The 72,089-nt window shown below is 36.6% G+C and overlaps 1 protein-coding gene and 1 long non-coding RNA gene across 3 annotated transcripts; both read right to left on the reverse strand.

Annotated features, from left to right (window-relative positions):
- Positions 1-248: 248 nt before the first annotated feature.
- CLDN18 (claudin 18) lies at positions 249-28,427 on the reverse strand. Its single transcript, XM_072613568.1, has 5 exons — positions 27,929-28,427; positions 10,395-10,559; positions 6,697-6,814; positions 2,403-2,513; positions 249-1,372 (listed from the first exon to the last, which is right to left on the reverse strand). Exons 1-5 carry the CDS (start codon positions 28,146-28,148, stop codon positions 1,225-1,227), a joined length of 762 nt encoding a protein of 253 aa, XP_072469669.1. The 5' UTR covers positions 28,149-28,427; the 3' UTR covers positions 249-1,224.
- A 15,278-nt stretch (positions 28,428-43,705) lies between these two features.
- On the reverse strand, positions 43,706-57,697 carry LOC140509241 (uncharacterized). 2 transcript variants are annotated; one of them, XR_011968605.1, is made up of 3 exons: positions 57,375-57,697; positions 44,064-44,227; positions 43,706-43,959 (listed from the first exon to the last, which is right to left on the reverse strand). It is a non-coding gene; the product is annotated as an uncharacterized lncRNA (long non-coding RNA). The 2 variants fall into 2 exon arrangements; XR_011968604.1 differs by having other exon boundaries at positions 44,064-44,230.
- Between the last annotated feature and the right edge of the window lie 14,392 nt (positions 57,698-72,089).

Genomic DNA, 72,089 nt, shown 5'->3' on the forward strand with positions numbered 1-72,089 from the left:
GGTGCAACGTACTCTTGATTTGATTTGATGCAATATGGTGGTATCTATAGAAACATAAAGGTTAATTTCAGACAAATAATGTGGAGAACAACTGTTTTCCAATTATGAACAGAAAATGTAGCCAGTGACCAAAAGCATTCATGAAGATTTATCTTGTATCTGACACTGTGATGGCTTTCTTTATTTTAAATTTACATAATGTCATATCCTGTAGAGTAAGCACAATATAAATAATGGAGATTGAAGGGTGAGAAGTTACCAGGATCTGGGAGTATTTATTGAATTAAGAAATGAGATTCAATGAAACATGAAACCTACAATATGTAACCAATTGTTTTGTATAATTTACTCCTTTTAATTGTATGGTGGTTAGTCTGTCTTATAAAGATATGTTATTATTTTTACAATCCAACACTTAGGCTAACTGTAACTTGGACTTTAATGGCAAAAAAATAAACAACTCATTGGAGCTCTCACCTCTATCCCCTGAGGGCATAACCCTCACAAAATTTGTATTTTCGTATTCTCTTAAAAATGGTATTGTCAAAGCTCTTATGAGAAATTTTTAGATATTTTCCTAGCTGAGTTGAAGTGCTAGAAAAAAAAAGCTAACTTTATCACTTAGCAGAACAGGTAATCAACATTTCTCAAACTGTGAAATCATTTTGATTCAGAAAAGAATATATTCTTATGAAGCAAAAATGACTTTGAAAACAAGAAGATTTAGAAAAAGAAACAAAGGAAGTTCAAATACTTCCTCCTTTTCACTTAACTCCTTACTAAAGGCTTTGGAAGAAATTAGCAGAAAATACTCCTTTTTGATTAGTTAAAAGTATTCCTTTTGGTTAGGAGTGAGGTATTATCCATTGGCTTAATGGAGGAAGCGTGTGAATATGCCAAAGGTTTTCAGAAATGATCTGAATCTCATCCTATAACTAAATAATAGAAAAAAAAAACTTGAAAAAGGAAACAATGCAAAAGCCATAACTGTTCCCAATGCTCTTAGTAACTTTTATACAAAACACACTATAATAGAATTGTAAATGGAGAACCATGTAATGTACTATCCTAGACCATATTGCATGGCAACCAATAGATGAAATTGATATCTTCCAAATATTCAAACAATTAAATTCAGCCAAAAAGAATAAGGAAGCCTGTGTATAATTTCCTTGGTACTCATGCAATGTCATTTTTTTCTTCCACGCACTGTATAATGGATCCTTAGACATAGTCATACTTGGAAGGTTGTGACTGTATTTCATCCTCAGTTTTAGGTTTCATTTTGGATTCATAGGAAGTGTTAGTTTTGTAGCCTCCTGTCCTGTAGACAACATTGTGACCTGAGGCATTGTAGGACACAGCCTTGTAACTGAAAGGAAAAAAAAAAGAAAACAGTATGTCAACCTGGTGCATTGGAGAGAATATTACACTGGGAGTGGAGGATGGACCCAGCTCTGCCATTCACTATCTCCATCCAATTCAATTTGCCTATGTATATGATCAACATTTAATAAATGCTTATTGGGTTTTTAAATCTAGCCCAGTCCCTACTTTCGTATAGGAGTATCACCCTCCCCCCCAAAAAAACCAAGATTGATCAGAGTTTTCTATTCTTAAATATACCAAGAGAAGGAAATGCTATGTCATTCTTCTACAACTTTTACTTGAATGGTGTTCTTCCATATTATTTTTTCCTCAGGTTTTTAAAAGACTTATGATTTCATTGGTATTCAATCAACCAACATAGAATGAAACTTTCCCCAGCTTTTGAGGTGGTTATATGGGTTATATAGCAAAAACAAAACAAACAAAAAACCAGAATCTTAAAACATAAACATTCCATTGCTTGATTGACAATTATCTGAATTTAGCTAGTTTGGTCTTTACATAGCAGACACATGGTCCATTGTTGGGCCTATGCTTCATGCCATGAAGGTGTCAGGACACCATGGAAAGACTAGGATTCTGAGTCAGAGAATCTAGTTTGGGAGCCTTGTTCTGCCACTTGTTAGCAGTGTGACCTTAGGCAAGTCACTTGACAACACTTTACATCAGTTCCTTCATCTATAAAAAGAAGGAAACTTTGGAGTCCCTTCTAGATCTAAATCAAAGCTCTTGTGGCCTTATAGACTTGCTCTAGATTGTCTTCCACTGGCATAGCCTTGGAGAATTCAGAGACTCCTCTGTGCAATGAGGCTTTGAAGGAGGACCTGAGTGGAGGACTAATCATAATAATGCTGAAGGTAATGGCAGATCATACTTATCCTGTGGTTTGTTATTTACAAAGCACTTTCCTCTATTAACTCCAAACTAATAATTCCAGCTATAAATTATGAGAAACATATTTGAGCCTTTTAAATCTGATGATAATCAAGTACATTTGCCATGTCAAGACTCACTGGGTTTCCTCTGGGGTCAGTCCACGGCAAGCAATGCACATTATAATGCCTCCAATCACAGCAAGGCCTCCAGCAACCCAGCCAACAAAGAGGGCAGAACCAAAGGTGTACCTGAAGAAAAAAAGGAATAGTTAGTAGTTGTAGTCATAGTAAACCGTAACATCAACCCATTTTTCCCCATTCAGGTGAATATCAAATAGATACACACACACATATGACCAAAAGAATCCTTCCTGACCACTGCTCCCCAATTTGTTTTATCTCTCCTGTAAGTTCCTTGAGGGAAGACACTCTTTTTGCTTTTGCATTTTTCTTTCCATAATCTAGCACAGGGTTTGGGACATAGTAATTGCTTAACAAATGCTCATCCATCCATCCATCTGTCCATCCATTGGCTGACATTTTTATCCTCTCAATATTTCTCCTAGGGGTACACACTTTCAGAGTTTGAAAGAAGTGCAGAAGTCATTTAGTCTAACCTATAAACCAAAAAGAATCCTCATTACACAATACCCCAAACTGATCTTCCATCTTTTGCTTGAAGGTCTCCATAGGTGGTAAAGTAAAAAGAGTACTAGGCCTGAGGTCAAGATTACCTGAATTCAAATCTAGCCTCAGACATCTAATAGTGGTGTGACCCTGGGCAAGTTACTCAATTTCTATTTGCCTCTGTTTCCTCAGCTATAAAAAAGGAGAATGATGATAGCTTTTACCTCACAGGGTTGTTGTGAGGAACTTCTGAGATAATATTTGTAATGAGACTAGCACATAGTAGGTATTTAATAACTGTTTGTTTTCTGTCTTCCTTTCATAAAGGGAGATACCCATTCCACTTTTGGGTAGCTCTAAATGTTAAGTATCTTACCTTGTATCAAGCCTAAATTTGCCCCTTTGTAGCTTCCACTCATTGCAAACAATTTTGCTCTCTAGGTTGTAAGGGAATAAGTCTAATCTGTTTTAAGATGAGAGCCTATTTGAAGATAGATATCACGTCCCACCTGACCCTTTCTGTGTCTTTTTGTTTTGGAGGGGGGTAGGCAAGTCATTTGGGGTTAAGTGACTTGCCCAAGGTCATATAGCTAGTAAATGTCAAATGTTTGAGGCCAGATTTGAACTCAGATTCTCCTGACTCCAGAGCCAGTGATCTATTCACTGAGCCACCTAAGCTGCTGGGTGAAACTTTTCTTTTCTAAGAAAAATGACCCCCTGTCCTTCAGCTGATCCTTGTATATATGATCTTGAGTTCCTTCACCATCTTGTTGCCTTTCTCTGGATGTTTCTTATATTATTATTTTCCTTCCTAAGCTGGCTCTCAGGACTGAATCCCATACTCCAGATGTGGTCTGACTAGGGTAGAATGCAGAAGGACTACTGCCTTCTTATTCCTTTAAGCTATATCTCTCTTAATAAGGTCTAAGATCAGAGTAACTTTTCTGACTACCATCTTGAACTTTTGTAAACTCTTTGAAGAGACCTCTGGAAGAAAGAATGGAGAAAGGAAAGTTCTGGAACCAAAGATGAATAACTTTTGATGCTACATTTAATTCCTTCCTCCTGAGGCAAGTGTCCTTTGAAGTAATGATGCTCTAAACACAATGTCTCATTGTATATGACAGTGCCCTGTACTGTAGGGCTCTGAATAGAGTCTCTAGAAGGCTTTATAAGAGCAATTTTCCAGTTAAGAAAGGAAAGAAACCACCATTTATTAAGCAACTACTATATGCCAAGTCCATAATAAAGATTATTTCATTTGAGCCTTACAGCAACCCTAGGAAAAAAGTGCTATTATTGCCCCAATTTTATAGTTGGGGAAACTGAGGTAGACAGTGGTTAAATGACTTGCCTGGAGTCATGCAGCTAGTAAGTGCTTGAGATTCCATTTGAACCAAGCCTACTACCCTGCTCCACCTACTTACCTGAGACAATGCTTAGCTCATTTATTTTTGAAAGAGGCAGCAGAAAGATTATTGAATTTGTGACAGCTACTAATTACTATGGACACCTCATTTCAGTTCTCTGGATCTTGATTTCTCCTTTTGTAGAATGAGAGGATTGGATTAGATAATCTTTTTAATGTTACTTCCACTAAATCACATGATCCAACTCATTCCTACCATGTATAGTATATAAATCAGCAGACATTTATTAGATGCCCACTGTGCCAGATGCTATGGTATGTGCTGGGGACATAGATGTGAAAGTGAGACAGGTGGTGTCCTCAAGAGCCAACTAGACCAAAATCCCAATTTGTATTCCATTGCAAAACAGAAGAATCAGAGCAACAGAACACAGGCATATCCTTTCTATATTCATTAATTGATTAAATCCAAACATAATGTTAGGTAAAACAAATTTATATGGAGCAGATAGTTCTATAGGAACAATGTTTTAAAGTTATGAATAGATGACAAGCTAGATGACATTATTACAAATTTTAGTTATGTTATAGTTGGGCATGGGTTTTTGTTTTTGTTTTGGGCTAGAACCATAATTTCATGTGTGCCTGGAACTCCCATGTGTGTAAACTCCCTCCATCAATGGACATTTGAAATTTTAGCTATTATTTATAGTCTTAGAGAGTCACTTAAATCACTGAGGCGTTAATTGACTTGCCTATGGTCACAGATCTAGTTTATGTCAAAAGTAGAATTTGGATATGGATCTTTATGAATTTAAGATTAACCTACTATTCATTAATCCCTGCTGTCTCATAAGAGTTATAATGTCTTAATAATGCTATTGGGAAATTACTTTGGTTGGGACAACATAATATGTAGTATATGTGCAAATGCTGATTCTCAATACACAATTTAGACATTCTTAGTCATAACTGAATATATAATAATACTTTTGATTAACTACCCAAGGCACTGTGAACAAGAGTTGATATCATGGCTTCATTCCTAAACATAAACTTTTCTCCCATCTCCAGTCATGACCAAAAAAGCAAATCAACAAAGCCTTGGGATGAGAGATCCCCATGTGCTTCTCTCTTCTGTCATAATGCATGGATGGAAGGTAGAGAATCAGGGACTATTCTTTGGACTCTTCCAAGTTCCTTCCTTGAGACAGCCCCTAATTTTTTTCTCTCCCAAAAGGGACAGTGTTTTCATTTAACTCTAATTCCATTGTGTGAAGAATATATTGTCTCCTATTCAACTAAATGGTTGAAAGACCCATATGTGACAGTCCTTTCTCCCTAGTTCCTGAGTCTCTGAACACTTGGGTTCTACATATCTTAGCATATTAGCCTCTGACTCACTCTTGAGTTCAGTATCACCTTAATCCTACTCAGATTTGCAATTCCATTTAAAAGTACAGATTACATTTTTCTACTGACTTTGTCCATTTTGAATGTCCTTCCCTTGTGCAATACTTAGCACTCTTATTTATTGATTAATTTCCACTTCCTGATTCTTTGATGCTGGTAGAAATAGAAACATCTCCTACAAGAAAAATGTCCTTGAAGTGTGGGGGTAGAGGACATAAAGCCTAGATTTAAAAAAAGCATGTTGTGACCTGACTGGGGCTTGTGATTTCCCCAAGATGAAGTATATAATCTCATCCTACTTTGATGAATCTACTTAACTCTTCTAACCCCATGAGATTAGAATTCATTATATATATAAAAAATTTTAAATACAATATCTGTCATGCAAAACTCCTCTTGTCCTTCTTCAGGTAGCTTTATTACTGGTAAATGTAGGAAGATGTTAAGATGGTTTTGTGAACTGATAAAATCAGTCTATCAAAATTTTACCTTCCTACATTTACCTAGGTTATAACAGTATTGTATCTGATAGAAAGGACCATCTGTGAATATAGAAGCATGTGATGCATACATATATTTATGTGTGTGCATATGCAGGTATATGAATCATCAGTTTATGTTTCAGTTAAAACTTTTACTCATCTATAACCTGATTTTCATAAGCTTAGTTTAATTTCTTTCTGAAAGAGGAAATGCAAGTTGATGATAATTCTTGTGCCAGGGTTAATAACAATCATCCCATAGCAACCACAATAGGGTCTTGTGTAAGAATGTGAGATAAATACTGTAAGCTGTCATTGTATTTCAATGGAAATGCCAGATCAGACTCAAATCATACCCCCGAGGATATTTTACTGAAATAAAATTTATGAGTTCATAGATCATTGCTGATTTGTGATATGAAATGGTTGCTTCTTATAAATACATATTTAAGACCATGACAGTCACATTATACACATCTTAAATCTGCTTCATATAACAGCAGTTTTAGCACTGAATCCTTTATTCCAAATTAGAGCTTACCTGGTCTGAACTGTCTGTACCATCCCACCCATTCCTGAGAACATGTTAGCTGTGGACATCCAGAAGTTAGTGACCAGCATGTTTGCAAAAACAGACACTCCAGCAATAGCACAAATACCTAAAAATCCAAAACATGTCATTACTTATCTTTAAAGTCTCTTAGGTATCTAGCTTTTCTGTCTCTCCTCCATCCTTTGCAAAAATAAAACAATACGAGAATAAAGAGATACAAATGAGAATATTTTGTAAACGTTTATTCTTATTTCTTAAAACTCATTCAAATGCTATCATACAATCTCAAAGAGTTAGACATGATGAAACAACTAAACAATAACATTTGTCTTCTCAATATTGTTCTCCCTCTTAACCCTTCTTCCAATCTCTACTGGTTTTCCTGTTGAGTTTAACATATTCCTATACCAAAGTGCAGAGGTTCTCAAACTTATTTGGCCTACCACCCTGTTAAAAAAAAAAATTTACTCAGCCCCCACCTTAGAAATCTACTTTCTTTAACCCTTCAATGATTTTTTTTAATTGCACCATTTAAAAAAAATGTAAAATATATTTTAAATGATGCATCTTAAATGTATTAATTTATTATAAATTTGTGTTTTTTTCTTCATTGAAATTTTGATGACACAATATTGCATCATGTAACTGTATAATATGATATTGTAAACAAATGATTAGATGCACATATTCCTGCTGATGCAAGATGGACTTCTTGACAATGCAAGACACACTTGCCTGCCAACACTTACTTGTTAAGACCCTACCAGCAGACTCGACCACTGATCAGCTACAACTTGCATTTTGTGTATTTATTTGGAAAATAATGTAATCACTACAACTTTAATTCTATTACACAATAGATGAAACGGACAAATGTTTTTCAAAATTTTCTTCTCTTCTCTTCTTTCCTTATGCATTCCACTGCCTCCTTTTTTGTTCAATGACCCCCAATTTTACTGAAGGCTATGACCACCCCCCAGGAACATTCCAGTTCCCCCCTCAGGGGTCAGTATTGCCCACTTTGGGAACGTATGCCAAAGTGCATGTGCACGTGTGTGTGTGTGTGTGTGTGTGTGTTCAACCTTCCTTTGTCTATTTCAGATAAGAATGAGGTTCATCTAATGCCAGCTCTGCCCACCCCTTCATCTGTGTTTGTATATTCTTCTTTATATATTCGCTGATTACGAGAAATATTAAGTTCCACTGCCCTCTTTCTCCTTTCTACACAAGTGTATTCCTTTTACCCTTCCTCTTTTTCCCCCTTAAAACTCAGAACAATCCCCAGACCCGGGATCTCTGTTTTTCTTATTTAGTTGCCTCAATACCTTTTGAAGATATTGAGACCCCAAGGGAGGGGTGGCACATGTTTCTTCTCCCCCATCAGAATGTTGACATCATATTATCACGTAGCTCCTCTCCAGTTTCTCAACTGAATTTACCTTTCTCATGACTCTTCTTCTTGTATTTCAAAGTTCTTATTTATCTCTGGTCTTTTATTGAAAAATGCTTAAAAGTGCTTCTATTCCATTAAAGGTTATTTCACCCTGATAGGATTATTATATACTCAGATATAATCAGCTGGAGAAGGAAATGACAAACCACTTCAGTATCTTTGCCAAGAAAACTCCAAAGAGAATTACAAAGAGTTGAACATGACTAAAATAACCACTAAATTACAACAACAAAAAAGAGGTAATAAAGTCTTTAGGGAGATATAATGAAGGGGATACACATGGGAGATTCCATGACGAAAATTATAACAAGACATGGGATCATAAACATATAGGCTTTGACCTAGGGGTACAAAGAATGTTAGAGAACGTCTAGTCTGAGCCCCTCAGGTTTGCAAAGGTTAAATTACTTACCCAGTGTTGTTGTTTTAGTCAATTACTTGTGCCCCCATTTGGAGTTTTTTGGCAAAGATACTGGTGTGGTTTGTCATGTCCTTCTCCAGTTCACTTTACAGATGAAGCAACAGTGGCACACAGGCTTAACTGACTTCCTCAGGATCACATAGCTAATAAATGTCTGAGGCTGGATTTGAACTCAGTTCCTCCTGATTCCAGGCCCAATACTTTATACACTGTGCCACCTAACCTACAGTCACAGAAGTATTGAACATCAAAGGAAAGATTATCAACTGATTGGATGTGCAGGGTAAAGCAGAGGGAGGAATTAAAGATGATGCCAAGATTTTGCACCAGAGTGACTGGGAAAATGATGGTAAGATGAATATAAAGAAGGGAGTTAGGAATAGGAGCTAGTTTTAGAAGGAAAAGTAATGAATTTGGTTTTAAATGCACTGGTAATACAACCAAATGGTGTTGTCCAATTAGCAAGTAGAAATGGAGGATTCCTACTAAAGGGGGAGTAGCTAGAGATAGTGACAGGCTTCCACATAGGGGTTATCACTGAAATAAAAGCTGTGACAATGAGTAAACTGCCAAGAGGAAGTCTGAGGAATGTTCCAGACTTTTTTTCAAATAATCACTTTGTAAATCTTAAATATGAATTCAGATTAATCCAGAGAAAAATAACTAGTGAAATGCATGAATTTTAGATCTTTAAAACATTTTCAGTATTCAATTGTATATAGTCACTTGAGCTAGTGTCCAACAAGACACCCTATAGGTTTAGCTAAACCCACTTTAATAAATAAATTAGAACAATTTATAATCAGCATGCTATGTGTAGGAGACTTGAAAAGGGTTTGTTTCAGAAAGCAGATTAAATATTCTCCCTGAAATACTCTTTACATTATTAATTTGCTTATCCAACACTTTTTCAGAGATAGTATACAAAGAAAAACCAGTTCAGAAATTAAAATAGCTCAAGCTATATTGGGTTCCTAAGTATTGAAACACCTGTGAAGATTTAGGTGAGGAGAGGTTATTTCAAAAGGGAGTGGCTAATAGGGCAAAAATTCCACACTAAGAGACAGTATGGTATGAAGTATAGTGCTAGACCTTTAATTGGTTGGATGGGTTCAAATTTTGCTTCAGACACTCAATAACTCTGTGAGCCTGGGTGAGTAACTGAATCTCCTTGAACCTCAGTTTCCTTATCTGTAAAATAAGGATCTGGATTTGATGACCTCTACAATTTATTTCAGATCTAACTCTATAATCCTATCACATGTCAAAATTTTCATGGATCCTAAATTGATGGTGGTTTATTGTCTACGATTTGTTATATGTCTACCTGCCATAACAATTTCAACCTATGTCATGAAATCGTAGAGGCTTAAAATTGAGAGACACCATAGAGTTCATCTAATCTAACTTCTGAACCTCATTGAGCATTCCCTCAAAACTTCTCTCTATGGTTATCCACCCTCTGTTTGAACTGACTTTGTAATTAGAGGACCTGAATTTGAAACATAGCGATCCTATTTCTAGAGACAAGAAGCTCACTCTTTCCTGAGACAGCCCACTCCACAGCTGGCTAGTTCTAAGAACTTTTTTTCTTATGGTGACTTAAGAAAGACTTACGATCATTTCCTTATACTCTCCTGAATTTATTTTATTTTTGCCTTTTGATTATCATGGAAATATATAATAACGATACTAGTAATAGCTTAAGTTCAGAATATAAACTCCTGGAGGGAAAGTGTTTTTGTCTTTTCTTAAAATTGAATGCAGAGCTTTTCACTTAAACAAAACTTATTAGATTGAATTGGAGCTTACCTGACACAATGAACATTATTCCAGAGGTCAGAGTCATCTTGGCCTTGGCAGAATCATCCATGTTGCCAATGTGAATACATTTCAGGGCAAAGATGGATACTAGAAGCCCCATGGCACCCAGCACAATACCTACAATCATTAGGGCTCTCACAGCTTGCAACATAGCTTTAAAAGAAGCAAAAATAATTCAGTTTTAATTATTGATCAGAGTTTTTTAAAATTACATAACTATAAGTCATATTTGCATGTCAAAGTTTACAAAGTGTTTTTACAAAAAGAGACAATGTGATTTCATTATTCTCATTTCACAGATAAAGAAATTGAGACTCAGCAAGGTTGAAGACTTTCTAATGGTCATTTATCTAATATATGAAGGAATCAGGACTTGAGTCCAGTCTTCCTGACTTCAGTGCTTTTTCCAAAGTCACCATGCTGTACTTGTAAGAATGCAATATATTGTAGGTCTGTTTATTTATTTTTTTTTAGATTAAACACTAATACTACTATACCCAGAGAGTCAATGTGCTATTGTGGATAGAGAACTGGCCTCAGAATCAGGAATACTTGACCCTAGACACATATTGGTTGCGTGACCTAGGGTAAGTGACTTTAACTTTTACTTTTCCCAGGCAGTTTGCTAAGACTGTAAGTTAGACAGGCTGTGATCTTATTGGTGGCAAGAGTTTCCTCATCAACAAAGCTGCAGGTACTTGATCCTTGATGTGCTAACATAATGGTACATGTACTAATATGTAGGAAGAGTTTAGGCTAAAGGTAAGGAGTAAAGTGCTTCATGACATCATAGGATATAGCGGTTAAGGTTTGGTGGCTAGAAGATCCTGTCTCTGACACTATCTCTGGTCTGGTCACTAGACAATTTCCTCATTTGTAAAATGACAAGATTGGAGTAAATGACCTCCAATGTCTCTTCCAGCTCTAAATCTGTGATCTTATGATCTATTTCCAAATACCCTCAATGATAGACCAGATGCCTATCCCCCTTATTGCCCTACTTTAGAAAAACCCTTTACATGACAATAATGGTGATAATGGCAAGGAAAAAATGAAAATTTGGGCTCACAGAGAAATTAGATGCCAAATATTCACAATACAAAAATTTTCCAAAAGAGTTTCTTTAAATTACAAACTTCCCTTGGCATAATTAGAATATAATTCAATTTAGATGGAAGGCGTTATAAAACCACAAGTTCACATTAATCAAGAAGCAATTAGCCTAAATCAGTAAAATGTTAAGCAACTTTTTGGTTTATACACAAAGTTAAATAAATGACTAGAACTATAAGCAGAAAATATCTTAGCAGTAATATACCACAAATTACAAATCAATTCAACAATCATATTTTGGGTCTACTATATTTGTCCATGCTAAGACCTTGGGATGCAAAGGCGAATATGAAACCATCCCTGTTGTCAAGGATCTTACTACTGGAGGGAAGCAATATGTATGTAAATAAGTAAACAGAAAGTAATACAAAATAATTTTGAGGAAATTGGGAGAGCACTACAATTGGGGGATGGGAGTGCTGTCAACAATGGCCTTGGATGGAAGTTGGAACTTGAGAACTTAATCTAATAGGAACTTGATTCCTAAAAGTGGAGGTAAAGATTGTGAACACTTCAAGCATGGGGGAGAATGTGTGAAAAGCACTGAGATGGTAGATAAAATTGCCATATATTGGGATAAAGAATCAACCACTTTGGCCAAAACACGGAGGTGGGTGTGTAGGGGGAGAAGATGGAGAGGATTATAATATGAAATCAGTCTAGAAAGATAGATTGAAACCCAAAAGATAAATTAGAGCCAGAACACCTCTAAATGCCAAATAAAAGAGTTTGAATTTTATGCTTGAGTCCCAGAGAAAACTGAATTGATTTCTTCAGTCCTTGGCTTCCAAATGAAGACACTTCCCTTTATCTCAGTTCTGTTTCTTATGAGTTCAAACTGAAAAGTTAGCCTCTTGAAAAAAGAGGAAATCTCTTCCTCATGAGATTTTTCTCTTTGCTTTCATTCACCCTAAGCCCCACCAAATAACATATTTACTGCTGGCAGATCAAGGTGCTGATCCTGGGAGCAATACACATAGGAAACATTTGCTATAGGCTAAGAAGAAGATCTCTGTTGGAAACAACAAAATGGCTATGCATTGGAATGCAGTGATGTGAGCTCCAGGAAAAAAAAAAGTACAACTGATAAGAAGTCAACAAAAGAAGACAAAAAGAAGATTGTGAAACCTGGAGCTTGGACTGGGAAGAATAAGCTCCCATTTTTCTTTTACTCCCCCTGAAAAATAGCTTTAATGCTTTTTGTTTTTATATCATTGTCACTTCCCATACCCAAATTATTCCTCCTTTGGAACAAAGAAAAACAGTAAAATGAAAACAATCAGCTAATCTATGATCATATGACTTAGCAGTCACAGTATATATGATACGCCATACCCATAATACTCCTCTACCAAGAAAGCATCAGAATACAATGACAGAATCATAGATTTGAAACTAGAGGAGATCATATAACCATTTAGTCCAACCTCCCTCATTTTTTGTATGAAGAAACTAATGCTCAAAGAGGTTAAATGATTCATCCAAGGTCACACGGGCATGAAAAAATAGAGGTGGGATGTGAACCCAAACCTTCTGAGTCTTAATTCAGTCCATTTTTCCTTAATAGTTTTAATTACAATGATGGCATGTTTGAAAATGAGGTACCATTTTGCAAGCAGAGTGCTTCTTGCAAAACAACATGGTGGGATAGATTGTGAAAAAATTATTTTCATTTTATCAATAATGAAGAGGAAGTTCAGAGGAGTCAGGGGATTATAGTATTTAAAGCTTTGAGAGATCACCTCATTCAAAGAGTAACAGATTATGGCTTTAAGGCTTGGAGGAATATCATCATCTCTATTTTACAGATCAGAGAAGGGTAGTATAGACAGGCTGTTCCCCAACCAATGTCACATGGGCTGAAAAGAGTAGAGTTGGGGCTCAGATCCATCATTCTTTTCACACTCATTTTAAAGAGGAGAAATTGAAGCCAATAGAATGATTTTTCCCACCCTCCTACAGCTAGTAAATGGTAGATGTGAGACTCAAACTCATGTGAGTCAGTCAATAAACATTATAAAGTGCCTATTACATATCGGGCACAGCTTTGAGATCTGGTAATACAAAGAAAGGCAAAAAGACAGTCCCTGTCCTCAGGGAGCTCACCATCTAATGGGGGAGAGAACAAAGAACCATGTATAAAAAAGCTATAGATGGGATCAACTGAAGATAAACAACAGAAGGAAAGCACAAGAATGAAGGAGGATTGGAAAAAAGCTTCCAGAAGAAAATAGAATTTTGTTGGGACTTGAAAGCCAGGAAATTCAGGAGGTAGAGATGAGGAGAAAAGAGATTCTAGGTTACGGGGGAGAGTCAGTGAAAATGCTTGGAGTTGGGAGATGGAGTGTCTTGTATGATGAATGGCAAATGACCAGTAGGTGCTGCAGGAGACAGAGTGCCAGGTTTGCAGTCAGGAAGACCTCAGACATGTACTAGTTGTGTGTGACCCTGGTCAAGTCATTTAACCCTGTTTGCCTTAGTTACATCTGTAAAGTGAGCTAGAGAAGGAAATGGCAAGTCACTCCAGTATCTTTGTCAAGAAAACTCCAAACGGGATCATGAAAAGTTACATTTGATTGAAGAAGAACTGAACAGCAACCAGAAGGAGGCCAGTGTCACTAGATCAGATAGCAGGGGAGGGATGTGAGGTATAAGAAGACAAGAAAAGTAGGGACCCTTTCTAAATCTATGTCAATGATCACTACATTACGTAGGTGATCAAACTGTTGATGACTTTTTTTCTCTGCCATATTTTCGGTTTCAGTATGATTTTGAGCTTCTGAATGTTTGCCCAATCTTAATCCTTAACTTTTTTTTTGACCTCTAGCTTCCTGGCATTGCCTGGGTCTAGCCTGATTGCTTGCCTTATTGAGATTTAGTGCAGGGACGTGGAAGGAAATAATTGATCTGAGCCAGCATGGCAATTCTTTTATTTTTATGTAGGCTGCAAGATTATGGTAGTAGAACAATTTGGAAAGCAGGAGAAATGCATTCTCTACTGCAGAAGCACAGATATTCCTAGTCTTGACTCTATGGTTATGATAAAATTAATTGATTTAAATCAATTTCTATACATAACCTGAAAAGAACAGCTAGCTACTTGGAGGTTTTCATTTCACTCTTCTTTAAAATAGCCACTTCTGCTCTTATTTGGTATTCTGATCAAGAGGGTGTGCTTATCAGCTGATACCAGGTAAATCAAGTGACTATTTATGTTTATTTAGTATTGCAAGGTGTGATAACAGCGTTCTTCTTGGGTGAATAAAAACTGTTATCCGATTTGAAGGGTGGGCAGGATTCAAAGCAGAAAGAAACAAATACAAAAATGGGAACAGAGTGTTCCCCTCCCTATTATAAAATACCAGATCTTCTAAAGGAGGGAGTGTTGTAGACAAGGAAGTGGAAGCTGAATATACTTACACGCAAAAGAAATGTAAGTTGAGAGTCCTAAATATTTAAAGTATTTGAATGGAAGATGCTAGGCATTTTAGGACAAAAGCATACTATTAGCACGCAAGTATATTTTGTGAATCTCTGAAAAGGAATATAGGTCTGTATTGCAGGTTTGGATTTGGAAGGAGTCTTAAAACATGTGCATAGCAAGTGTTGAAAGATGGACTCTATAAATGGCTTAGCAATATGGCAGATGAAGAGATCAAGGATGAGTGAAACTAAAATTGAGGAACTGGTGAGATAGCCTCAGATAAGAGAGTAGAGCAGGAGTGTGTCAAGGTCCTCTGGCAATCTGGGGAAGTCTATGTACCTTTTCTTAGAATATTGTGTTTGATGCATGAAAGTTACGAAGGAAACCAATTCTCTTTAAAGGTGGTTATCAATTTTCTATGGAATTGACACATAATACAAAATTTATGTGTCATTGATGATAGATTTACAACCCAAAAGGATCTAAAGAACCTAAAAAGCATAAACTTTTCATTTTAAAGATGAGAAAACTGATGCTGAAGGAGGTTAAATCTTTGTCCAAGATCACATCAAATAGTATCAGAGGTGACATTTGAACCGAGATCCTCTGCATCACACTGGCATTTAGTATAACATTGACCATAATTATGGCAATAACTCAATTTCTTTTTTTAAATATATTTTTATGGAAATATTTTACTTTTACATCACCTGCATTTTCCTATTTCTGCCTCCCCCTCTGCAACTAGCTACTTTAAAGAAAAAGAAAGTACTTTGAATGAGACTTTGTAAGAGGAACATACTTTATCAGACCAGGTGTCCCAAGTTTGGTTTGGAAAAAAAATGTCCAGTATACTTATATATTTTTTCACTTTCTGTAAATTTGCCTGAGAGGTTGATGGAAAAGCCCCCAAATCATTACTGGTTGTGTCTATGTTATGACAAAAACATCCAGATGAAAATGGACAGTTGGTTGTCTTCTTGGACTCCAGAGTTTGGATTTAATGGTGAGGAATTGAAAAGCAGTGAAATGGGCAGTAAATTAACTCTAGGAGACAGAAAAGGGGAAAAGAAAACATGATGAATTTAGAATCTGGTTATTTAGGAATGTACTGGAGAGAAACATCTAAATAACTAAACATTTTTTACTTGTTACTGGGAAGTTTTAGTATTATGTGATTTGCAGGAGGATATGGGGGTTCTGTTAGCACATTTTCAAATGTAGGAAAATACATTACTGGCAATGTTTTGTTTTTACCCTCAATTATACAGGTCAGAGGTTATATCTGGGGGTCTTTATTTTCATTCCTGGTATTTATCCATTAGCCATCTCGCTACTCATTATCATTTCCTCTTGAGTAGTTCTGGAAGGGCAATTGGGGTATAAATACAAACAATCCATTTTAAAAAGTCATTTCCCCATTACTTCATGTGTAAATATACATGCTATGTTTTTAAGTGATTATCTTCTAAAATATCACATTATATTGGTTTTAAAATTTATTTGTTCAATGAGAAAAATTTTTTTTCTCTCTGCCACCTCCTTCTCACTCATCATAAAAAGACAACAAAGCTCTTTTATAAAATATATTAACAAATAACATAGTCAAGCAAAGCAAATTCCTGCATTGGTCATGTCCAGGATATATCTTATCCTGAGTCTATTACCTCTCTATTAGAGTTGAGTAGCATGCTTCATCTTTGGTCCTCTGGAGCTGTGATTGGTCATCACAATGATCAGAATTTCAATTCTCAAGTCTTTCAGAGAAGTTTTTGTTATTGTAAAAATTATTTTCCTGATCTAGCTCACTTCACTCTGCTTCATTTCATATGTCTTCCCACATTTTTCTGAAACCTTTCCTCTTGTCATTTCTTACAGCACAATAGTTTTCCATTATGTCCGCATATGATAATTTACTTAGTTATCCCCTAATTGATGGGTATCCTCCTTAAATTTCAGTCTTTTGTCCCCACAAAAAGAACTGTTGCAAATATTTTTGTGCATTTGGTTTCCTTTTCCTCTTTCTTCAATCTCGTTGGGGGATATAGGCCTAGTAGTGATGTCACTGGGTCTAAGGGTATTTAGAGTTTAGTAACATTTGGGGGCATAGTGCCAAATTGTTTTCCAGAATAGGTGGACCAATTTGTAGCTCAACCAACACTGCATTAAAGTGCTTGTTTTTCACAACCTTTACAACATTTATCCCATTTTGGACAACTTTGCTAATCTGATTTGCATGAGATAGAACCGTGGAATTGTTTTAATTTGTATTTCTCACATCTTTAGTGCTTTAGAGCACTTTCTCCTATTGTTGATAACTTAGGTTTTTGTTTTTGTTTTCCCTTCGAAAACTGTATGTACATATACTTTGAGGAATGGCTTATAATATTTTAGATTTAATAACTCACTTTATGGCTTTCATTTTTCTCATTGTTAAAATGAAGATCTTTGCAAATGTTTCTTCCAGAACTAATTCTGTTGATCTTCTATGTTGATCAGTATGAGTGATCTGGTCTGACCCTTGGATAAAGTTCCTTCCAATAATCCATGGAAAAAATGATCCAAAGGCAAAGCTAAAACAGAAGGCTACTTGGATGTTCCATTATTGGTGGTTTTCTATGGAAGATGTCATCTAAAGCATGAAGAGTTTCTTTTCTCTAGATTGTGTCACTGAAATAGAACACTTCACCTTTCACTGCTCCGGTATCTCTATTCTGTCATGTTTTTAGCACAACACAAGTTGAGCAAGCTTTCTAGACCATAAATTTGTTTTGTTACAGTGTGAGTGTATGGGTAGATAGAATACAAGTACTTGGTTTTGTATTTAAACATGACTTGGCTTGTTCACTTCATTGTTTGGGCTTTTTCTATGTTGTCACTTGAATTGTCACAGTGAGGTTGCCAGTTGACCACTCTTCTTTAGATCCTTATTTTGTCCAACTCTTCATGACCCCATTTGAAGTTTTCTTGGCAAAGATACTGGAGTGGTTTGCTGTTTCCTTTCCCAGATCATTTTAAAGATGAGAAAACCAAGACAAACAGGGTTAAGTGACTTGCCCAGGGTCACACAGCTAGTAAGTGTCTGAGGCCAGAGTTGAGCTCAGGAAGGTGAGTCTTCCTGACGTTAGAACCAGCACTATTTCTGTGACACCACTTAGCAGCCTGGAGAGCTGCAATAGGGAGGGAATGTGTCTCTCTGATGTCAACAACTCATGGCAAAGCAATGTCCAGCTAGCCCTGGTTATGATTCGATATATGACACTGCCTCTTTGTACAGTTTCTTTTACCTAGGCATTTTTTTTGTCTGCCTGAACACAAGTCAAGTCAACAACCATTTATAAAGTATCTACTATGTCCCAGGCACTCTGCTATAGGTTGGAGATACACTGAAGCAAAAACAGTTAAGGAACTTGCAATCTGATGGAGGAGACAATATAGAAATAACTATGTACAAACCAGATATATAAAGGACAAATTGGAGTTAATCTCAGGGGGGAGTCATTAAGGTAGAAGGGGAAAAGCTTCTTGCAAAAAATGGGATTTTAGTTGAGACTTGAAGGAAACCGGGGAAGCCAGGAGACAGATGAGCAGGGAGAGAATTCACAACCAGTGAAAATGTACAGAATCAAAGGATGGAGATCTTGTGTAAAGAACACAAAGGAAGCCAGTGTCACTGGATTAGTGGAGATCTCAGTGACCCTATATCTAGCAGCAAAACATATAGCTCTATCTTTTGCTTTTCGTGCTTAGAGAGAATGTAGTCTCTCTAAATAGTCCATATTTCCTTTCATAGATTCACTTTCTGAATAGTCAAGTGTCTAGGTCTTTGCTTATACATTAGTTAAGTAGCCTAGATTCATGCTGTCTTCCTTTTTCAGTCGTTTCAGTCATGTCTGATTCTTTGTGATCCCATTTGAGATTTTCTTGGCAAAAGTATTGGACTGGTTTGCTATTTCCTTCTCCAGGTCATTGAACAGATGAGAAAACTGAGACAAACAGGGTTAAGTGACTTATCCAGGGTCATATGACACATAAGTCTCTGAGGCTGAATTTGAACTCAGGTCTTCCTGAATCCAGGTCCAGTGCTCTATTCACTGTACCACCTCGTTGCCCATGTTCTCTTAGTTAAGTATATAAGTTTGTAACAATCTATCATCCTCAATACCTTCTCCCTTCAATTATTCAGCTCCTTGAAGATAATTTTCCCTATTCATTGCCTTTATTTTGTTACTTCCTATTCACTTCTCAGCTACTTGTAATTTGGTCCCAAATTAATCCCATTACTCAAACTGCTATTGAAGATTATCAACCTGTTAAATCCAAATGTCTTTTCTCAACAATGTGACTGATAGATTGATGGGAAATTGGTTACAAAAAGGCCAAACATCTTTCTACACACTATTGGACACATTCTCTTTCCCCTGCTTCCATGGCACTGATCTTTCTTCTTTTTCTTCCTACTTGTTTCTCCACTTCTCATTCTCATTTGATGGATTATCATGCCTTTCTCACTATCTAAGTTTGGGCAACCCCAAGATTGGTCCACCTTCATAACAAAACTGTTCATTGTTTTTTGTTGTTTCTTCAGTATTATCGCGGTGGCCTAGAAAATAGTAAGCATTTAATAATTTGTCTTTCTGTCTCTATCTACCTACCTATCTATCTATTTATCTACCTAGATATGTATGTATATATGTATCTATCTTTCTCTATCTTCATCATCATCATAATAGTTATCTATTATTCTCTCTCTGTATTCTCTCTTTTGGCAGGTTTCTACACACACACACACACACACGCACACACACACACACACAGATGGGTTCATTTGCATTCATCTCTTTCCATGGGTTCAATGATCAAATCTATGCAGATGACTTATATACATATGGCTTACATATATGTACATGTGCTTACATCTACATGTATGTATTATATATATATATATATATACACATATACACAGATATCTATATCCATATCTGAATTTTTTATATATCTATTTCCTAGGTCAATCTCTGTCTTGAATTTTTTTTCTATATCCCCAAAGATCTTTTGGCCATTTGACCTAGATGTTCTCTACAAGCTTCTGAAACTCAAAATGCCCATTGTTTTACCTCCTCCAACACTCAACCTCCAGATATTTCTTTTGAGGACACCATAATTTCCTCAGTCAACCAGCCTTGTCTTTCTTGGCTCTTTCCTTTCTCTGTCATTCATTTCTCACCTGGCTGCACTGCCTTGGGACTTCTCTGACTGACTTCTCCCCCATGCTGCCACATTGGGTACCTTCCTAGTCTGCTTTTTAGCTCCCCTTTGTATAATATCTTTCCCTGTTAGATTATAAGCTTCTTGAGGGCAAGGATGGTTTTTCTTTTTTCTTTTCTTTTCTCTTCTCTTCTTTTCTTTTCTCTTTTCTTTTCTTTCCTTCCTTCTTTCCTGCCTTCCTTCCTTCCCTCCTTTTTTTTCATTCTTTCGGGTTTGTGTCTGTAATGCTTAGCACAGTGGTGGCACGATAGTAGAAACTTAATAAACAAAAATTTATTGACTGACTGACTATATATAACCATTTACTAAGTCTGGTAAATTCTACCCCCACAATTTCTTTTTAATCCCTCCTCTTCTCTATACTAATTCAGATCCTCCTCTCTTCTCCCTTGCATTATTGAAATAGTCACTGGCTCCCTTCTCCCATCTCTCCCTTCTCTAATCCAGCCTCCATACAACTGCCAAGATAATTTTCAATTGTTGCCTTTTGTTTTTATGCCATGGCCATTACTCTTTAACCATCGTGCTCCTCCTCCACCAAAACCTTCCAAAGATAATTTTCTTATTATAGTTCTGACATATCATTATCCTGATTAATGCATCTAGGATAAATTCTAGGTTCTTCAATCTGGCTTCCAAGATCTTCTAACATCTGACTCCAGCAAACTTTCTAGCCTTAAAAGCTCTATTTTCCAGCCAAATTGGACTACTAGTTGTTCCTTGATCTTGACACTCCATTTCCTGATTTTGTGTATTCATGCTATCCATTTCCCAGGCCTGCAATTCACTCCTTCTGCCTTTAAGAAATTCCTTCTAGACTCAGTCTGGGTTTCACCTCTACCACAAAGTCATCACTTCCTCCAAGTGCTACCACTCTTCCTTTCCTTAAATCCCTTTGTTTTTACTTATTTGTGAGCATTCTCTAAATTCTCTCCAACTCTCCCAGTATATGGTAAGCTATTTGAGAGTTTTTTGTTTGTCTTTGAATTTGGGAACTTCCCACAGCATCTGGCTACATAGTAGGCATTTAATAATTCATTACTGAATTGAATTGTTGCATTTTGGCGTTCCATTTTATATTGTGATTGCCTCTTTTGAAGGGAATTGGTTTCATTGTACTGCTACAAATGGTTTTTTCTTTCTGATTTAAAGAACGTTTGCTCTTTACAGGAGAGGAGAGAACAGGCATTTTCAAAGCATCTGCTATGTGCCAGGTACTTTACAAATATTATGTCATTTGATAATATAGGAAGGGGATGGAAGGTATTCGCAATTTCTTTGAAATATACTTATCCTGGCCTAGAAAACCCCTATTTTTCTCCCTTCTGTGGAACAATTGGTGAGGGTAACGTACACCAATGAAGGACAGTCCTCATACCAGCTATGATATTGATTGCTTGATAAACTAATCAGAACCTAATATTGCAGAGCAGAACAGATACATGATAAAATAATTGAATCATAAATATTAATTGAGCACTTTTTAGGTATAAGGTGTAATGTTAGTTTTTATGGTGGTAACACAAAATATCAGACCCAATCACAGTCTCAATATACTTAAAATCTAATTGGGGAAATAACACATATACATTTTTTATTGCATAGTTTTAGTTGAGATGGCATAAGGACAAATTGTTGGATAACAAACAAAATTTTAGAAAGTGACCTCTCCCCCAACATTCCAGAAATATGTTTGTTTTGTTCCTAGGGATTCCCTTTTTTTGTGAGCTACTAAACACCTCAAAGGCTGCTTGGCCTGTAGCTATGAATTTTCTTGGACTCCTTTAATCAATCCTCAAATATGCTGATCCCCAAAGAAAAAAAAAATACAAAATAAATCTACCTTAGAAATAGTGGTACCTGTTCCTGTTTCACTATACATGCACATGCTAGCTAACTAAAGTATCGTTAATAAGGTATGTTTTCATTTGGATTTCCTTCCTTTCTTCCTTCCTTCCTTCTTTCCTTCCTTCCTTCCTTCCTTCCTTCCTTCCTTCCTTCCTTCCTTCCTTCCTTCCTTCCTTCCTTCCTTCCTTCCTTCCTTCTTGCCTTCCTTCCTTCTTTTCTCTCTGCCCTTTTTACTGTCTTCCTGACTTCCTTGACATATGCTTGTCTGCCTGCTTGTCTACCTGCCTGCCTTCCTTCTCCCTATCCCTCCCTTTCTCTGTCTAACCATCTTAGTTCAAAGTAAAGTTCATTTGGTCCTTTAAATTTCATTCTTGGACCTGAAGTTCTTCTCTTGGATTCAACCTTGCTACATAGTTCTTAGCTTCAATAAATTTCTGCCTTCCCATTCTTTAGTTTCATTCTACTTCTAAGCACTCAAGTCTTCATTCCTTTATTATCCCATTCCCCAGACATGCACTCAGGTCTCATGTTCAAATATTACCAAGTGATTTCATTTAGCATGTACACAAACATTCCTTCTACATCTCCTGATATAAAATGAGGTTTCTCAATATAAGTTATGAATATTAATCTGAATAAACAGCTAACTTCTTATGTCACTTTTCCTATACATGATTTAACCTGATGACTTCTCACATTTAAATCTCATAGAATCCTAACATTAAAATTCACATAATTTCAGCCTTTTAGAAAATGTAGCATTCACCACTTTTAAAAATTTTAAATTAAATTTTAAATTAAATGCTAGCAAGGAGATTACAGCAATAATCAAGAAGACCATATGCTGTGACCAGCTGAGAGTTATACCAGGGATAGAGGGGTGATTCAATATTAGAAAAATTCAATATCAATAAAAAAAGAGCAAAAATCTCATGTGTATCTCAACAATGCAGAAAATTTCTTTTGACAAAATACAACACTCATTCATTTAAAAAAATACCAGAAAACATAGGAATAAATGGAGATTTCCTGAAAATTATATGTAGTATTTATTTTAAACCATCAGTAAGCATTAGCTGTAATGGGGATAAGTTAGAAGCCTTCCCAAGAAGATGAGGGGTGAATTAAGGATGTCTATTATGAGCACTATTCTTCAATATTGTACTAGAAATGCTAGCTATAATGATAAGACAAGAGAAAGAACTTGAATAAATAAAAACAGGCAATGAAGAAATAAAACTATCACTCTTTGCAAATGATATTATGGTATACTTGGAGAATCCTAGAGAGTAAACTAGAAATCTACTTGAAATAATTAACAGCTTTAGCAGAGTTGCAGGATATAAACTAAATCCACGTAAATCATGAACATTTCTATACATTACCCACAAAGTCCAATGGCAAGAGAGAGAAAGAGAAATTCCACTTAAAATAGCTATATACAATATAAAATACATGGAAATCTACCTGCCAAACAAACCCAAGAACTATAGGAACACAATTACAAAACAATTTTCACACAAATAAAGCCATAACTAAATACTTGAAAAAACTATTAATTGCTCATAGGTAGCCTGAGCAATATAATAAAAATGACAAGTCTACCTAAATTAATGTCCTTATTTAGAGGCATACAAATCAAATAACCAAAAATATTTTGTAGACCTAGGAAAAAGATAACAAAATTCATCTGGAAAAATAAAAGGTCAAATATATCAAGGGAACTAATGAAAAAAAAAGTGAAGGAAAAGTGGTTCAGATATACCAGATTTCAAACTGTACTATAAAGTGATAATTATCAAAACAGTCTGGTACTGGTTTAGAAACAGAGTGGTGGAATAGTGGAATAGACTGGGTAGTAAATAGTAGTAATATATGGTATGGTAGTAAATTATCAAGTTATCTAGGATTTGATAAATGCAAAATCAGAGCTTTTGAAACAAGAACTCACTATTTGACAAAAACTGCTGGGAAAACTGAAAAGCAGTTTGGCAGAAACTAGTTTTAAGGTAGCATCTTACCTCAAATACCAAGATAAGGTCAAAATGGGTACATAATTTAAACGTAAAAGTGATACCCTTAGCAAATTAGGGGAACATGGTGTAGATGACATGTTAGATTTATAGATATGGAAATAATTTATAATAATAATAATAATTTATGACCAACAAAGAGATAGAGATCATTGCTAGATTTTAAATGGATAATTTTGATTTCATCAAATTAAAAAGATTTTGCAAAAATTCTATCAATGTAGATATGATTAGAAAGAAAACAGATGGAGGGGAAAACTTTTTACAGCAAGTTTCTCTGATCAAGTCCTTATTTCTCAAATGAATAGAGAACAGAGTCAGATTTGTGAGAATACAAGTCATTCTCCAATTGATAAATGTTCAAAGGATATGAACAGCCAGTTTTCAGAGGAAGAAATCAAAGCTATTTATAGTTATCTAAAAAAATTCTCTAAATAACTATTGATTATAAAAATGCAAATTAAAACAATTCTGAGGTGTCTCTTCATGCCTATCAGATTGGCTAATAAGATAGAAAAGGAAAATGGCAAATGTTGGAAGGGATATGGTAAAATTGGGACACTAATGCATCGCTGGTGGATTTCTGAACTGATCCAACCATTTTGCAGAACAATTTGGAACTATGCCCAAAAGATGCAAAACCATGCATACCCCTTTGACTTACCAATACCACTACTAGGTCTGTATCCCAAAGAGTTTTTAAAAAAAGGAAAAGGACTTATATGTGCAAAACTATTTATGATAGCTCTTTTTGTAGTAACAAAGAATTAGAAATTGAGAAGATGCCCAACAACTGGGGAATGTCTGAACAAGTTGTGGTATATGATTGTGATGAAACACTCCTGTGCTATAAAAAAATAATGAGCAGGCTGATTTCAGAAAACCGGTAAAGACTTACATGAACTGATGCAAAGTGAAATGACCATTACCAGGAGAACATTGTACACAGTAATAACAATATTTTATGATGAATAATTGTGAATGGCTTAGTTATCCTCAGCAATACAAAGATCCAAGACAACTCTGAAGAACTTGTGATGAAAAATGCTGTCCATTTCCAGAGAAAGAAGTGATAGAGTCTGAATGCAGATTGAAGCATTTTATTTTTAATTTCTTAATTGTTTTTGTTTTTGTTTTTTTTGGCCTGTGTTTTCTTTTACAACATGACTAATATGGAAATATATTTTGCATGATAGCATATATGTAAGCTATATCAAATCACTTGCCTTCTCAATAGGGGTGGGGAGGAAAAAGAAAATTTGAAACTCAAAATAAATGTCAAAATTGTTTTTACACGTAATTAGAAAAACAATTTAAAAAAAGGTTGAAACCCTTCAGAGAAACAATGAACTACTCTGTTGAATATTTGTCCCTTTCTACTTCATGTTTCTGGAATCCACATACACCCCTGTACTAGATTTAGGAGTCATGAATGAGTTTAACCTTTCAGTGAGCTTTAAAGGAAGAGGAAAAGAAAAGCACTTTCTTCAGTAGTCAGCATTGCAAGCAAAATCTCTGGTCATTTATATGTGTCTAAAGTGATGTTAAAGCATTGAAGTGATTATTTATTTGCATAACCTAAATAAGAGCAGAGTTGGGTTTTTTAATATGTTTACATACATGTGTGTATGCATATATACACACACATATGTGAGTATGCATATATGCATAGCATATAGTTGGTCAAGGACTAGCTTTGGAGTCAGGAAGAGTTGGACTCAAGTCCTTCCTCTGACGGATACCCATGAGTAAATTACTGGACCTCTTAGTGCCCCACAGGTCATTGTAAAGTTACTAATCTATATCAGAGACAACAGTTTATACTATGAAAATTCCCTACACCAATGAAATCCCAGATCCAAACCAAAACAACTTCACCATATATCTGTACATGTGTGTGCAGATTCTTATACATATATGGATATATGAACATTATGTATATACACATATATATTTGATGTTTACATTCCAGAATCCTCACAAATATGAGATAAGACCTTCTTATGAACAGAATAAATTGTTACTACCCACAACCTGGGAATCTAAGAAAAAAATGTAATTTCCATAGTAAACTAGTTTTTAATTTTAGAATTTCATAACTTTTTAGTTCTTTTTTCCTTTTAATTTAGCATTTTATTTTTCCCCAATGTAAACCATTTTTTAACATTAATTTTTAAAACTTTGAGTTCCAAATTCTCTCCCTTCCTCCTTCCCCACTCCCAATCCCTCATTGAGAAGGCAAGCAATTTGATATAGGTTGTGCATGTGTGTGTGTGTGTGTGTGTGTGTGTGTGTGTGTGTGTGTGTAGTCATGTAAAACATTTTCATAATAATCATGTTGCAAAAGAAAACATGGATCTGTGATTTCAATTCAAGAAAAATGAATAAAGAAAAAATATATGCTTCAATGTGTATTCAGATACAATGAGTTGTTTCTCTGGGGATGGATAGCATTTTTCATTATAAGTCTTTCAGAGTTGTCTTGGATTGTCGTATTTCTGAGAATAGCTAAGCCATTCACAGCTGATCATCTTACAAAATTCCTGTTACTTGTACACAGTATATTTCACTTTGCATCAGTCCAGGTGTTTATCATTTCTTATAGTACAATAGTATTCCATCATAATCCACACCACAACTTGTTCAGCTATTCCCCAACTGATGAGAATCCCCTCACTTTCTAATTATCTGCTCCCAGAAACAAGCCTCTATAAATATTTTTGTACATGTAGGTCCTTTTTCTTTTTTATTTTTTATCTCTTTTGGGATACAGACCTAGTAGTGGTACTGCTAGGTCATAGAGTATGCATGGTTTTATATTTCTTTGGGCATAGTTCCAAATTTCTCTACAGAATGGCTGAATCAGTTCACAACTCCACCAACAGTGCATTAGTATCTCCTTTTCACCACATCCTCTCCAACATTTATCATTTACCTTTTCTCTCCTATTAACTAGTCTAACAGGTATAAGATAGTCTCTCAGAGGAAAAAAATGTAATTAAAACAATGCAATAAATCCCTTCTTTCTTTAGGGAAGAAAAAATCCTTTTTATTTTCTGAATTTTCTTTTTGTAAGAATTAAAAAGGCAATTGATTTTTTCCCCTCCTGATGTAACTGAGTCCTTGCTCATCTCTCTGTGTCTATCATTGTCATTGTCTATCTCTATCTCTCTTCCTCTGTCTCTGTATCCATCTCTCTCTTTCTCTGTTTCATACACACACACACACACACACACACACACACACACACACATACACATACACTCATACTTATTTGAAAACCAGTGCCGTATTTTCTGATAAAGAAATGCAACTGAGATTATTCTCTTTCCTTTACTGACATTCCCTGAAAGATACACTCATTTAGGTTGTCTATATTCTTTCACAAGCAATTCCCTTAACTTGATTATTCACACCCTGATTTTCTCCTATTATACTTCATATGCAACAATAATAGTCACCAATATTTATATAGCATTGTTATGCTATGTAAAGGCTTTTCACACATTATTTCATTTGTTCTCTTGATTTGGGGATTGCAGTATCACTGTACAGAATTCAAAAGCACAGGACCAAAATCTTTCACTAGCCCTCAGTTACAGGTTTAGATTCTGCTGTCAAAGCTGCAAAAGTAAATTCCCAGGGGTTATAGACCAGAACTATCAGGAACTCATAAATAGGTGCCAACATAATCCCAAACTGTAGCTACCTTCTATATCTGCCAAATAAATTCAGATAAATGGATACCACAAATAATCCTATACTCACACTGAACTTACAAGTAGAATCTCCACTTTAAAGCTTCAATTTATCCATAAAGGGCAATGGGACCCTACCTGGAAGACCAAGAATAGTGTAATATGGTCGGCACTCAGTAAAACCGGAGCTCTGCTTCACACAGCTCCTCCACAGCCCTTCATACTGGAACACAGCTGTGACTGGGTTGTCATACAAGGACTGAGTGCTCCACATGTCTAGCCCTGTGGCAGTAATGCACCCTGCAAATCCCAGGATAGAAAGGATGAATCCCATCACTTGGCAAAAGGTTGCTGACATGGTCTTTCTTTCCTCACGTCCTCTTCCCTTCCCCACAGAAGATATGGGTGCAGCGGATTTGATGGAAAAAGTGAGTCTTCTTGACCAAGCCACCAGGAGGGGAGCAGCTCTGTAATCAGCTTTCCCTCTGCCGTAGATATTTGCTCAAAGTGTTTTCCTTAGATAGTCCAGTCTCCCTCTTGGTAGGCAGAAATTATTTCCTTTTCTGTTCAAAAGCTAGAGTGAGTGGGCTCTTGTCCTTCTGAGTGAAGCTGGCCTGGCCCATTTGAGGGCCTGGACAACCTTCACTGCAATGAAATACTTTTATCAGCCTTGCCTCCCCCTTCTTGGTTTAAGCCTACCCTACTGCCCACACCCAGAGACCTTATCATTGGCTGTACTTACTGTTTAGGAAGAATGTTTTAAGTATTTTTACTTCACAAAAGAAAAACAACTCAAAACCTAATAAGCTTTTCCTTTCCATTGTACAAGAGGAGGAGAAGAGAATTGCAATGGTAATAACATGCCTTGAAATTTTGTGATGTTTTAAATACTATGCTTTCACAGATGTTTTCTCACAACTATCCTGTAGAGGGGCAGGGGCAGGTAACATCACTTCAAAAGAGAGGGAATGAAGACTCATAGACTCAGATTTATAGCTGGGAAAGATTTAAGAAGTCATCTAGTCTATGTCCCACATTTTACAGATGAGAAAACTGAGATCAGGAAAGTTCTAGGCACTGACCTAAGGTCACACAAATAGTACAGCTAGGCTTGAAAATAAAATCTTCTAAAAACCTGGAAAGACTTACATGAGCTGAAGGCAAAGTGAAATGAGTTGAACCAGGACTTTTTTACACAGTGACAGCAGTATTGTACAATGATCAACTGTGAATGACTTAGCCATTCTCAGCAATGCAGTGATCCAAGACAACTCTGAAGGACTTATGGTGAAAAATGCTATCCATCCCCAGAGAAAGAACCAATGGAATCTGAATACAGATTGAAGCATACATTTTTTAACTTTATTTTTCTTTGGGCTTTTTATTTGTCTATGTTTTCTTTCACAACATGACTAATAAGGAAATATGCTTTATATAACTACACATGCATAACCTATATCAAATTGCTTACCTTCTAAATGAGGGGGGGGAAGGGAGGGAAAAAGAGAATTTGGAACTCAATTTTTTTAATGTTAAAAATTGTTTTTATATGTAATTGGGGAAAATAAAATACTAAATAAATAATTTTTTAAAAGTTAAAAAAAGAAAAGAAAGTCTTCTGATGGGCTTTCAATATCACATCCCTTACTCTAAGAGAGTCTATTTGAAAATGAGGAGACTTCTAAAATGGATAGACAGGAAGGTCCAGAGCATGGAAGAGATCAAAACATGATACATAAAAGAGAGTCTTCATACTAAAGAAGCAAGACTGGTTATCATTTTCTTCTGGTGACCTAGACTGGCTTGATTTTTTGTTCTCTCAAGAAAAGACACCAAAGATACCAACTGACTGAATTGTAGGTAATTAGTGAAATATACGAGTTAACGTGCAGTTATTTACTGTTCAGTCCTCAAATGTATCTATGATACAAACCTACTCATGTAGGTATTCCCTCCAATAGTGCAGATTGGAACCTATCCATAAGCAATCTTAAATACAGTCATAGATTTACAACTAGGAAGGACCAGCTAAGTGGCATGGCAGATAGAGTGCTAGACTCAAATTCAAGAAAATCTGACTTGAAATCCCAGCTCAGACTCTTAATAGTTCTATGATCCTGGACACGTCACTTAATGCTTCCCTCAGCTTCCTCATTTGTATGCCTCTTTTGTTCTCCCATAAATTTGCAACAAAACATTCACCCCAAATGATGAGGGTTTTCCTAACTTTCTCTTCGTATTGTGAGGATATCAGTAGAACACCTACATAATCCACTAGTTATCACATCTTGTGATGAGATCAATTTCTTTTTAAATCATGCATTTTTCTGATGATATCTGTGAGAGACAACAAAAGTTAAGTTTCCACAATAAGTTATTGTTAATTGATGAAGTCACTGAGAATAAATTAGATAATAAGAAGGCCAGCAGACTGCAGGTGGACTCAACCTAGTGTCAAGAGTGTTTCTAACAACATCTTTTACTTTGGTTTAGTCCCTTATCTCTCATGCGACTGAGGCAACTGAGGGAAACATTGAATGGAGTACTGGATTTGGAGTCAGAAAGACCTGTGTTTGAATCTTGCCTCAAATACTTACTAGCTGTACGACCCTGGGTAGGTCATTTAACTTCTCTTGGCCTTGATTTCCCCATTTCTAAAATGAGGGCATTGAATGAAACAATGACCACAGTAACAACAGCTAACATTTATAAAGCACTTTCCAATTTGCAAAGCACCTTGCATATATTATTTCATTAGTCACCACCACAACACTGTGAGGTAGATGCTATTCATTTTACAGATAAGGAAACTGAGGCAGACAGAGGTTAAGTGTCTAAATCAGGATTTAAACTTAGATCTTTCTGCCTTCAAGTCCAATACTACATTCAACATATCATGATCGTCCTTTCAAGTTTAAAATCTATGCTCTTATATGTTGAAGTCTCTATACATACACCCAGCATAATATCTCCATTGCCCTCTGAGCAACACTAATTTTTATTTTATTTCTTTGGAGATAATAATATTCCACACTTCACAGCAACATGAATTAAATATTGGTATTAAAAAATGGCTCCCTGTTTCTGGGAGAAGTTTGGGGTCATTGAACAATTTTTTTAAAAGAGCATACTATAAAATTATATCCAACTCATGTAATTTTATAGTGTGCGCAAAGGAACTAAAATGCATACCGTACTCCCTAAGAAAACTATAACATGTTTTCCACAATAATTTTCAGTACAGCAAGGCAAAACTCCAGTACAGCAGGAGTTTAAATTAAATCTTTAGCTTAAATTATTAGTACTGGCACCTCCATGCTTCACATTATCAAATAATTTAGAAAACTGTTATTTCATTTTGGTTTTGTGTACCTAGCCTCTAAGTGTTTAGAGAGGTTTCTCCCAAACCTGGATTTCAGGGCACTCCCTAGATTGCTTTAAAAAAAATGAGTCTCTCCATTCCTCACTGATACTGTATTGGGAAGGCAGCACTGTACTTTGGGGCATTTCAATGTTATCTTTGCTGTACCCAACCTGTGTTTCAACTTTCTTTATTCTTAGCAAATACAGTTAGCAAACACAAAATGGCTCTTGATGAATTAAAATGGTTTTCTCCCTCCTTTGTCCTCCTTAACATTATTTCTCTAAGATAATATACATGCCAATAGTATAGTTATAGTTCAAAAGTAAGGAAACATTGACAAATGGAGACCCTGAATGGAGTCACAGAGACCAGGGCTATGTAGTACTGGGATTAGAATGAGTTGCGATATTCTCTGACCAGGCTGATGACCTGCACACTTTTGGAACAACACTGGGTTCTAGACCTGGTTCTAGGCCTTAGATAAGCCTCTTTTCTGAATCTTTGCTTTTTCATCTCTAAAGTACTCAATATATTCTTGGATTATTTTGACCCCTAATAGGATTTAATTGCTTGGTTTGATGATTAGAGTGAAAATTATCACTGGAAAAATTCTGGAAGCATTGTACCACTCTGCAGGTAGATGTGATCTCATTGTACTTTCCCCCTAATTGCAGCACCCAGAGCGTCAGCCTTAGTTTTTGATTCTCAACATGAGTTTTCCTTTGTTTTTTGTCTCCAAATGTTCATCTTGTGACATTTGGGGTCTTTGTCTACATGACAAGAAAACTGCTAGTTCAAAATGAAAACACAGTTTTCAATGACCTACCTCTCTAGTGCACAGGGCCAAATTTCCAGATGATCAGATAATTAAATATGAATGATTGAAATAACTTTTCCTTTTCTATCTCTTGATACCATGCAGATACATCTAGAATTTGATGGATCTGGGATTTTGTGGATAGGCACACACATTTTATTAGTGTACATCTATACCCATCTACATCTTCTAATCCCAATTTGACTCTTATCCATGTCCTTCCACAAATCCTCTGAAGAAATGTACTTATCAATTTTAGAGGTGTTCCTCTATGTATTTTAAAACTGCATGGGAATGGGTACAAAAATTGGTCTGTTCCTTAAAAACCCTTTATGACCAACTCACCCCTTTTTAAAGAAGTCATACTAGGATTTAATGGTACCCTTTATTCTATTATCTCCATATGAGTCCTTGTTGGCAGCATATTGAATTCCACTTACATTCAGTATATATATTTCCATTGCTCTTGGGGTTACCTGAAATTTTCATTTTATTTGAGATTGAATTGTGGTTGGATTTATGGCCCATGCCTGTAGTCCTTGATGTTGAGGAGGCTTAGGCTGGTGGATCACTTGAGTTTGGAAATTCCAAATGGCAGAAGGACTAAGGCTGATCAGGAGATAGCGCTAAGTCCAGCGCCAAACCCAAAGAGTGGGGTATAATGTGAAAAAGTCAGGTTTTTGTTTGTTTGTTTTTTGTTTTGTCAGAGCAAAGGTTGGATTTATTGAAAGTATTTTCTGGAATACAACCAACCCAGCTCTACCTGTCTTAAATCCATAGGAGTCTGCCTGAGTCCCAAAGACATAGAGTCCTAAACTATGAGAGACTGAGATAGATAGAGACAGAGACAAAAGGGAGACAGAGAGATAGAGTCAGAGATAGAGAGACAGAGATGGACAGAGACAGACAGAGACAGAGATACAGAGAGACAGAGACACACAGACAGACACAGACAGACAGAGACAGACACAGACAGACAGAGACAGAGAGAAAGAGACACACAGAAAGACACATGGACAGAGAGAGACAGAGAGACAGAGAGGCAATAGTTGACTTTTACACTCAATTTTGGAGAAAGAGAGCAGAGGAAAACCTCTTTCCTTCTGGTATCTTGCTTCATTTCTAGTAAGGATGTCAATGAGCCATGGTTCAGATCCTTCACTAGAGTATCATGCCTATAGTTGTTAGACAAGGTTCAAACAATGCAGACAACGAATAAAGAAAGTAAAGATAGTTTTTAAAAAATCATCCTTGGTAATAGAATAATGAATCAAGCTTTTTCTTTCTTTCTTTTAAATTCTTTTAAATTTCAAATGACTGGCCAGGTAAAGAGAAAAGAGTCTGTTTGAAAATATAAAAGAGAAACTAAGGCACTGAAAAGTGAATAATTCACCCAATTATGTTTGGCCTATATGAAATCAAATATCTAGATGTTTTGAAAACACTTGGATGATTGAATTTTTTACTTCTTATCCAGATGCTCAGTGTCGCATAGACCCAGCAGGATGTCTGGCCACCATATGAACACTTCACTGTTTTTAGTTGATACAGCACTTTTATTCGTAAAATGAATTACCACTGTCAAAACATTGAATAAAAGGTCACAATGAAAAAAGCCATCTATTCATTAACTGTGACAGGGTTTGTTGGAACATATTGAAACCCCAAAGATGTGACCGTAAAAGAAAACTGGTTTTTGATCTTATTCATAATAAAGAGATCAGTACAACGAGGTTGTTTAATCACCTTCAAAATGAAATACAATCATCTGCTAACTCAGTGGTAAAAAACTTCATTGCATTCAGGAATTCAATGTGTCTCCATGAAGTGTAACCTGACTGACTTTTTACAAAATTAATTATTGAGCTGAAGATCCAAACAACCTTCTCTTAACTGATTTCCTCACCCTTCAGAAAGTCTTTTCCTCGCTGTTGCTGACAGTGCCTTTGACTTATTATTAGTATTGGAAAGAGTTATTTTTCTCCCAGCTAATAACTTTTATTTGTATCTTTTTTGATATCAGACTAATTTCCCAATATAACTCCCATTGAATGCTCTCTTTACAGACAATAAAATCTGAACAAAGGCTAACAAAGCAATCGAGTCTGAATACACACACACATACACACATGTATATATGCAACATTCCATCTCAACAGCAAAAAGAAAGCACCTCAACATGGTAAAATACACTAGCATCACTGTCACAGGAAAAAATTTAAAAAAATTGAAGGAACAAGTAATTGTTTATTAATTGGGGGAATGGCTGCCAACACTGTGATGTATGAATGTAATGGACTACTATTGAATGAAAAGACATGACAAATATAGGGACATCAAGGAAATATGGGAAGATTTGTATGAACTGATGCAGAATAAAGTGAGTAGAGCCAAGAGAATATGCGTAATGAGTGACAATAATGGAAACTATGTTTGTGTCATTAACATGAGCCACAGGTCTTCTTTTGTACATTTAATTCAACAGACATTTATTATGTACCCACTGCGTGCAGAATGCCATTCTAGGTACTTGTGACAGGGTAATTCATAAGGATTGCATATGACGTGGTCTTTGTCATCGTGAAAGTTATAGGCAAGTAGCAAAACAAGTTAATTTGATGTTAAGGGGCATGAATACTGTCCAGGATCAGGGAGGGCATAGTACTTTTGTCTTTTGTGACATCCTTCTCCTGTGTCACTACGAGACATTGCCCTCCTGATGTCTTTGATTCTGTTTAATAATGCAAGATACACACCTTGAATACAGTAACACCCTGAGAGACTGGATGGGGCAAAGAGGTGGTGCAGGGGATAGAGTGTCTGTGGCTTACAATCAGGAAGATCTGAGTTGAAATCTGGCCTCAAATACTAACTGAGTGACCCTGGACAGGTCACTTAAGCCTGTTGGCTTCATTTTTCTCATCTGTAAAATGAGCTGGAGAAGGAGATTGCAAACAGTTTCAGTGTCTTTGCCAAGAAAACCCCAAAAGGCATCATGAAGAGTAGGATATGAGTGAAACAACTAAACAACATGGGGCTATGTATCTCATTACATGCCTGCTCCAGATGGCTGAGCTGCCCTGGTTAGCACTCTGTTGTCAGGACACAGAATGTCTTGCTACATGCATTGGTGTGGATTTATTTCAGCCTGCTATTTCACTAACAGCCTCACCAAAGTTTTATTCAGTATAGCACAGTATTGCCCTTAGGGCAATATTGCCTCTTGGTACCATGGAAGTATTTGGTCTTGTCTCTCTTTGCAGATGGCTTTCCTCTTCTCTGTCTCCAGTGTTTACTGCTCACCTGCTCTCATCAGCACTAACCTAATGGTGACTGCCATACCTCCTCATTGTCCTTTGCTGTCCATATCTTTGTTACTGTTCTCTCCATTTTCTTTTGTCTTTTTGCTCTTTCTCTCTCCTATTTTCTCTCTTCATTGTTTCTCTTGTTTCTATTGCAATTGTGGTCAAAGACTTGGCTTTTATAAACATTACCATTAAAAAATATGACCATCCAATGAAAATTCTCCTTTCTTTCTAGTCAATGCCTGACCAGTTACAACAAACCAACTGTAACCTTTGAGTCTTAACCACTACAATTAGGGCAGGGTCATAGTTGCCCCAGGGAACTATATTTAGAGAGTGCAGTACTTATTTTATCCAGTAGTCTGGGGTTCCTCCTAGTGAGAGACACATGAGGGAAGAGAAACTAGCACAGGTCCAGGTAGCGTCCTTGTGGCATTTTTTAATTGAAGAAGTGAAAGTATAATATGTGTTTAGGGATGGGGTGAGAAGGGTAAAGTTAGACATGTGAATCCAGAGCGCATTCCTCCATATCTCCAGTCCTTTGGGGTGCATACAGGATTCATAGGTTGTCTAGGTGTCCCTAAAGGAATCTGAGGATTTTTTACTCCAGGAATGCGTGTGTGTGTGTGTGTGTGTGTGTGTGTGTGTGTGTGTGTGCGTGCGTGTGTGTGTGTGGTTTGTCTGACCTCAGACTTCATGAGTGGTAAGTGGTAGTTCTGGTGGGGCAGCTAGATGGTATAATGGCTAGAGCTATTCCAAGCCTGGAGGAGTAAGGAAGACTTCAGTTCAAATCCAGTCTCAGATACTTACTAGCTATGTGACTCTGGGCAAGTCACTTAACCTCTATTTGCTAGTTTCTTCATCTGTAAAATGAGGATAATAATAGCACCTACCTCTTACGGTTGTTGTGAGGACCAAGTGAGACAGTAATTATAAAGTAACTGGCACTTACTAAATGCTATATAAATGTTACTGTTATTGTTATTATTGTGACTCTCTCTCTCTCTCTCTCTCTCTTTAAGCTCCTGGGTTCCATTCTGGTGCTTGACATTGCCAGAAGTCTTACCTTTGGATAACTGAGGGCAACTTAGTCCAACAACTATTCCCAAAAATATAAAAAACATATTTTTAATTCAGTGTCTGCCTAACATAGTCTTGAACATATAATAAGAAACAAATAAATAACTTATTAATTATTAATTATCAAACATTTATGAAGTTTCTACTGTATATAGTACCCTGTGCTCAATGCCAAGGGACAAATAAAGTTTAAGTAAGATACAATCCCTGCCCTTATGTAGCCTTGTGAATATTTATATGTCTCTTTTGAACCTCAAAAAAATGCATTCCTTTTAAAGTCAGGCAGAATGTTTCCCCCTAGGTAAACTTTTATTTCAGTACAGAAAAGAAAGAAAGAAAGAAAGAAAGAAAGAAAGAAAGAAAGAAAGAAAGAAAGAAAGAAAGAAAGAAAGAGATGAATGGAAAGACTTGTATTGAGATTAAAAATAAATTTAGGTATCCAAATATAGGATAAAGGAGATTCAACTCAATGACAGTATACATTAAAAAGTTCTGATTTTAATTGATCATATATAACTTTAATATGAAAGAATAGATGTGACACAGTTGGTTAAAAAAGTTTGCACAGTTTGTGTATTCATAGATATAGAATTCCCATTATGGAAAGTAATATTTCCACTATAACTGCTTCTTTCTGGATTATATCAGTAATATAGGGTCATTTCTGGTATTTGTATTTTGAGAGAGATCTTGACAAATGTCCAGAATGTCCAGAGAAGGTTCACAAGGATAGTGAAGGTCTATAAATCATGTTTTATGCTAAACGCTTGGAAAAAGCAGAGGAGAAAAGGAATAAGAGAAAAAAAAGATAAGATTGCTGCCCTCCAAAATTTGATGCTTTGTTATATATGAGGCAGCTAAGTAGCATAGTGGTTAGAGCATTGGGCTAGGAGTTTAGAATATCTGACAGATTTGACCTCACATTCTGACTAGCCCTGTGACCCAGTGCAATCTGCTTCCTAATCTGAAAAATGGGGATAATAGTAATTCTTACCTTCTAGGATTGTTGTGAGGATCAACTGAAATAATACTGGTAAAGCACTTTGCAAATCTTAAAGCACTTACAAAGGCTAGCCGTTGAAATTGTTATTATTATTGTTAATATTGTTATTCTGGATCACTGCAGAATGGCATTCTTCCACATGTTGATGGAAGTTACAAGAAAGGCAGATTTCATATGCATAGAAGGAAGACCTCTTCAATGAACAGAAAATGTAAGAGCTGGTACTGGGAAGTAGTGAGTTATCATTCACTGGAAGTAATGAAACAGAAGGTGGAAAGGAATTAAATAGAAGTTGGATTCTCAGGAATGCTATAGAATAGATACTTCACCAAGTGAGAACTTAGAATAGATGGCCTTAAAGATGTTTTCCAGCTCTATGAACATATAGGGGACCTCAAATGAGTAATTTAAGGTCTGCAATTACATTGATAAGGAGAAGGATGAAAAGTTTATATTGGAAGTCTGTTGATATAATAGATTGATGTGATGAGAAAAAATATCTATTTAGTGCCATAAACCCCCAAACAATCCTTACCCTCATTCTCAACCCAAACGAGACTTGGACTTCTACAATGTCCGAGACAGTATATACTTTTCTTTTTGAAGGTGAGCCTATTCAAAACCCAATAAAAATTTAACTTATGGCGAAAGTGGCAAGTAGGAATAGTACTGTTTAAATATACAAAGGCTGACAGAATCACATGCATACTTGACCTAGTATTTGGTGACAGGAATGTTGTGTAATGAAAAATATATTGGAGCAGGAGCTGAAAGGTACACGTTCCAGTGTTATTTCTGCCATTCACTGCTGTATATGACTATGAGCCAGTTATGCAGCTTTTGAATGTCTGTTTCCTCATATGTAAAATAGGTTTCATATTTGTACTATATACTTTGCAGGAAAGTTGAGAAGATTAAGTGAGAGTAATGTACATAAAATACTTTGTAACCATCAAGAGCTCTGTAAAGATGAGATACTAATATACCAAAAAGTTATTTTTTAAAAAAGCAACTAAATGATCACCTACAACAAAATCCTTTGCATTTTGAGTCATTTCAATGTCTTTTGGTCAAGATTTGTAAGTCATTTATTATAACTCTACCTAAGTATATTTTGTAAAAGTTGTTTTCTAAACATCCTTGGTTTCACTTAAAATGCCTAGAAAGTCTACTTATAAACAAACACTGAGGGACAGCTTAGCAGCATTTATCATGACTAGGTAAGATTTGTGGTAAGTAGTGTGGAATATTCCCCATCGTTATGTCATATAGTTTAGTTATTTGCTGTTCTTTCTAGAGAACAGGTTTTCCTTTTACATATTTTTCTGTTGATTTTATAAGCATCTAACACATAGAAAGCTGGCCTTGATCTGAGTTCAAGTCTCACCTGACACAGACTGGATAACTTTGGCCAATTCCTCTGATATATCCATGTTCTTGGTAACTCTCTTGGATTATATGTGGCAGAAAGGGTGCCAACCTGTATTAGTGGAGAACCCCTTCATCCAGGAGTTCTCCATACTAATGAAATCACAAGTTTAGATCCTATCTCTATTCCTATTTCAGACATAATTTGGGACATTTCAATCTGGTTGTCCTGTAGACCTCTTAAGTTCAATGTGTTTTAAAGAAAATTCATTATCTTTTCTCTCCAACTGACTTTTCTTTCCAACTTCCCTTTTACTGACAAAGGCACCATCAGCCTCTCAGTCACTCAAGCTTGCAACCTAAGAACCATCTTTGACTTTGCTTTCTCACAGACTACACATATCCAATTTGCTGTAAATTCTTGTCATTTCTACTTCCACAACATCACACATGCACATATGTATGTATGTATATGTATATCTCCTTCTCTGTACTCACATAGCAGCCATTCTGGCTTAGGCTCTTATCACCCCATACCGGGACTATTTCAATAGCTTTCTGGATAGTCTTCCTGCCTCAAGTTTCTCCCTACTCTAGTCCATCTTTCAATCAACTGTCAAAGTGATTTTCCTACAACATAGATCTGACCATGTCATTTGGTTAATTCCCATAGCTCCTTTTTGCTTCCAGGATCAAAAATACATTTAAATCCCTTTACAGCCTAGTCCCTCCCATTCTTTCCAGTCTTATATTTTACTTCCCTCTATGTTGTAGTTGTTTGCTGTTTGTTCTTGAAGAGGATTATGACATCACCAAGATGATGATGCCATGACTTGCAAGTGAATTGGATTTAAGTGAGGAAAGGCTGTGTAAGGTCGCCAGCCTCACTGTCTCCTCCAGAGCATCTAGGTCCAGTGGTCAGATATAGATCAGGATGACTGGAGATGGTCCAGGATGAAGCTGGAGATCTTGGCCTTTTTAAGCTAAGGTCTTTCTTAGTTCTCACTCAGTGAAGCAACACCCATTCAGTGATTAGGTCTGTATAAGAACTGAACTAAGGGCTGACCCCTTTAATCCAAAAGAAAAACAAATCAAACTGGGAGGGGAAGACCCTAAGGGTACGCTATGATCCAATGACATTGATGCTCCTTGCACATGGCTCAATCTTGTGACTCCATGCCTTGCAACTGGCTGTACCTTAAGCATTACCTGCTCTCTCTCCTAACCTTCACTGCCTGGCTTCCCTGGATTTCTTCAAGACTTGCTCAAATCCCAACTTTGGGGGGGGGGGGTGTCTTTCCTGTTTTCCTCCCCCTTCTAGTGCCTTTCCTCTGAGAAAATTGATAAATGTGTAGATTATCTTCAGTTCATACTGTATAGATCTTGTTCATTCTTAATTGTGTATGTATCATCCACAGAATTAGAATATGAGTTCCTTGAAGGTACAGTCTATTTTTTTTTTACCTTTCTTTGTATCCTTAGCACTTAGCATGGTTCCTCGTACATAGTAAATACTAAATAAATGCTTGTTGAATGACTGGCACTGTGATAGGATAAAATCATAACCAAATAATGAATCAGAAGACCTTGACTCTAGTCTTGACTCAGTCATTAAGTATCCCTGTTATCCTGGGCAACTCACTTAACTTTTCTGAAACTCCATTTTTTTTCAGATCTAAATTGGTTTATAACATCTCTTATGGCCACCTGTAAAGGCTGTTGTGAGACACAGATTAGATACTTGGATAGAGTTTTGTGATCTGTAAAGGGCTCTGTAACTGTAAGATTGCTAATATAATTTACCTAATTTTGTCTGAAATAATACAGGTAAGGAGGCTCGTACTAGGCAAAATCATAAAGTGGCAGGAAGGTAGTGTTAATGTCCTGCTCCTTCAGTTCCCTTTTCTTTTACTGATTTCATTTTTAAATTAAGATAAATTCTCTTTTCTGAGGGGCTGTTACTACATAATATCATTCTAGGCTCCCTATATCTTCTAAAGTTTTTGAGATGCTAATTAACTAATCTAATGATCTAATTCTATTTAATTAGCAGCCTAATTATACTCCTTCCCACAGGTTTCACAGTTGGCCCCTGTAGACAATATCTTTGTTGTTTGAAGTAGAACAATGATATTCATGGAAATTTCAGCACCAATGCAAAGAGAGAACATGTGAGCCATATTGAGTTGGAGAGTCTTCTCCCAATTCTTTGTAGATGGAAAGGAGGAAGAACCTCTATTTCCACCACCAGAGTGATGAGAAGGACAAGATATGTTCCTATACATCAGTATGAAGTTCTGAATACATTTCTCCACAGAAACACTGGCATGAATTAGGTTATATATTACAGGTACTTTATTGGTCAAAATGGTTTTTGTGGGCTTAGCTGGGAAATTTGCCTTCATCAATAATATTATTTCCATAGGGAAATACTTCAGAGTTTCATAAAAGTATTTGCAGCCCAAGTTTTGGAATATAATTATAAGATAATAAGATCATAGATTTAGTACTGAAAGAAATTGTCCATCCCACCCTCCCATTTTATTGGTGAGAAGACTGAGATCCAGCAAAGTTAAATGGCTTACAAAAGATCATACACAGACTGGGCTTGGATTTGAATCCAGCTCCAATGACAAGACAAAATCTAACACTCTTTCACCTACTCCAATGGTTTAGCTTTTAAGTTAGTGACTACAAACTTACTACCTACTTACTACTTACTGGTCACAGTACCTATGTGGAGATACATTTTTAACCTTTCCACATGCAAATTGCATAAGTCTTTCAATTAAAAAAGTTCCATTGATTGCTTCTGTTCATCAAATACAATATATTGAGTAAGAAATATTATATTCTCCAGCAGTTTTTTCAAAAGAATATTTTTTATTTTCTAACAATATTTAATAATATTTCACATAGATACTTTTCAGTATCTATATATTTTATCTGTTGAGAGCACCACCTGTTATTGGGAAGGGCAGCACCATCTTCCCACTCCCTCAGGCTTATAGCCTAGGTGTCATCCATGATGCTCCATTATCTCTCATTGCCCATATCCAATATATTGCTAAGTCTTGTTGATTTCACTTTTGCAATATCTCTTGAATACACCTCCTTTTCTCCTCTAATACTGCCACAGTCCTAGCACAGGTTCTTAACTCAGACTTGGAATATGACAATAGCCTGCTGGTGGGTCTGCCTGCCTCAAGTCTCCTTTTGCTCCTCTATCCATCCTCCGTTCTGCCATCAAAGTGATTTTCTTAATGCTCAGGTCCAACCCTGTTATTCTTATACTCAGTAAACTCCAGTGACTCTCTGTCACCTCCAGAATCAAATACAGAATCTTCTATTTGGCCTTCAAAGCCCTTCATAACCTAGTATCTCCCTCCTTCCCACATACCTTTCCAGTCTTCTTATACCTTGTTTCACTGCCACATACTCCTTGACACAGTGACGTTGGCCTCCTTACTGTTTGCTGAAATAAGATACTGGAATTTTTTCTGGTTGTCCCTCATTCTTGGAATGCTTTTTCCTCATTTCTACCTCCTGGCTTTGTTGGACTCCATCAAGTTTCAATTAAAATCTCACCTTCTATTGGAAGCTATTTCCAACCCTTCTTAATTCTAGTGCCTTCTATCTTTTAATTGCTTCCTATTTTTTTGATAGGGGAAGGTAGGTGGTATAGTGGATAGAGTGCCAGTCTTGGAGTCAGAAAGACCTGAATTCAAATCTAGCTTCAGACACTTACTAGCTGTATGACCCTGGACAAGTCACTTAATCCTGTTTGCCTCAGTTTCCTCATCCTTAAAAAGAGCTGGAGAAGGGAACGACAAACCATTCTATTATCTTTGTAAAGAAAACCCCAAATGGGATCACAAAGAGTCATACACAACCGAAATGACTGAACAACAATTTTCCCTGGGTACAGATTGTATGTATTTATTTGATTATTGTCTCCCCTGTTAAATTGTGAGTTTCTTAAGAAGATCTTTTGTCCCTTTTTGTATTTCTAGCACTTAGCACAGAGCTCAGGATAAAGTACATGCTTAATAAAATTTTGTTGACTGACTGACTGGTCTAGCTAGACTTTCTGAATAGAACCTCCTTGATGTCATAAACCCAGGGGTCTTTCAATAAGGATTATCTGGATTTTGTTATGCTTATTACTGTCATATACATGAAATAAAAATACAGCCAAATCTCAGTTATTCAGGGTGTTGATTAGTTCATAAGTTAGTTAGCCTTTTCTTTCTCTATTTCCTAACTTCTGTTATACGTATTTGGAGTATCTTACTACTCCTTTGAAATACTATGGAAAGGTGGGCAAGAGCACTGGACTCTGTGTAGTAGTCTACTTGATATCAGTTCTAGCAATGAATTATTAAAGTAAAAGGTAGAAAGTGATTAAAATATGGGAGTGTTCAGTTCCATGAATAATTGTGAACTGACTTCATTACTGTCTAGGTCCATGCTGACATCTAGACCAGATTTAGGTATAACACAGTTGCAGGGCCTACCATGTAGTGGGTACTTAATAAATGCTTATTGATTGGTCTATTCTGGGCTACTACTGTGTCCTACATCTACCTTTTTAACGAGAAGTTAAGACTAGGGATATTGTTATGATTCCCACCTTTGAAACTTTGGAGAAGAGAAGCTCTCTTTCTCACTCAGTTCAATCCAAAGAGTATTTACTAAACAAAAGCATGGACAGGCCACTGTGTTTGGTGCTGAGGCTACAAATAACAACAACAATTTCTTCAAGGACTTTACATTCTACTAGGAGGGTACAGCATGTGGTAAGCAGATATACCTACAGTCAATATTTGAGCAAATTTTCAGCAAAAAACAAATGCCACAACCTTCATTCCAGAATATCTTATACCAGACATAAGATGCCTTGAGAATTCAATTTCAATTCTGGTTGCCATTTTCCCCTCCGAATCCAGTCAGATCATGCCAGGCCTCTTACCTGGCAGTCCCAGGATGGTGTAGTAGCCTCGGCACTCAGTGAATCCTGAGCTCTCTCTGACACAGGAACGCCATAGTCCCTGGTAGTTGAATACAGCAGTCACAGGGTTGTTGTAAAGGTCTTGGGTGCTCCACTGGTCCATGCAAGTTGCTGCAATACTTCCAGCAGTGCCAAGAATAGAGACCACAAAGCCCAAACCCTGGCAAGCTGTCACTGCCATGATGCCTCTCAGTTTCTTTAGATGACCCTGTAATATGGAGCTGAAATGAAGAGTTCAGTTCTCCTTTGAGCAAGTCAGAATAAGAAAGGCACTTTTACCTTGAAATACAGTATACGTCACAAATAGGACGTAGAAAAGACTCACCTGTGCCACCCAAGCTTGCTTAGTCTCCTTTATCTGACGGTGAGATAATTTCCAGAACTTGGTACCAAGAACCATTTGTTATTCACTGTGTGCACACACTGTACTCTCTGTTTACCTTCTGGGGGAGTTTCCTCCTCTCCCCCCACTAATCTAGAGCCCCTTTGCTGCTGGGGAAAATAGAAGGAAAAGAGCAAGTTGAAGGGGAATAATTGAACAAAAGAAAATCAAGACTTTGCGTGAATGAATCAGTGAAAAAAATTACAAAGCACTTCTCTCCACAAAGTATCACATAGAGGGCAACAAAAAATTTCTTGGGATCAGTTTGAAACACAAAACCAACAAGGAATTTGAAAGAACAGGAGTAAACAATGTCATCAAGGAATTACATGTCAGTTTGTTGGTCAATCAACAAACAATTGTGAAGCACTTACATTGTGCCAGACACTCTGCTGGGATACAAAGAAACACAAAAACAGTCTCTGTCCTTAAGCAACTCATATTCTAATGGGTAGACAGAATAATTAGATAAATACATAAGATATATACAGAATAGATGAAAGGTGGAGTCAATGGGGTTGGCACTAGGAGCTGGGGGGAACTAAGAGGCTTCTTATTGTTACTGTTGCTGTTTCTTCATTCTGGAGAAGGGTCAATGACATCATGAGGGCAATGTCTTGACTTGCATATAGAATTTGGGAGCTAAACTGAACCTTAAAGGAAGACAGAGAAACTAAGAGGCCAAGCAGTAAACAGAGAACATTCCAGGTATGGGGTACCACCAGCAAAAAGGCATGGAATAGTGACATGGATGGTTAAGTTTGAGGATCAGTAGGAAGGTCAGCCTAGCTAGATTATGGAATGTGTAGGGAGGGCATAAAGTAAGAAGACTGGAAAGGTAGGAAGAAGCCAGCTTGTGAAGCATTTTAAATGCCCACTAGGATTTTCTTTTTATCCTAGGGGAGATAGGGACCCACTGTGGTTTATTGGGTAGGACCAGACCTATAGTGTAAGAAACTTACTTTGGTAGTTATGTGGCAGGGAGACCAGAGGGCTAGTATAATAGTCCAGATGTGAAGGAATGAGTATGACAGTTGTGTGAGTATAAAGAAGTTGATGTATATGAGAGATATGTATGAAAAATGAATATGCAGAGAATATATGAGAGATGTCATGAAGTTAGAAACATCAAGACTTGAGAAAAAGAGATTCAATCTGTGAAGTTAATGAAAAGGAGAAATTGAGGATGACACCAAGATTGTGAGCCTGTGTGCCTAGCAAGGTGGTAGTGCCCCTAACAGGAATAGAAAGACTCAGAAGAGGGGGAAGATTAGGAGGGAAAGATAATGAGTTTGGTTTCAGACATGTTGAATTTGAGATGCTTACAGAACATCCAATTCAAGATATTAAAAAAGCCCATAGTAACATGAGATGGGATCTCAAAAGAGAGTCTAGGAATGAATATTAATGGAAAAATTTTGAACAAAATAGGTGATTATAGCAATAAATCACAAGGGATTATACATTATGACTAGGTGAGATTTATACCAGGAATGCAGTGTTGGTTCAATATTAGGAAAACTATCAACATAATTGACCATATCAACAACAAAGGCAACAGAAATCATATGACTGTTTCATAGATGCTAAAAAGCTTTTGACAAAATACAGCACTCATTCCTATTAAAAACGCTAAAGAGCATAGAAATAAAGGGAACATTCCTTAAAATGACAACCTTAAGGAAACATTATCTGTTTAGGGATAAGCTAGAAGCCTTTCCAATAAGATCAAGGGTGAAGCAAAGATGTCCATTATCCCCACTATTATTCAATATAACACTAGAAATGTTAGCTATAGCAATAAGAGAAGAAAAAGAAATAGAAGGAATTAGAATAGGCAATGAGGAAACAAAACTATCACTCTTTGCAGATGACATGATGGAATACTTAGAGAACCCTAGAGAATTAACTAAAAAACTACTTGAAATAGTTAGTAACTTTGGCAAAGTCACAGGATATAAGATAAACCCACATAAATCATCAGTATTTCCATATATGACCAACAAAGCCCAATAGCAAGAGATAGAGAAATTCAATTTAAAATAACTGTAAACAATATAAAAAACTTGAGAGTCGACCTACCAAGACAAACCTAGGAAATATATGAACGCATCTACAAAAGACTTCTCACACAAATAAAATCAGATCTAAACAATTGGGAAAATATCAATTGCTCACGGGTAGGCCAAGCCAATATAATAAAAATGACAATTCTGTTTAAACTAATTTACTTATTCAGTGCCATACCAATCAAAGACCCAAAAATTATTTCATAGAGCTAGAAAAAAATAGCAAAATTTATCTGGAAGAACAAAAGTTCTAGAATATCAAGGGAATTAATGGAAATAAAAATGAAAGGGAAGATGGCCTAGCAATACCGGATCTCAAACTATATTATAACACAGTAATTGTCAAAACAATCAGACACAGGCTAAGAAATACAGTGGTGGAGCAGGGGAATAGATTAGTTACAAAAAACACAGCAATCTATGATCACAGTAACCTAGTGTTTGATAAATCCAAAGTCTTAAGCTTTTGGGATAAGAACTCATGATTTAACAAAAACTTCTGGAAAAACTGGAAAACAATAGCATACAAACTAGGTATAGACCAACATTTCACACTGTATACCAAAGTATGGTCAAAATGAGTGCATGATTGAGACATAAAGGGTGACACCATAAGTGAATTAGAAAAGCAAGGAATAGTCTACCTGTTAGATCTATGGGGAACAGAAGAATTTATGGCCAAATAAAAGATAGAGCACATTGCAAAATGCAAAATGGATCATTTTGATTACATTAAATTAGAACATTTTTGCACAAAGCCAATGCAACCAAGACTAGAAGGAAAGCAGAAAACAGGGAAACAATTTTTATAGCCAGTGTCTCAAATATATAGAGAACTGAGTCAGATTTATAAGAACATGTCATTCCCCAATTGATAAATGGTCAAAGGATATGAACAGACAGTTTTCAGATGAAGAAATGAAAGCTGCCTTTAGGCATATGAAGAAGTGCTCTAAATCACCTTAAAGAAACACAAAGTAAAACAACTCTGAGGTGCCACCTCATACCTATCAGATTGACAACAAATGAAAACATATCAGATGAAAAACAAAGAAAAAAACAAAGAAAAAATGATAAATTCTGGATAGGATAAGGGAGAATTGGGATACTAATGGACTGTTGGTAGAGCTGTGAACTAATCCAACCATTATGGAAGACAATTTGAAACTACACCCAAAGGGCAACTAAACTGTGTATAACCCTTTGATCTACCAACATCACTACTAGGTCTACATCCCAAAGAGATCGTAATAAAGGTGAAAGGATCTACATTATACAAAAACATTTATAGCAGCCCTTTTTGTGGTAGCAAAATATTGCAAACTGAAGGGATGGCCAAGGGAATGGCTGAACAAGCTGTGGTATATGAATGTAATGGAATACTATTCTGCAATAAGAAATGATGAACAGGTAGAGTTCAGAAAAACTTGGGAAAGTCTGTCATGAACTGATGCAAAGTGAAATGAGCAGAACCAAGAAAACATTGTACACAGTATCAACAATGTCTTGTGATGATCAATGATGAATGACTCAGCTCTTCTCAGCAACACAGTGATCCAAGACAAGTAGAAAGGGCTCATGATGGAAAATGCTATCTCTATCCAGATAAAGAACTGATGGACTCTGAATGCAAATCGAAGCACATTTTTAAATTTACTTTATTCCTTTTCAGTTTTTTTTTCTGATCCATTTCTTCTTTCACAACTGTGACTAATGTGGAAATATTTTACATGATAGGACATATATAACACAGAAAACTGCCTACCATTTTCAGAAGAGGGCAGGGGAAGGAGGGTGGGAGGGAGAAAAAATTTGGAACTCAAAATCTTGTAAAAATGAGTGCCAAAAATTGTATTGATGTGTAATTGGGGGAAAATAAAATACTTAAAAAGAGAGACTAGGCCTGGATATATAACTTTATAAATCATATCAATAGATATGATAATTGAACACATGAAAACTAATTGAAAAACCTAGTAAGATAGCATCAGCAAACTACAGTGAAAGGGCCAAATCTGGTCAACCACTTTATTTTTTTTTGATATATATACACACACACCATATATATATATATATATATATACATATATATATATATATAGACATATATATATAGACATATATATATATATAGACATGGTTTTTACATTTTAAATGGAAGATTTAAAATGTAAAAAAAAAAAACATTTTTAGATCAAAGGACTGGATTTGACCCACAAGCAGTATTTTGTCCACCTCTGATATAGAAGAAAAAGAGAAGAGGGTCCAGGACAGACCATTAAGGGAATACTCATGAGAAGTGACCATGAAATGAATGATGATCCAGCAAAGGAGACTGAGAAGGAGCAGTAAGTAGGAGAACCAGGAGACAAGTGTCATAGAAACAGTCAGAAAGGTCAAGAAGGATGAGAATTGAGAAAAGACCATTATATTTGGTGAGTCATTGGTAAGTTTGGAAAGAAAGGATTTTAGTTGAATGATAAGGTCAGAAGTCAGATTGCAGAGGGTCTAGAAAGGTCTGAAAAGGAGAGGAAATAGAAGCAGTTAGTGTATATAATTTTTTTCCCAAGGAATTTAATTGAGAAGGGGAGGAGAGACAAAAGACATTATCTAGTGAGGATGGTAGAATTGAGTGAGAGGTTTTTTTGTTTTTTTCTAAGACAGAAAACACAAAACATATTTGTAGGCATGAGGAAAGGAGCCAGTAGATAGAAAGAGAAGATGGGTTGGTCTTGTGGCAAAAACAAGGAATGACAAGTATACAACCAAATTCTCTCATCACTGATACTTTCATGATGTGGAGAGAATGTGAAGAAAGCTTCTAGCACATTGAATGAACCCCTTGTGGCAAACTTTTGTAAGAACATGAACAAGAGTCACAAAGGATAGATAGTCATGGATGGGTTTCACTCTGCATTACTGGAAGCAAATTAGAAAGTGAGATAGTCCCTGACCACAAGGGGCTTAAATTCTAATGTGTGTGTTCATCTTTCATTGCTGAAGAAGACCATGCCATCAGAGAAGTAATGACATGACTTGCACTTGACTTTGTTTTGAGTGAGGGAGGGCTGTGCAGGTCACCAGTCTCACTTCTCCTCTGAATGCAGTGACCAGATATTCATCAGGATGACTGGAGATGACCCAGGATGAGGCAATTGGGGTTAAGTGATTTGCCCAAGGTCACACAGCTAGTGAGTGTCAAGTGTCTGAGATGAGATTTGAACTCAGGTTCTCCTGACTCCTGCACGGGTGCTCCATCCACTGCACCACCTAGCTGCCCCAAATTCTAATGAAGGAAACAACGCATATAAGGGAACAGCATTTGGGTGCAGTGTTTGGGTTTGGAAAAATATAGGGATGGTGAGTGGAGTAGGAAAATGGATTGATATATCATTTCCAATAGCAATAGCAATAATCATCTGATTATAGCCTCGGAGCTGCAAGGGTGGTGAGTATGTATAGAAAGGAGGTATGTGTGGCAGAGATGAAGGTAGCTAAGGAATAGGGTAAAAGCATGACTACAGCTGATCTAGATATAATGGACTACATGTTGTACTAACCTATTGGGGAAGCATGGGCCCCAGGGTGGGAACTTCACAGCTGAAAGGGATGTCTTCTAGGGCATGGTATTTAAAAAGAGTGATAATTTTCAAAAGAAAATTAATTCATTTGTTTGAGTTTCATAAACAAGGTGACTATAACACTGTCAGTGCAGGTGCTTCCAAGTCAGAGTATTTGACAGAATTCACCAGTTATTTGATGGCACTGGTTAAATCATTTAAGATAATTGAATGGGTTATTGAGGATATAGATAGACTTAGTCATCAACCACTCAATCAGTCATTTGGGTCACTCACTTTGATAGAATTTAAGGATGCAAAGACAAAAGAGAAACAGTACTTATCCACAAGGGATTTATATTCTATCAGAATAAATGACATGGTGGGGGGGGGGGGGGGGGGGTGGAGCCAAGATGGCAGAGGAGAAAGACACAAACCATAAAATACCTGTAGAGAGGGACTCTCAACAAATTTTGGAGCAGCAGAAGTGGAGAACAACAGAGTGGAGGAGATTTCCAGCCCAGGGTGACCTGAAAGGCCCACGGGAAACGTTGGTTGCACCGGACCTGGAGTGGGGCCCAGCCTTGGCCACAAAGTGTGGCTCACAAACAGCCCTCAGAGATGGAATCTGCGGTCACGAAATCCCCAGTCCCAGCAGCAGCAGGTTCTCAGATCCCTCAACCCACAGGCACCAAAAGTCAGTGACAGGATTTCTTCAGCTGGCCAGGAAGGGAAAAGCACCTTCCCATAGCTCTGGCCTCAGGCAGCAGCTGCAGAGGCCACATGAGGCAGGTGGCAGCAGTTCTCAGGGCAGCCCCTACAGCAGCCCTCAACCATTATTGGATTGTAAAAACCCCTGGGGGCACTGAGGATCTAATTATTACCTCAGGCCTGTGTAGATGCCCTGAGGGAGCTGGTCTTTGTCTCACACTGAATGGTGGCCATGCCCCCAGAGCTTGACTGAATCTCCCCCCCCCCCCCCCCCCCCCCCCCCCCAGGGCTGGCTTGGCCATTTGGCTGTGGAGAGGAAACTCTGCTAAGATTCTGGGCATGAAAATCCTTTCCTGCACCCAGACCAGTGTACATGCTTGATTATGCCACCTTGGAGGAACTGAGATCTTACAGATCCTCAGAGTATACCCTACTCTTGACAAAGGACCCAAAAGTCAAGTAACTGGTTGGGAAAATGGCCAAAAAAGGGGAAAAAATAAGACTATAGAAGGTTACTTTCTTGGTGAACAGATATCTTCTCCCATCCTTTCAGATGAGGAAGAGCAATGCTTACCATCAGGGAAAGACATGAAAGTCAAAGCTTCTGTATCCCAAACATCCAAAATAAATATTCAATGGGCTCAGGCCATGGAAGAGCTCAAAAAGGATTTTGAAAATCAAGTAAGAGAGGTGGAGGAAAAAACTGGGAAGAGAAATGAGAGAGATGCAAGAAAAGCATGAAAAGCAGTTCAACACCTTGCTAAAGGAGACCCAAAAAAATGCTGAAGAAAAACACCTTGAAAAATAGGCTAACTCAACTGGCAAAGAGGTTCAAAAAGCCAATGAGGAGAAGAATGCTTTCAAAAGCAGAATTAGCCAAATGGAAAAGGAAGTTCAAAAGCTAATTGAAGAAAATAGTTCTTTCAAAATTAGAATGGAACAGATGGAGGCTAATGACTTTATGAGAAACCAAGAAATCACAAAACAAAACCCAAAGAATGAAAAAATGGAAGATAATGTGAAATATCTCATTGGAAAAACAACTGACCTGGAAAATAGATCCAGGAGAGACAATTTAAAAATTATGGATCTACCTGAAAGCCATGATCAAAAAAAAAGAGCCTAGACATCATCTTTCATGAAATTATCAAGGAAAACTGCCCTGAGATTCTAGAACCAGAGGACAAAATAAATATTGAAAGAATCCACCTCCTGAAAGAGATTCAAAAAGAGAAACTCCTAAGAACATTGTGGCCAAATTCCAGAGTTCCCACGTCAAGGAGAAAATTTTGCAAGCAGTTAGAAAGAAACAATTCAAGTATTGTGGAAATACAATCAGGATAACACAAGATCTAGCAGCTTCTACATTAAGGGATTGAAGGGTGTGGAATATGATATTACAGAAGTCAAAGGAACTAGGACTAAAACCAAGAATCACCTACCCAGCAAAACTGAGTATAATACTTCAGGGGAAAAAATGGTCTTTCAATGAAATAGAGGACTTTCAAGGATTCTTGATGAAAAGTCCAGAGCTGAAAAGAGAATTTGACCTTCAAACACAAGAATCAAGAGAAGCATGAAAAGGTAAATAGCAAAGAAAAATCATAAGGGACTTACTAATGTTGAACTATTTACATTCCTACATGGAAAGACAATATTTGTAACTCTTGAAATATTTTTCAGTCTCTGGGTAGTTGGTGGTGTTACACACACACACACACAGAGCACAGGGTGAATTGAATAGGATGGGATGATATCTTAAAAAATGAAATTAAGCAGTGAGAGAGAAACATATTGTAAGGAGAAAGAGAGAAATGGAATGGGGCAAATTATCTCTCATAAAAGAGGCAAGTGAAAGACTTTTCAGTGGAGGGAAAAAGAGGGGAGGTGAGAGAAAAACATGAAGGTTACTCTCATCACATTCAACTAAAGGAAGGAATATAATGCACACTAATTTTGGTATGAAAATCTATCTTACAATACAGGAAAGTGGGGGAGAATGGGATAAGCAGGGTGGGGGGGAAGATGGAAGGGAGGGCAGTGGGAGGAGGGAGCAATTAGAAGTCAACATTCTTGGGCAGGGACAGGATCAAAAGAGAGAATAGAAGCAATGGGGGGCAGGATAAGATAGAGGGAAATATAGTTAGTCTTACACAACACGACTATTATGGAAGTCATTTGCAAAACTACACAGAAATGGCCTATATTGTATTGTTAGCCTTCCCAAAGGGAATGGGTGGGGAGGGAGGGATGAAGAGAAGTTGGAACTCAGCGTTTTAGGAACAACTGTTGAGTATTGTTCTTGCAATTAGGAAATAAGAAATACAGGTAATGGGGTATAGAAAGTTATCTTGCCCTACAGGACAAAAGAGAAGATGGGGACAAGGGAAGGGAGGGATGTTAGAAGAGAGGGCAGATTGGTGATAAGGGCAATTAGAATGCTTGGTGTTTTGGGGTGGGAGGAGGGGAGAAATAGGGAGAAAATTTGGAACCCAAAATTTTGTGGAAATGAACGTTGAAAAGTTAAATAAATTTTAAAAATAAGAAAAAAAAGGAATAAATGACATATACACATACAAATGTATACAAAATAAAAATGTATACAAAATACAAGGCCTGGATCTAGGATTTCATTGGCATAGAGAACTCTTGAAAAAAAAAAAAGATTCTCTCTACCAAAAGCACCTTGGCACTGCCTAGAGCATTGCCTAAAGAGGTTAACTGATTTCCCACAAACAACCAAGATGTGTAACGTCCAAGTCTTCCTGGCTTCAAGGCTCGTCTTCTAGCTACTGTGCCACACTACCTTTGACAAAATAAATACAAGATAAATTTGAGGGAGAGACATAACAACTAGAGAAATCAGGAAGGGTCTCAAGAAGGAGGGAGCCTTTGAGCTGAGTTTTAAAGGACACTAAGGATTCTAATATGTGTAAGTGAAAAAGAAAGACATTCCAGGCACAGGGCCCTGAGCAAAGGACAGGAGGATGAAATGCTGTGTGAGAGAAACCTGAAAGGCATTTTGTTTGAATCATAGAGTGTAAGAGTGAGTATAAATAGTAATTGGTTTTCTTTTGGTCAGAAACCCTGAGGGTCTTTTCTTCCCAGTTTGATTTTTTTTTTTAAATTTAAAGGGGACGTCCCTTGTCTCACTTCTTAAAGAAACCTATTCACTGAATGGGCAAAATGAGAACCTGAAAAGACCTTAACCTAAAAGGGCCAGGGTCTCCCATTGCATCCTGGATCATCTCCAGTAGTCCTGATGAATATCTGGTCACTGAATGGAGAAAGTGATGTTGGTGACCTTGCACAGTCCTCCCTCACTCAAATCAAAGTCAACTGCAAGTCATGTCATCATGTCCCTGATGTCATGGTCCTCTTTGAAAACAAACGCAAACACAAAAGAGTGTAGGAAGGTGAGGAATGTACAACAGATCATGGAAATGAGATAGTACAGAAAATAAATGGAGCAGATGTTAGACAACCCAAGAAAAATAAGACTTCTTTGATCCTTCTCCATGATAAGGTATCTCCAGTATGAAGTCACAAACTTATTCTAGTTCTTCTTCCAACAAAAAGGCATGGCAGAAAAAAGAGCCTTGGCTTCATTAAGAACAGACCATTTTCTGACTAATCTCATTTTTTTTTTTTGAGAAGGGTAGTAGCCTGCTATGTAAAATAAAAGAATAAGGTTGGCATAATATACCTAGATGTCAGCAAGGGCTTAGGCAAATTATTTCTGTCTAGTTCAGTGGACAAGATGGAGGTATGACCTGAATGATGGTAGGGTTGGGTAGATTCAGAACTGATTGAATGACTGGACACTAAGAGTCACCATTCAAATCGTTTGGTGGAAGCTTTCATGTGGATCACCAATGGAATGTGGCCTAGGAATGTGTCTTTGGCGTTTTATTGTTCAACATTTTTATTAATGACTAAGGGAAAAAGGTGTCATATTTATAAAATTTCAAATAACACATAGTCAGTTACTCAATAAGCATGTATTAAGCACCTGTCATTGACCAGGCATTGTACTGAGAACAGGGCACACACATGCATGTGCACACACACACGCATGCACACAAATAGAAAATAATGCATGGTCTCAAGGAGCTCACAATCTAATGTGAGAAACAACAGGAAAATAATTATGTGTAAATAAGTAATATACAGATAAATTGGAAGGTTTCCCATAGAAAGTAGAATTTTAGCTGAAACTTGAAGGAAGTTAGAGAGACCAGGAGGTAGAAATGAAAAGTGAGAGAATTCTCAGGCATGGGGATAGTGAAAATGTCTGGAATTAGGATGTGAAGTGTGTTGTTTGAGAAATAGCAAAGAGACTGGTGTGATTGGATTGGAGAGTATGTGGGGGGCATAAGGTCTAAGAAACTGGAAAAATGGAAGTGGGGAGCAGGTAATGATGGGTTCTGAAAACAAGAGGGAAAATTTTGTATTGGATTCTTGAGGTCAGACCTGTGCTTTAGGAGGATAACTGGCACCTGGAAAAGCTAACTCACATGCCATAGGACAAGGTAAGTGTAGTCAGAGGAAGGTGACAAGTTGTGGGGTCTTTAACTGATACCATATAAAAATCATTGGAAAGAACTGGAACAATTTTTCATGGGGAAGAGAAGACTAAATGAGAAATGTGATAGTTTTCTTTGTTTCTAACAATATGAAAGAGATACGAAAATAGTTCTGTTTGTTGTTTAGGTAACTCCTGCTTAACCTCTCACTGAAATTCCTTTTAAAAGAGAAAGGTTTTGGCTAGATGTAAAAGAGAACTCCGTGACTTTTTCAGGGTTCAAAACTAAAAGGAGGGACTTAGTTGAATTGTTAACATCTTCAAGATGTCCTTTTATTATCTCTTTTATGGTTTCTTTTGGAGGCAATTAGAGTCAAGTGGCTTGCTCAGGGTCACATAGCTAGTAAGTGTCTGAGGCCAAATTTGAATTCAGGACTGGAGCTCTATTCACTGTGCCACCTAGTTGCCCCCAAGATGTCTTTTTCTACATTTTTTTTTATCAATGATTTGGAAGAAGATGTAGAAGGCAAATTATCAGATAATCAAGTTATCAAATTATCAGATGGCATGAATTTAAAAAAGCTGATATGACAGAATTAAAATTCAAAATGATTTTGATAGACAAGTTCTGAGACCTATAAGATGAAATCTAGTAGAGGTAATATAAAGCCTACATATGATTTTTATTAATCAGTTTATGAGGATAGGATTATGGAAACTTAACCTTACCCATGAGGAAGCTCCCTAACATTAAACGCCTTTAGGAGGATATGGGAAAGAATGAGAAATACATTTTTGGATGTGGCCATTATGTAAATTTGTTCTCTTTACTATGCTTATATGATATGAGTTGTTACTTCTTTTCTCCCTCCCTCCCTCCCTTTCTTTCTTTCTTCCTTCCTTCCTTCCTTCCTTCCTTCCTTCTTTCCTTTGTTTTTCCCTTTCACCTTCCTTTTTTTTTTTCTCCTAAGTTCTGGGAACACAAAGAAAGAGAGAGAAAGAAAATAATAAATGCTTGATAATTAAAATAAATATTATTTAAAATACAAAGAGTGAAAACTCTTTCATTTAAGAAGCTTGCATTCAAATGGATCAATAGATACACATATTATCAGCCATTTTGACTTATTTGTTTTAGTCCCCTAGGTTTTCAGTCTGAAGAAATTACTTTCAAGGTCTCTTAAGCACCACTTAATCTAGCCTTCTCATTTTATGGGCTAGGAAACTGATACTCATAGAGGTTAAGTTATCTGCCCAAGGTCACACAATTTGCAAGAGGCAGGGCCAAGTTCCAACCCAAGACTTTCAATACCATAGTCGATGTCCTGTACATTACATGACACCATTACAAGTCATTCTGATGGGGAAAAATGATTCAGGAAAATGATTTCCTGACTACTGAATCAAAAGCTCTGTTTTCAGCATCATGCCAGTTTTCCAAAGCAGGCCTAGTCATATATTGACTCACTTCTATTTGTTTTAATTTGTGGTGTGATGGTAGTACAGTAGTGCCTATGACCAGGTGCAAACACAAATTAGGAATTACCTCCAGTACACCCCATATCCAGGCATGTGAGTTCGCCCTGGAGGCTGACGAACCTGGCTAAACTTCCTAATAACTATAAACAACCCTCAGCTATGTCTAGCCTTTTATGATGGGAGATAGGCTACTTAGGCTTCTGTTTTCAGCACTGATTAGAAAACCATTGGTATTTAGATCTTAAAAAAATAGATCCCAAAGTACTTTTTTTCAAAATTATTTGGAAAAGCACCTGAAATATCTCCTTAGACTTAGTCCAGGAATCATATTTTCATTTGTTTTCCAAGCAGGTAGAGAGAGGGAAGGAAAGATGCTTCCTGAGACATGGTATACATTGACATACTGACTCTGAAGATACTCTTTCAGTATAGATATCACTGTTCAAATAAATTTAGACCTTACTTCATTCAGTATTCCTTTAATATCTCAAAGATCCATAACATTACCAGAATAGAATTTCCTCTATTTTTGCAGCTTGTGTACCCCTCTCTCGCTTGGGAGATAATCATATCTAACCTTTATGTAATTCTTCAATATTGCAAAGCCCTTCAGTCTCTCATTTGATCTTCATAGCAACTGTGTGAGATAGGTAAGATAATTATTCTTATCTGATATATGAGGAAACAGACAGAGAGAAGTTAATTCACTTATTTGAGGTCAACGTAGTATTTGAACTCAAGTCTTCCCCATTCCAGGTCCAGTGCTCTAACTATTGTACCACCAACTGCCAAATTGGTAGAAGGTCTTGGAGAAGTTGCAGTGACTAAAACTTTATTACCCCAAGGCCATCCTAGCAATGATTTAACCTGATTTAACCAAGCAAGGTCCTTGAATAACAGACATACATACCATTTATCACTTGGCCCATTCCAATTTGATATAGTCTATCAAAACTTATTTTTGATGACCTAGCCCTTTACAAACAAAGACAATATTGACCCATCGATGAAATCAATTCATGTTCCTGTTCCTGTCATTTCCATATCAATGAAGCCTTCTAAGAAGAATGATCTAGAGAAATTTTCAAAAGGTATTGCCTGGTTTACAAGATCCCACATCTAGGATCCACTATGATTTTGAAAGCAGAGAGACAATTGTTTCTGGATTACACCTGGAACCCAAAATCCTCCCAGGCTCCCAAGGAGGCTTCAGAGTCTAGAGCTATTTTCCCATTCATTCCTATCAAGTGCCCATGGAGAATCACAGAACATCAGAGCTGGAATCCTATAATGTCACAACTGAGAAGAACCTCAGAGGTCATTTAGCCCAGTGCATACATGAACAGTCACAATTTTATTGAAAAGTACTCAGTCAGTTTCCACTTGAAGACCTAGGCCTAGGTCTAGGGAATTATCCTCTGCTCTTATCCCAAGACTAGTCTACCCTATTTTCTAATCATGATCTTAGGCTCCACTGATAGACTCATAGAGTCCATGATGGCAAAAATTAACCTTGCTGAATGCTACTTTGGTCAGACTACATCTGGTGTGTTTCATTCAATTTGATTTAATTTGGGGACACCATATTTTAGTAAGGACACTGACAAGCTGGAGCTCTTCTTAAAGGATACCCAGGATGGTAAAAGTACGGGAAACCATACTATATGAATATCATTGAAAGGAACTGAGGTTACATATCTTGGAGAAGAAGAAATTTAAAGTGATGGCCGTTATAGAAATAGTTGATATCACAGTTATCACTAAGAATGACAGACAGAAATGGAGCCTGTGAAAGGGGGAGGAAGAGAGAGAGAGGAGAGGAGAGAGAAATAGAGAGACAGAGAGAAAGAAACAGAAAGAGATAGAAACAGATAGAAATGGAACTTGTGAAAAGGGGATGAAGAAAGAGAGAGAGGAGAGGAGAGAGAGAAATAGAGAGAGAGAGAAACAGAGAGAGAAAGAAACAGAAATGGAGCTTGTGAAAAGGGGATGAAAAGAGAGAGAGGAGAGGAGAGAGAGAAATAGAGAGACACAGAGAGAGATAGAAACACATAGAAATGGAACTTGTGAAAAGGGGATGAAGAGAGATAGAGACAGATACAGAGAGAAAGAGAAACAGAGAAAGATAGAGATAGGGAGGCAGACAGATTAAACAGAAAGAGACACAGAGAGACAGAGACAGAGAAGAGTTCTCAGCTTGGACTTAAGATGGAAAGACAGGAATGACAATGACCCCAAGGGTGGTAGGTGGCAGTTAGAGGTGGAACTAGCCAATTGGAAGCAGTGCTTGTAGCAGGAACAGTGAAACAGATAATGGGAAAACATTGTTTAGTGCTTTAAATATCTAACAAGTTAACTAAATAATGTGAGATTGTGTACCTGTAACAGTTGCTGTTTATGTATTTTAGGTTTCATGGTTGTGTGACCACTGACACATCAGTTCTCATCTTTGATACTCACCTTTGTCAGGTATAAGCAAAGGTTATAATAATAGACAGTGTCTAAGATCCCATCCTGTTCTCTATTTCAATACTTCAAGTATTTTGTGATTCATTTGGTGTGATTTCATTGCCCTCCCATCTCAGTGTTGAGATAAATTTCTCAACATTGTTCAGTGAGTTAGCAGGTAATCTTTGTGAGTTAAAGTGGCGAAAAAAATCATCAAGTGGTGGCCAGCTCTCTGGTGCTGTCTATCTGAATTTAGCTAGACTGGTCCTTCGATGACTGCTTTATGATCCCATTAATGGGGAGCTCATATCCAAAAGACAAGTCTTTCCAGACTTGTAGCAGATGCTAGAAATTTATCCTCTACTGTTGTAGCCTTCAAGAAGCCAGGGTTTACTCCATACAACTGGGGCAAGACTTTTAGCAGAGGCTACATTTTTATGGTATTCTGAGAAACTGAACATTCCAAAATTGGTGTGTTGCCCTGCAGTGAACAGGGTCTGCAAGGAGATACCCCTTCTTCTTTGTAGCTCTTTGTAGGCAGGTCTCATTTCATTACATGGGCAATAAATCTGAAGACAAGGGAATGACTTTCTAATTTTTAAAATTTCAGGCATTAGTAATAAATAAGAGCAAAAGCCCTTCTCAGTGCTCTTAGAAGTCATGTAGATTTCTACCTATATCTGTAAGGCTGGCCCAAGTCTAAAAGAATTTCAGTTAGACTCAATTCAATTCAACAAGCCTTTATTAAGCCCTGACTATATGCCAGGCTTTGTGCTACATGCTGGGGATTCAAAACTAAAACTGAACCAGTCCTTTCTCCCTCTGCTCTCAAAGGGCTCACATTCTACTAGGCTCTATAGGTTTGTTTATATATTTATATCTTGTTATCTAAGGAGAGTAAAGCTCTATTCTTACCCATTTTATAGGTTAGGAAATAGTAGTTATTCAGTGGAAGGGATGTGTGTGTTCATCCTTCATTGCCGAAGAAGACCATGCCGTCAGAGAAATGATGACATGACTTGCACTTGACTTTGTTTTGAGTGAGGGTCACCAGGTCACCAGCCTCACTTCTCCTCCAGAGCCACCTGAATCCAGTGACCAGATATTCATCAAGATGACTAGAGACGACCCAGGATGAGCAATTGGGGTTAAGTGACTTGCCCAAGGTCACGCAGCTGGTCAGTGTCAAGTGTCTGAGGTGAGATTTGAACTCAGGTCCTCCTGACTCCTATATGGGTGCTCTATCCACTGCACCACCTACTTGCCCCATGGAAGGGATAGAGAGAGAGAGAGAATGAGAGAGAGACAGAGGAAGAGAGAGAGACAGACAGACAGAGACAGAGAGAGAGAGAGAGAGACAGAGAGACAGAGAGGAAGAGAAACAGAGAAAAAGAGAGAAAGAGAGACAGAGATAGAGAGAGAAAGGAAATCTTAAAGACTGTTTCAAGATCTGACACAGTATAATGCATAAAATACCAAACTTGAAGTCGGGAAAGCTTGTCATATCTTTCTTCTAACATTACTATCTGAGTGATCCTAAACAAGTTACCCAACCTCTCTCAAACTCAGTTTCCTCATTTGTAAAACAGGAATAATGTCACTTATGTTACCAGCTTTTTGCCAGGATCAGATGAAATAAATGCTTTTAAAGTACTTTGTAAAATTTAAAGAGCTACTTAAAGGGAATTACTATTATTATTACTATTATTATTATTATTATGTATAGAAAGGAGATGCTTTACTTTGAGTAATGGTGACAATGGAATAACTAATTCTGTGGGTTTTTATGTTTCAGGCTAGAAAAAAGGAATGCTTTAGTTTTGTATTATGGGTAAGATACTGGAAGCAAAAGGTCCTATCTGTTCAAGGGAACTAGAAGGATGATTACAATTCATTTCATGCATGAAACCAAGCCCAGACCATATCTCTGTTGACTTTGGGTATCAGGAAACATAAAGAGGCTTAATTTTTACCTGTGGGTGTTTTTTTCCTCTCATTTTTTGGGAGCTGGAAATGAGAGTGAGAGTAGAGAACAAATAAAGTGGAGGCTCTCAGTTTCTGTTTGACTAACTGTGGGCTAACAAAGCCTCCTGTTCCTCAACAGTGGAAAACAAGGAGGTTGAACTAAATCAGGAATGCTTACCATTTTTATATGTCATGGACCCCTTTGTCACTCTGGCATAGCTTCATAGATTTTTTAAAATTGTATAGTAAAATAAATAAAATACAAGGGATAGTAAACTATATAGTTATAAAAATATTTTAAAAGAGTTCATGGACTCTGGATTATGAAGCTTTAGACTATAAAGTTTTAAAGGTCCTATAAAGTTTTAATTACTATGGTATTGTTCAGTTGTTTTTCAGTCATGTCTAACTCTTTGTGACCCCATTTGGGGTTTACTTGGCAAAGATGCTGATATGGTTTGCCATTTCCTTCTCCAGTTGATTTTATAGATGAAGAAACTGAGGCAAATATGGTTAAGTGACTTGCCCAGGGTCACACAGCTAGTAAATGCTAGATTTGAACTCAGGAAGATGAGTCTTCCTGAGTCCAGGGTAGGCACTCTATCCAACATGCCACCTGACTGTCTAGTTATTATAGCTTTCTACAAAGTCAGGCAGATACATTATCTATAGAATCAAAGGTTCATAGGTCTAGGGACCTCAAAGTTTGCTGAGTCCAACACCTCCTTCTTAGTAAGTTCTTTGTAGGTAGAGCCCATTTCATTTTTGTCTTTGTAGCTTTGTGCCTTAGCACAGTGCCTGACATATAATAGTCAGTAGATAAACATTTATTAACCACCTACCATATATCAGGCTATGTGCTAAGCACTAGAGATACAAAGAAAGGCAAAAGATAGTCCTTGAACTCAAGGAACAACCTATAAAAACAAAATGAAAAACAGGGTTTGAAGGGGTGCCCTGTTAAGGATAGTTAGTGATTGATTGATCTTATACATGAGTAAGTTCATGTTCAGAGAGTGACTTACCCAAGGTCATATAGTAAATGGCAGAGATAAAATCTGACCCCATGTCCTATATCTCTGAATTGGATATGGAGGCTATTTGGGCAAATTGAAGAGAAGACTTGAAATATTACTCAGAATAGTTCTGGTCCAGTTTGATACAATTCAGAATTTGATTCCTGGCCTTCTTCCTTTTCCTTCTCATCAGGATTTTTTAGTCTCAACTGATCTAAATAATTGTCTCTACTCCTCTCAAGTTTATGTCCTTAAAGAAACATTTACATTTGGATGATAAGTAAAGGGATATGGACTGGTCCTGGGATTTTATTGGTTTTAAAGAACTCCTGGATGGGAAGCTCCCTTTAATACCACAGGTCAGCACTTTTTTTGCAACATGGTCTTTCAGACTGATCACACAGCCAGGATGTGTCAGAGGCAAGACTTCAACTTGGATCTGCCTGGCACCAAGGCCAGCTTTCTATCCATTAGCCACCATGCTTCCTCTAAGATTTTGATCACATGGTCATAGATTTATGTTAAATTGCTTCTTCTAGCTCTAAATCCTAAAATTTTTATTCTTAGCTTGTTAAAATTATTTTTTAAATTGAATTCAAGTGCTTCCTACTCTTATCCTTACCCATACTTCAACCTTAAATATTTGGGGGCTTTTGTATATAACCTGATTCTAAAGGTGTATTTAAGTCTACTAGACTTTCATTTTAATGTTTGTAAGTGAAAGGCTGAATATAAAGGTTTAGCACAGTGTTACATTCACCATAGGTCCCTCTTAAATTCTCACAGTCTAAAATTTTCTGGTGCCAAAGAGAATACAACTATTCATAGTTAACAAAAATAGAAGGGAGGCAGTTGTGGTATAGTGGATAAAGGGTTGGCCATGGAGGTAAGTACAGTTACTGACTCACACTAGCTGTGTGACCATGGGGAATTCACCTCTCAGTTCTGTAGGTAATTTAATCTATGACTATAAATACTCTTTGGAGGAAGTACCCACTAATCATTGTGGGTGGAGGGAGTTTCTACACTAGGTGTTTCCTAGACCCATGAAATTACAGGTGAAAGAAAGAAAGAAAGAAGGAAAGAAAGAAAGGAAGGAAGGAAGAAAGAAAGAAAGAAAGAAAGAAAGAAAGAAAGAAAGAAAGAAAGGAAGGAAGGAAGGAAGGAAGGAAGGAAGGAAGGAAGGAAGGAAGGAAGGAAGGAAGGAAGGAAGGAAGAAAGAAAGAAAGGAAGGAAGGAAGGAAGGAAGGAAGGAAGGAAGGAAGGAAGGAAGGAAGGAAGGAAAGAAGGAAGGAACAAAGGAAGAAGAAAGGGAGAGAGAAAGAAAGAAAAGAAGGGAAAGGAAAGGAAAGGAAAGGAAAGGAAAGGAAAGGAAAGGAAAGGAAAGGAAAGGAAAGGAAAGGAAAGGAAAGGAAAGAAAAGAAAAGGAAAGAAAAGGAAAGAAAAGGAAAGGAAAGGAAAGGAAAAGAAAATTAACAATGCTCCTTAAACTTTCATCCAAAGTTAAGGAAACTGCTTTACCATTTTTCAGACTTTATATAGGCCAGGGAATCTAGAAATAATAAGCATCCTATTTGTCAGGGCAACTAGGTGGCATAGTGGATAGAGTATCAGGCCTGGATCCAGGAAAATTCATCTTCATGAGTTCAAAGCTGATCTTAGATACTTAACTAGCTGTGTGACCCTAGGTAAGTCACTTAACCTTGTTTGCCTCAGTTTCCTCATCTATAAAATGAGCAGGGGAAGGAAATGGCAAACTACTCCAGTATCTTTGTCAAGAAAAGCCAAAATGAGGTCATGAAGAACTGTACACGACTGAACAACAACATCCTATTAGACATTTCTCTCCTCACTTGCCCCTAAAAAATGCATTCAACATTGGAGTAAGTCCTGGGAAGACCGACTTGTTTGAGTAGGAAGACATCATATGCCTCAATCTTCTATAATCCTCCTGGTCCCAGTAATCAAGTGACCCTGGCTATAATCATCAGGAAGGACAAAAGACCAAACATTTCCTCTACTACCATGAGTTAACCCCAACCCTTTTCAACTCTTTCTCAGCCAACGATAGTTTTGCTATCTTGAAGGGTGTGGCGATCTACTGCCCTATGGCTCTACTAAAACATCCCGGTGTTTCTGAATTGTGAACTGATTAGGAAGGACCTCCCTATACTGACTACAGCTCCCTGCTTCCTCATCAAACCCATCTATGTCAGCCTCTGCCTCTGGAATCCCAATCTAGCTCTTCCCTATCTTTGTATTGTGTTTTCTGGAAGACTTGCTCTTTTGTTAACAAACTGCCTTTCATTACACATGTCCCTTCCCCCCCACCCTGAAATCAGCTTGTGTACCATTAAATGAATCGAGAAACATTTAAGTGCCTACCATGTGTCAGTCACTGTTCTAAGCACAGGAGATATAAAAAGAGGTAAAAGACAGTCCTTGTTCTCAAGAAGCTTACAATCTAATAGGGGAAACGACATGCAAATAAATAGATAGGAAGCAAACTATATACAGAATGAATAGGAAATATCTAAAGATGGCAAGGAACTGGAATTAAGAGGGACTGGGATTTTAGTTGGAACTTAAAGGAAATGGGGGTGGGTGGGTGGGGGATCAGGAGTAGGAGTAGGGGAGGGGGAGTGTTCCGGGCACGAAGGGCAGCCAGAGAGAATGCTTGAAGTGCAAAGACAGAGGGTCTTGTACCATAAAACCTAGATATTTTGTATTTATTTACATGTAGGTCCCTTTGAGGAAAAGGGTTGCTTTGCTTTGTCTCTGTATTGATACATCTAAGTGTTTCAATCGCCAGAACCCTGGACCTGAAGCTAGGAAGACCTGCATTCAAATAGGACTTCAGACACTTCCTAGCTGTGTGACCCTGGGCAATCATTTAAAATGAGATAATGTTTGTAAAGTACTTTGTACCTCACTGCACCACAAGTAGCTAGTTAGATCTCTGGGATTAATCTACTAAGTTATGTGGAGGGAGTTCCATACAGTGATGAACTTGCAGGGCTTGAGAGAATTTGTATAACTCAAGATGCTAAATTATTTTATTTATTCTATGTGCCCTTTCTGAAACCAAGATTCAAATCCTGATGCCAGTTTTTATTATCTTTGTGAACATGGGCCAGTTGTTTCAACCTCTAGATCCTCAGTTTCCTCATCCATAAACTGAAGATAGCGACATTATCTAAATCTGAAGAAGGTATGTCGAAAATGGTTAAGTGCCTATATAAATGTGAGTTACTTCATATAGTTTTAATCAGTGTGGATATTATTCTGATTGAGTTTTCCACTCTGCTTCAAATAAGATTTCATATTTTAAGTTTTGTGTTATTTCTTATTGTACAATGATGATACATTATATTATTGTAATACCGTTTAGTCATTTCTTATTCATTAGACACATGCTGTCACCCATTTTGTCCTATTATAAATAATACTACTATGAATATTTTTTGTAAAGATGGGTATTTGTTTGTCATTGGGTCAGAATGGCTTTCACTGAAGAGTCGTATTTTACTACAAAATCATTAAACCAAGTCACAGGTCCACAAAACTAAAAACAGTACTTAGTAAATCTTTAAGCTAGCCATCATTTTTATCATTCCCAGTACTTTGGTACACAGAAGGCATTTAATACATTTTTTGTTGAATTGAAAGAACCCAAAGAATACTCTGGATCCTAGAAAGCAAACTGAATAAACTGGCTATAATTCATACAGTGAGAAAACATAATTGTCCAGAGCTCTGTAGCAGGCAGCCCAAGTACTTACTTGGGCCACTCAGGAGCCGATCCTACAGGAAAGAAGCCAATATTTATTATGCACCTTTTATGTCCCAGGCACTATAATAAGGGTTGTACAAATATCTCATGATACTCACAACTCTGTGAGGTAGGTGCTATTATTATCCTCATTATACAAATGAGGAAACTGAGGCGGACAGAAGACAAGTGACCTGACTCCGAGGGCAGAGCTCTATCCATTATGCCATCTAAATATTCCTTGTATCAGTAATAGTAGCTAATGAGACTATGTGCCCTGGATTTTCTGAGAAATTTTGTTTTTGAAAACTACCAAAAGCAGAAACTTGACAATAGCAGAAGCCAAAATTACATAAAGTTCCATTTCCTCAGATTAAACAATAAATACACAGATATAGATATTTATCATTGGTCTTGGTAGGGAAGAGAGTGCCACAATGTTTGAGGTGCATATATGTGTATTAATGCTTCCACATATGGGATATGGGTGTATAAGGTGTGTGTGTGTGTGTGTGTGTGTGTGTGTGTGTGTGTGTGTGTGTGCGCGCATGCTTACTATTTATTGAGAAAGTATAGGAAGGAAAGAAGTATAAAAACATTCCCCTGACCTGGGCTACTTTCTCCCCTCTGTCTATTCGCTTGGTCTCGCAAACTTAGATTAATTACTCCAAAGCATTTCTTCCACTAAATTCTCTTCTGGTTATGATGTTGCCAATGTACAAATTTGCCAGACAAATTTTGTTCAGCTTTCATGTAACAATGACAGCAATAAAAATAATTTACAAATATACATGTCTCTATGTACATATGTATATGTATACATATATACACAGTTCTTTAAGGCTTGCAAAGTCCTTTACATGAATTATCTCATTTTATACTCTCAATAATCCTGGGAATTGTATAAATTTTTAAATAATTGTTGTTTTTAAAATTATTTGCATAGTGTTGTTATAATTCCCTGAGAGTTAGTGTCAATCATTATCCCCAATGTTCAGAAGAGGAAAATGTGACTGAGAAAGCTTAAGTGATTTGCCCAGGGTCAACTATTCTGAGGCAGGATATGAATTCAGATCTTCCTGCCTCCAAGTCTAGCCTTCCAACCCTTTTTTAGAGCTGCTCTGATACTTAAAAAAAAAAACCTTATTATTTTTTTCATCTTACGCTTCCTCCATAGAGCCCTCCCTTTAAACAAAGTATAATTAAGCAAAACAAACCAATGTATTGACAATATTTGACAGCATGTGACACATTCTGCAACTATAAATCACCTTTTCTCTATTGAGAGGTTTTATTTCATTGATACTCTTATGAAGTTTTTTTTTTTTTTAGTGATTTGGCTTCTGGTGTCTTTAGTATAATTTTTCTTTACATTTTTTTGTGGTCATGGTATATATCAATAAGTTCTTGTTAATCTGCTGATATTATTCTCTGAGTTCTGTTCTATTCAGTTAATACAATCTATCTGTATTCCCATCTTTCTCTGAACTCTTCATATTTATCATTTCTTAATATGCAATTATGTTCCATTATGTTTACTTGGCAAAGTTTGTTCATTCATTCTCAAATTTATAGGCACCCACTTTGTTCCAATTTTTTCTTGCCACAAAGCATGGTGCTGTTAATATTGTGTTATAGATAGGATATTTTTTCCTCTCATTGATCTGCTTGGGACATGTTCCCAGTAGTGGGATCAGAGCATCTATTGGTATGATCAGTTTACAGACTTTTTCTACAGAGTTCCAAATCTTTTTTCCAGTATAGCTGGATCAATTCAGACTTCACAAGAAGTATATTTATGTGTCTATCTTCCCATAACACCCCATCACTCTCCACTGCCTACTTGGGCCAAAAAAAAAATGTCTATTTGTCATTGACAGTGATAATTACCAAATACAAGTCATTGTCATTTCTATTTTTAAAATATAATCTTTGCCAGTTTTATCAATGTAAAAATGACAGAGTTTTTATAGCATCTATTTCTCTTATTTTTAATAGTTTTCATATGGTTGTTGATAATTTTCATTTCTGAAGACTGTATCACCTACCATCACCTATGTATTAGGCAAGAGCTCTTAGTTTTATAGTTCTGTGTTCATTCCTTATGTATGATATAGCAAAGATTTATCAGAAATATTTGATGCAAAAATTTTTGTTTCTTTTCCATTTTTTACCATTTCCTTTTTTATTCTAGCTAAATTGTTGTCTGATATAATGTTGATAGAAATCTTTTTTTTTTTTTTTTTGCCAAATGGGTAGTACTGTCTCCAGAGATGGGCAATGTTATATTTATCCTATACTGTAGTACTATTTCCAGTTGTTCCTGGGCCTTGGTTATCTAGTTCCCCTGATTTATTTTTCTTTAATCAATGAAACTAGTAATTATTTAATATTACAAGCTCTCTATTCACATTATGATATTGACTACAAAATGGAATAATTTTGCCTCCCCTTTTCTCATACATACTCCTTCAATTTATTTTTCTTTCATTATTGCTATAGTTAGTATTTTAAATAATCTTATATGGTATAAAAGATCATATATAATCATAGATATGTGAGTTGAGTGGTCATTTAGTCCAATCCAATCATTTTACAGATTAAGAAACTGAAATCCAGCAGAGGATGTGACCTGACCAAAGTCACATAGAGACTGAACTATTGTTAGATATATGTGTGTGTGCGTGTGTGTGTGTGTGCATGTATGTGTATATATATATATATGTATAGAAAGGAAAATCGAGTGGTCAAGAATGTCAAAAGCTCATATATATATATATATATATATATATATATATATATATATGAGAATTAAGTGGTCAAGAATGTCAAATACTGCTAAAGGATTTGGCAATTAAGAGACCATAGATAACTTTGGAAATTATAGTTTTAATTGCATGATGAATTCAAGAGCCATTCTGTGAAGGGTTGAGAAGTAAGCATGAGAAGAGTGCAGAGGGATTGAGAGTCCACCATTTTCATTATGTGACAATTTAAGGGTGCTCCTCTTCAGACTCTTCTTGTATTTATTCCTCTTTTCCAGATCCATATTTCTTAAAGGATATCTGATTCAATGGTTCATAATTATCTGGAGAGTGATCATTTAGCCTTTCTTATTGTTTCTGCTATGTATGGTATGTGTCCTTTTCTTCTAGTTCCTTATTCTTTTTTTTAAGTGACCACTCTTAAAATCCTTTTTTAAAATTTTAAAATGTATTCCTCAGTGTCTGCTAGTACTTCGCAGAGAGCCTCTCTCCATTGTTCTACCATTTCTTACTAGTTTTGAGGTTTTTTCTTTCATTAAGCAATCAAAAACTTCTCAAGAGAATGTTTCAAGGTTTAAATTTTTACAGTATTCTGGGTCTCAATTACTCTTCCAACAAGAAATGCATGCAGAGGGCTGAATTATTTTGTGTTCATCTCCTTACAGGTCTACCATTTGCATTGTCCAAGAAATGATTCTTAATGGTCTCTTTGGGGTTGTCCTCTCTTTTCTGTTTCATTCTGAAATCAGTTAGAAATCAGAGAGAGGCTCCAAAGTCTTAGTGCATACTAACTCCTATCTTACGTGTGTTTCTTTTAAAGAGAAGATTGTTGGACTTTGTTATCTAATTCATTATGCCACTGTTCTCCATTTTATAGGTGACTTGATTTCATTTCATTTTCATTGTTTTTAATTTGTTTTCCCCTCCATCTCATCCAATTAAAATATTTCTTCTCTTCCTCCTTCTTTTCCTACTTCACTCTTCTTCTGAAATACCTCTCTTATTTGTCTTCCTGTCTTAACCTAGCTCCTCATTCATTTCACTTTATTTTTATGAATTTATTTACTGTTCAAAAAATAAATCTTTCCTTGTCCAGTCCAGATAAGAATGAAATTCTTGGGATCTGTCCATCTTTACTCCATCCATTTCTATATTTGAGCCATTTTCTATAATGTACCAATTACAAAAAAAGATAAATTCTCCCTCCTCTTCTTTTCTCCTTCCTTAAGGTCTTTCTCCTCACCCCCTCCTTTTTTTTTTTATAATGAGACCTATAGCTTATTTCTCATTTTTCAACCATTAATACTTAGAGATATTTTTTCTCCTCCTTTCAGGATGCATGTACCTGATGACCTCATTACCCTTTTGAGTTATTCAAACTTCTTTATCCCTTTCTTTGTATATATTCTTAAAATTAATTTAAAGTCTATTTATCTCTAGATTTCTCATTAAAAACACTTGGATGTCATTATTATTTAAAATCGATGTTTTTCATGTAGAAGTTTATATAACTTGGCAAGGAAATGTGCCTTTTTTATACCTGCATTCTGTCCTCACCCCTGCCTCTTAGAATTCCTCACTTCCTTCAAAGTTCAGCTCATTAGTTACCTCGACAATGAATCAACAACTATTCATTAAACATCTAATATGAGACTTCTCCTAATCTCCTCAGATACTAGGTACCTCCCTACAATTATGTAATATTTACTTTGTTTACTTATATGTGTACATGTTGTTTCCCTGAAACTCTATAAGATCTTTGAGTGTAATGACTATGGTTTCATGTTTGTCTTTATATTTCTATCACCTAATCTAGACCCTGGAAATTAACAGTCACTATTTATATGTGACATGATATATGATATGAATATATGATTGATATAATACCTAATCTTTCCTTTCCTTTCTCATAGTTCATATGTAGTTCTGCATGATTGCAATTGAGATTCCTTTATGTGTCATCTATCTTTTCCCAACTACTTGTAAAATAACTTTTCCTTTGACTTGGAAACTCCTGTAACAGCAAGCACCCTAGCATACCCAGAACGGCCTGCTACCACAGGTTCTTGGATCTGCTTTTCTTAAAGCAAAGAAATGTTAAAGGGGTCAAGAATCACTTTAATTAAACATCCATATCATTCACTTAGTTCAGGGGAAAAGTCCGCATCTTGAACTTCAGAGAATACACAAAGCGAAATAATAAGCAGAAATTATAAACAGAGAAAATAACATAAAGACCAACAGACAGGGCTTCTAAGCACTACATATATCACAGATCAACAGACACATCCAACTGTCTGACCATTACATACATACGTAGTTACCCAAGAGAGAAGCACCAACATCTAGGTTTTCAAAGCTAAGGGTCTCCTTAATGGCTATCCAGAGTCTCGTCTGCCAAATTACATAAACACTCTTCCAATGAATGAATCCTGAAGCAAAATGCTAACCTCAGAATATATAGAGAACCAGAAAGCACCACAGTCCACGTGCTTCAGTATCTAACTACCAAAAGGTATGAAAGCCTTCAAGCAAGCAAACGTCCCCTAAGCAAGCTTCCCTTAATGGGCTTCATGTGAGGTCTATTAATAGGCAGGGAAGATCTTGAGCTCCCATTAACATTACAACTCCGGATCATGGTAACTACATTTCTAGGTTTATTATATTTGGATTTTTTCTCTGCTGATGACCTATGAATTCTATCAAGTTGAACTTTGACTTTGAGTTCCAATAACACTAGATAATTTTCCTTTATGGTGTCCTGGAATATGGTATCTATATTTCCTATTTTATCATGCTCTTCTATAGAGCCAGTGGTTCTTTGATTATCTATATTCTGTTTTCCAGGCTTATTTTTTTCTGATACTAAATATTTCATTTTTCTAATTTTTTTCTTTAAAATTTTATCTTGTTAAGAATCTTATTTTATCCTTGAATTTGTGAGTTCTGTTTTCTCCATTCTTTATTCAGTGTTCAAGTTCTTATTTCCTTCTTAAGTTATTTATTAGGTCTTCAAATTACTCTCAGCATTATTGTAGTTATTCTACAACTTCTTTCTATTGCTGAATTACTGTATTCTACAGGGTTTTTCCCTTCCACTGAAAAATCTATGACATCAGAATAAGTTTTTATTGTGTTGTCAGTTTTCCTTTATTTGGTAATTTTATCAGTTACTTAGTTGTACTTTACCCTTCTGTAAGGGAGGCTACCTTCAGAACTTCCTTTATTGAGAGGTGAATGAGTTAAATCATAGTTGAAGTGAAATTATTTTAGAGTTAGTAGGTGATGGATCTTACTGAATGCTTACTGTAGCTTCAATTAGTTTTAAGTTTTCTTTGGGTCAGCAGCTACTGTATCCACCTTTATAAACCTAGGCCCTGATGGTAAGGAGGCTGTCATTAGTAAATGAGTAAAAAAAAATAAACCAAAACAGTAAAGAGTCCCTGACAATGAGGAATTCTAGTGTGATTAGTGTGGGCTTTCAGTTAAGTTAGTTTCAATTTTTTTTTTCACTAAGTAGTCATTTCTGAAACAAGAAACCAGACTTAGACCTTAGAGTAATGATGCACTGACTGCAATGGAATCTGGAATGTTGTTGAGACCATTAAATTTTTGTCCATTTCCCTACCTCTCCCTGGTTACTTTGGATTTTCCTGAAC

This window comes from Notamacropus eugenii, chromosome 5, assembly GCF_028372415.1.
Source record: "Notamacropus eugenii isolate mMacEug1 chromosome 5, mMacEug1.pri_v2, whole genome shotgun sequence".
Lineage (NCBI taxonomy): Eukaryota > Metazoa > Chordata > Mammalia > Diprotodontia > Macropodidae > Notamacropus > Notamacropus eugenii.

Excerpts from the sequence above, each read along its gene's own strand:
- CLDN18 (XM_072613568.1), bottom strand. The coding sequence starts at position 28,148 with ATGTCAGCAACCTTTTGCCAAGTGATGGGATTCATCCTTTCTATCCTG. Across the intron at positions 10,560-27,928 it reads CACTATTCTTGGTCTTCCAG|CTATGTTGCAAGCTGTGAGA; the intron begins GTAGGGTCCCAT and ends CTTCTTTTAAAG. Across the intron at positions 2,514-6,696 it reads GTACAGACAGTTCAGACCAG|GTACACCTTTGGTTCTGCCC; the intron begins GTAAGCTCTAAT and ends TTTTTTCTTCAG.